General features: G+C 34.5%; 3 protein-coding genes and 1 pseudogene across 6 annotated transcripts; all 4 read right to left on the reverse strand.

Annotated features, from left to right (window-relative positions):
* Positions 1-9748: 9748 nt before the first annotated feature.
* LOC136064850 (uncharacterized) lies at positions 9749-10993 on the reverse strand. Its single transcript, XM_065767175.1, has one exon. It carries the CDS (start codon positions 10991-10993, stop codon positions 9749-9751), a length of 1245 nt encoding a protein of 414 aa, XP_065623247.1.
* A 3365-nt stretch (positions 10994-14358) lies between these two features.
* On the reverse strand, positions 14359-25595 carry LOC112033106 (uncharacterized). The gene is made up of 5 exons (XM_065767176.1): positions 24773-25595; positions 17494-17570; positions 17289-17395; positions 15270-15700; positions 14359-15181 (listed from the first exon to the last, which is right to left on the reverse strand). Exons 1-5 carry the CDS (start codon positions 25490-25492, stop codon positions 14564-14566), a joined length of 1953 nt encoding a protein of 650 aa, XP_065623248.1. The 5' UTR covers positions 25493-25595; the 3' UTR covers positions 14359-14563.
* A 5935-nt stretch (positions 25596-31530) lies between these two features.
* On the reverse strand, positions 31531-32526 carry LOC112006598 (PR5-like receptor kinase; annotated as a pseudogene).
* Positions 32527-55035: 22509 nt separating this feature from the next.
* Positions 55036-60743, reverse strand: LOC112006616 (LEAF RUST 10 DISEASE-RESISTANCE LOCUS RECEPTOR-LIKE PROTEIN KINASE-like 2.1). Of its 4 annotated transcripts, none has more exons than XM_024038922.2 (4): positions 59867-60743; positions 57363-57398; positions 56145-57274; positions 55036-55147 (listed from the first exon to the last, which is right to left on the reverse strand). In XM_024038922.2, exons 1-3 carry the CDS (start codon positions 60669-60671, stop codon positions 56169-56171), a joined length of 1947 nt encoding a protein of 648 aa, XP_023894690.1. In that variant the 5' UTR covers positions 60672-60743; the 3' UTR covers positions 55036-55147; positions 56145-56168. The 4 variants fall into 4 exon arrangements, with proteins under 4 accessions (XP_023894690.1, XP_065623243.1, XP_023894689.1 ...); XM_065767171.1 differs by lacking the exon at positions 55036-55147 and adding an exon at positions 55243-55443; XM_024038921.2 differs by lacking the exon at positions 55036-55147 and having other exon boundaries at positions 55951-57274.
* Between the last annotated feature and the right edge of the window lie 11346 nt (positions 60744-72089).

Here is a 72089-nt window from a genome sequence, read left to right on the forward strand (position 1 = left end):
TCAATGACATCACCCGATGTGATCTGTCTAAAAACTCGAAATGATAACGCGGTTGAAGATCCGTTCAAATTCTGTCGACAATGGTTTCAAATTTTGGAACCTAATCAAACGATTCAAACCAGATTGGTTGGTGAGATGGCCTTTAATCCAACCCAGCCCTACTTCTTGTGGCCACCTCTAATTATTAGTGATGATTCACAGTTTTTGCACCACTAATTTGGATCACGTAACCTGCCCAGGGCTTGATTGGAGGCCACCTCATTCCCTTTTTTTGATTAAAATTGCTCAAAAACTTGAAGAGCTTTAAAGAATTTTTTTAAAATTTATAATATGATGTGCACCTTTTGAAAAAAATCTTATATGTGCTATGGGACTCACGTAAGTCTTATTCGCCGACATATAAGACACTTTATTCGTACCTGTTTTTTGTGGTGCAGAACTGTGATTAGATATTAACTAGGAATCTTCCTCCAATCAAGGCCTTTGCTTACCAATTAAGTGGTTTCCTTCTTTAGGTTGACTTGAAACCAATATCACAGCCTTTTTCCTCCTCCTTGTTCTTTCTTGGTTTGAAGCTGATTGCCACGGTTTTATATTGGCCTGGATCACTGGATGTTTTGTTTTTTATTATTCTTTCTCACTCTGCTTTTGTAGTGAGAACCCAAAATCGGCATCTCATGAAATAAAAATTTAGTTATTTCACGGTGAAAATGGTCAAATACCATCGTATACTAAAATATATATTAATTTTTTATTGTTTTGAAAATATGTAGAGATTATTTTTTGAGTACTCAAGTTCTTTGAAAAAATAATTTTAAATTTGCTAGAAAATTTTGGATGGAACTCAAGTTTATGAAACTCTAATACCATAAAAAATTTTCAAAATTTTCCCATGAAACTCAAGAAGCAAACTCAAGTAACCAAAAAGTAATAAATTTCTACTTATTTTTGAAAGAGTAATAGATTAATATATATTTCAGTAACGGTGCTATTAGGCCAGGCGGTTATTTCATTCTGCCATTTATCTTTTAGACTTCTCGGTTCTTCAATCACGTCACCCTTGTGATAAATACCCACAAGGGCATTTGCAACAAAAAAGTCCAAGGCAACAACCCCTTTCCAGATTCAAAAAATTATGTTATGTCAAATAAAAAAAAAAAAAATAATAATGTTATGGATCTCTATGCCACAGTTTAAAAGCATATATGGTGACCTGCATATGCTTTTAAAACACTGCCAGTTTGTCTCCAAGATTAAATCATTCTTATCTTGATTCTGCATTATTTTTATTTTTATTTATTTTTATCAATTTTAAAATCTTCGTTGTATGCATACATAAATATCTATAACATTTCTCACTGTCATGAGATAAGGCCATGAGTTGCCCAATTTCTTCTTTAAAACCCTTCATGGCTTGTGCAGGGAGAGGAAAACCAACAAATATTTATGGCTAAACAAGAAAGGAATCTGGCTTCCAATATAACTAATTGTATATGTAGATCAAAGTCATCAAAATCACCTGGACCTGGTACAGAATATACTCATATGAAGTTCCAAATTTATTAAACTCAAATACTCTTGAAGAAAATTTTGTTTAAATTGAAAAATACTAACCTGTTTCTTTGTTTCTTATAGGTGTTGCTACATTGAGGAATTTTGTCGGAGGAATCATGGACGATGGTTTGTTCATTGCCTTCCCACCTTCCACTGATCCCAAGTTGTCTTTGCCTTTAATTAGGCTCAGGTGTAGCACCAAAAATGTATATATCTAACAAAAGAGGTGATGACTTTACTGGTTTGAGGTTGAAATTAAAGATACACAATGACATACTAATCATGTATTCACGAATCAAAAATATCAAATTATCCATTAAATAATTCAAATTGACCATTCAAAGAACAAGGCATAGGAATACAAAATTAGGTTCTGAGAATAAACAAATAAACCAAACAGTTAAGCAAATACTTAATAAAGAAAAAAAATCTTCTAAAGCTGAGATTTGGAACAAATTTTACCTGTACGAATATTTCAGATTAAAATCTCCAAAGAAACGGCAATAAGTACTAATTAAAATAGGGAACTTTTTTTTTTTTTTTTGGTGTGTGAAGGGATTAAAAAAGGGAGCTTGAAGAGCCGAGTCATCGGGATTTTCAATTTGGATTGAGGCCCTCTAGACCTTTGTGGATTTTTTTTTTCTTTTCTTTCTTGATACAAGCCTTTGTTGATGTTAATTTGGAAATATTATAGAATATTTGGGAGTACATTTTTACTTTTTTTTTTAATATAAATTATGTATTTTACTATAAATTTAATAAGTGAGACCCACAATTATGTGAGAGGAGAGAATATGCATTTATAGTACTTCATGAGTATTCTATAATTAACCGTTATTTTGGATGAGTAAAATATGCACTGCTCTCTCTTTTGGCAATAGAAAATTTTCTTTTATCATAAATAAATAAAAAATACATAAATATTATTTTGGTCTCTATATTTTAGGATTATAGTTAATTTGGTTCATATATTTTGATAAATAATAACAGTCAATTTGATCTATATTATTTTCAATTTACAGTCAATTTAATTCCTACCATCAACTTACAAACAAAAAAAGTGCGTACATGGCTAAAGTTGTGCACTGTTGACATCACAAGTGCTAATGTGCCTAAATTTTAATATCTACATAAGTACTTAAATTTAAATCTTTTTAAAAAACGTCACATCAACATTTAAATAAATAACAAAATAAACTTATATCTATTTTATATGTATATAAAAAAATTATTTCCTCACTTTCATAAACTCAGGAACATTTATCAACTTCATTTCTATCCAACCGTAGCCACTAAAAGTTCATAAAAGGGCCCGCTGTTGACCCGTAAAACTTCAACTAATAAAACATTCATCTAACTCAAAAAACTTCATAAGAGAAAATAAAAAAAATAAAAAACATCCAAAACCCAATCAAAATCAAGAATTCAAAACAATGAATGAGCAGCAGCACCAACATCGACCAAGCCCAAGCCCAGAAGGCCCACCGTTCACCACCAGTTGCTCTCCTTCCTTACCGTACATTACCACGGGCCACCATTGGGAAAATTTTATTTCACACTACTTTATGTCTACTATTTCACCTCTTAAGTGCTATTCTTTAAATTCTTTTTTTAAGATTATGTTAGGTGAATTTTTTTTCATAGGATGAAATTTTATTTTTTAATTAAGTAACTACATGTCAAAATTTTAAGAAAAGAATTTAAAAAACTGCGCCTAAAGTATTGTATCTAAATTTTGTTATATTCGTAATTGATGCTGGATTGTACGCACATTGTAACACATCTAGAGAGGACCAGCTTGCTTTAGAGAGGACTTGCTTTAATTGAGACCTATCCAAAGCTTTAAACGATAGATACATTTTAATTCTTGGGACATTTTCACCGAGGACTTGAACAAAGCAGCATTTTAAGCACTTTTGCCAAGGTAGACTTTCCCTCACTTCAATTTCATACTCTTCTTGCATAAAATAAACATGTATCTTCCCCGCAAATCACTTTGACACCCACTTCTTGGTAAAATATTACTATAACCATTCGCTACACCAAGGTTTGTATTTTCTGAGGCAAAGGTGGATTACAATTAGAGAAGCTCTTAATCCTCTAGGTTGATCAGTCTCAACTCAAGAGTATTTATTTTGAAGATTGTTTGGGTTTACGACCATAAATTACCTAGGATTGTACATTAACCTAGGCAATGCAAGAGATTCAATTTCATAAATGTTTTATTTAGTCTATGAAATTTAAAACGATATATTATCCTCACGTGTATTGTTTTAAATACATTTTTTTAGTAATAATGTTTTGAATTTTATTTTCATTACTTTTTTTTTTTGGTTTTAATTTAATTGTGTGTCAATGGGTGACTTGTTTATATATATATTGGTCATTGTGTGTTAATTAGAAGACCGGTCTTCAAATTGGGCAATCTGAGTGATTAACACGTTCTCACTCTATTACTTTAGACTTAGAGATTAGTTTAAGGAACATAAAATAGGCTTATTCATGAAATTTTCTTTTTTTCCCCCTTTCACTAGATTGTCATTAGAAAATAAAGACTTGTAATTTTTTTTAGCTTATACTTAGGACTAAAGTCATGAAACTTCTTACTTTCAAATATGATTGTAATTCATTTATTCATAAATGAAAATTTTTTTTTGAGGGGTTTTCTTTGTTTTTTCATACAATTAAGTGTAACTCCTTATAAATCCCTTAGCATTCTCTACCGTGAAATTTCTTTTTAATATTAAGGAAAAAAAAATCACTATCCTCTTGAGTTGTGGTTCTCATAGAACCATGTGTACTCCAATCAAGAAGTTAGAGAGTTTCATTGGATGCTCATTCAAAGTTGGTCAAGTTTAGTCAAAATTAGAATTTGGCCATAATTTTGTAAATTTAGTGGTCTGGCATCTTACTTAGGTCAATTAACTAACTTAAGACTCAATCAACATTGGTCAAAGTTAGTGAAAATTAAGTTTTAATAGTAAATTCATGAAATTTTTTGATCTAATATTCATTTAGCATGAATGGGCTTGGTGAATTCAAATTTTAGGACTCCAAGTGTAACATTTTAATAACACATGCTTCTAGGGTTTACCTAGGTCGAAAATAAAATTGCGATTTTCATCTAAAATTAAGGTGAATAAAGTACAATATCGACTTATGAAGTGTTCCGCGTGCACACACACAAAATCTCGGAATTGAATGGAAACATAGGGATATATAGAATGGCTAGGCATGAACTGAGGCCTAATTAGTAGTTATGACAGATACTGTGGTTAGAGCATTGATTGGGAAGTTGTTTTCTTGAAAATGTTTATATTCATTAATGAATCCTTAATTTTATATTAAACTCTCTAGTTTTTTATTATCGCAAAAGATCTACAATTAAAATTCTACCCCTTAAAGAGTTACTACCAGCATAGCCCACCTCGACGGAATACAGAGTCGAGCTCAGGAACAAGGTCCACGACTTCTGCAGATTCTGGATAGCCACCGGTGGAATCGAGGCCACAACACCGAAATGGTGATTCCGAAATTCCAGGGACTGTTATGGTAACGCATGTGTCACATATGGGTATCACGGACGTAACCGATATGGGAGTATCTCATCCCAATAACTCTGGTCCTGAAACCGCAGCTCCCACAAACAACGTGCACACTAATTGTGGAGAATTAATGACCCACACGGCATCTACTGAGGGTAATCTGGTCAATGTACCTGTTAGAAATACTGAATGATTGTATTGTATTTCTTGTATAAAAGAATGTACATAGATGCCTTTATATAGGAGGCATATGTGTGCAGTACAAGTAAATATGTGTGCTATACAAGTAACCTAACTGGGCCTAAAGCCCACAACACTATATATGTTAAATGGTGAGACAGTTGAACTTGTTGGAGGAATATCAGGAATCAGCGACTATACAGCTAGCGGAATATTAACAAAAACTTGCCTGGAGGTACAATAGGGACGTGAAGAGGAGGGAATTTAGTGTTGGAGACTTGGTACTTCGAAAGGTAGTAGGAAACACGTGAGACGTCAATGCAGGAAAGTTAGCCCCGACCTTGAAAGGCCTGATAGAATATTACTTCTTGGATATTGGAAGGCAATTCTTTTCCACTGTATATCTATAACACAACAGATGCAGATTGTCGGAGATTACTTGATATATAGTGGAAAAGAATTGCCTTCTAATATCCAAGAAGTGATAAGGATCTCCTTCTTGGACTCAAGGAGTACGAAACTTATCCTACTAGCTAGATCAATACCAAAAGGATTGGGTAAAAGTTCTCACCCCTTTAATACTGGGTCAAAAACCTCCATCCAACCTAAGAGATATGACGAAGAATCTTGTTTAAAAGAATCACCAAAACCATATATCTTACTGTCTAGGACGGTAGTTGTAGGGTCAAATCTAGGATGAGTCATTGGAGGACAATGCTTCCAACATTGGCTAGGATTGGTCAGATATAGTGCCCACACTTCAGTACTACTGTTCTTAGATTCTCTATCACTCAAAATTAGGCCACCAAAAGAATATAGATGAGAGCCTAGGACTGCATGGCATGGGCACTTGTTGTTGTAAATGACAAGATATGTGGTTCTTTGAAATAGGCAATTGGGAATTGCATATTCGTATAACGTAGAATCGGGTAGAAGAAGTGGATTGAGTTGCTTTTTATTAAAGGAATTCAATACAAAGCAACTCAATAGACAAATTAATATAATATTTACAATAAAAAAAACTCAACTTATTGCAACAAGGTTGTTTTTTGTAAGAAACTACGACATTTTTCACATATTACAACAAAACCTTTGAAGGAATAAGCTATTGCCACAAAGTTATTTGTTGTAATAAAGAAGTTATTGCGTCAATTTGTTTGTTGCAATATGTAGAATGTATTGCAACGAGATTTTTGTGTTGCATAAAGCTATTACCTCAGAGTTTATTACAATGGCTTGCAATAACTTTGTAGTTACTGCAATGATTTTTCCCATTGTAACATGCCTTTTTTCTTATAGTGTGATACTGGATTATTATCTGATTTTGTTTGTGTGCATCTGTATTTTTATATTAGAGCAGGGTTTCATTAATTTTTGTTGATAAGTTTTGGCTTTGGGAGAAAAAAATTTCTCTTATAATAGTGTTCTTTTTCTTAGACTTCAAATCCTACATGAAGCAAAAGTCTCTAATAGTTTTCGTTATCATCTAACCAAACCCACTAAAGAGTATTATCAACACCTACCACTCTAGTAGAATCCACATCTTGTGGATGGTTACAGGTCACATCTGGATTCCGACTAGGCACAAAAGCTGCAAGTTTCCTCCAAGAACGATTTGTAAAATCTTGACTTCATTCCTGCTGACGACCTTTGTTTGTATACACTTGTATAGTATACTCCTTGTGTACTTGGAATATACTATACTATACATTGCTCTTGCATCTGAATAGGTGTAAACACACACACATATTTTTTTGATAAGTAATAAAGATTTATTAACGTAAAAAAAGAAAAAAAAAATAGAGAGACACCTAAGTAAGTAAAACATACAAGTGATGCAATCAATTACAAAAATTACATAAATCTAACTAAATCAAAAGTGAAAATAAAGATTGGTTTCTTGATGCTAAAAACCAATCCATTAAGGTTCTAAAAAAGAATAACTTGAGATCTAAAATAACGTCTTCTCTGCCTCAAACCCAATATAAATAGATTGATATCCAAAATATTATCCCAAACCCATCAAAATCACGAAATCCAAAGTTTGAGGAAATAGCAAACCATAAAAGAACAAATCTTAGGTCCAGTGTGGTGGCGTCAGCTCCAGAGACAACGTGTGTGGCGGCGCTAGCGGCAGGGTGGAGCTCCAGTGATCAGAAGAGAGGAGGAGATGAAATGGGTTTAGCTTTAGAGGAGTTGTTCTTCAATTCTGAATCATGTATATGTGTTTGAGGATTTTGAATTTAATTGAGATATAATTTTGTGTGCTAGAGTGTATTGGTTATTCAATACAAATTTGACATGGCATTCATTTATTAGTGGCGTAAATTAACCCATTTACGCTAGCTCCGGACTGAAGGTTTACTCTTTTAAGATTCACGTAATGACTTAAATTTAAATCTTTTAAAAAAAGGTCACATCAACATTTAAATAAATAACAAAATAAACTTATAGTTATATCTCTTTTTTATATATATATAAAAAAAAATATTTATTCACTTTCATAAACTCAGGAACATTTATCAACTTCATTTCTATCCAACCGTAGCCACTAAAAAGTTCATAAAAAAGTCCGCTGTTGACCCATAAAACTTCAACTAATAAAACATTCATCTAACTCAAAAAACTTCATAAATGAAAATAATTTTAGAAAAATTAAAAAAAAAAATCAAAATCCAAATCAAAACCTCAATCAAAATCAAGAATTCAAAACAATGAATGAGCTGCAGCACCAACATCGACCAAACCCAAGCCCAGAAGGCCAACCGTTCATCACAGTTGCTCTCCTTCCTCACTGTTCATCGTTGCAAGCAACCATTGGGAAAATATCATTTCACACTACTTTATGTTCACTATTTCACATATATTCATAATTGATGCGGGATTATACACATTTTAACACATCTAGAGAGAGGACCAGATTGCTTTTTTGAGACCTATCCAAAGCTTTAAACGATAGATACATTTTCACCGAGGACTTGAACAAAGCAGCATTTTAAGCACTTTTGCCAAGGTAGACTTTCCCTCACTTCAATTTCATACTCTTCTTGCATAAACATGTATCCTCAGCATATGTTTAGCATATTGAGAATCTTCCCCACAAATCGCACAATTAGTCGAGGTGGAGATACCTCTGTTTGACACCCACTTGTTGGTAAAATATTATGACCATTCGCCACACCAAGGTTTGTATTTTATGAGGAAAGGTAGATTACAATTTTTTTTTTAAAGTTTTAACCTATAGCGTCTGCTCTTGATGATACTTTTTATTATCAAACCAATACACCAAACTTGGTGATGCTCTCTATCATCAGACCAATACACCAATCGGTTTTTGGTGTAAACGGAAATTGAACCTCAGATCTCTTATTCAACCATCAGAGACTTTACCAGTTAAGCTAACTAAATTACAATTAGAGAATCTAAATTGATCAGTCTAAACTCAGAGTATTCATTTTGAAGATTATTTAGGATTACGCCCATAAATTACCTAGGATTGTACCTTGGCAATGCAAGAGATTCAATTTCAAAACTGTTTTATTTAGTTTATGAAATTTAAAATGATATAATATCCTCATGTGTATTGTTTTAAATACACTTTTTTTAGTAATAATGTTTTGAATTTTATTTTCATTACTTTTTTTTTTGTTTTAATTTAATTGTTTGTCAATGGTTGACTTGTTTATATATATTGGTCATTGTGTGTTAGAAGACCAGTCTTCAACTTGGGCAATCTGACACCTTCTTACTCTATTACTTAGAGCATCCACATCCGGATGCTAAATCTCATCTTATTTTACAATCTCAAAAAGCTATTTTATCTATTATACCATCCCATTTTACAATACACCCAACATCTCAAAATTCTATATCTCATCCTTTTATTAAAATATTATTTTTTTAATCTTTCTTTATTATTACTTTTCCAACTACCATTTTTTTGTTGTTTCAAATTCAAAACACACACACACACACACACACACACACACACATCCTTCCAGTTTTTTTTCTTTTCAATTTCTTTCTAACTATTTCAACAACCACAGAACCTGCCAATTTCTTTCCAACTATTTCAACAACCACACACAGAGAACCTACCAATTTTTCATTTTTTTTGAGAAAGAACTTGCCAAATATCAATTTACTCAAACTTGCTAACTTTAAAAATCCACATACATACATAAAAATGCAACCTGCCAAATATCAATGTACTCAACCTGCCAACTCAAAAAATCTACATACATATATATACATACAACCTGCCAATTTTTAAAATCCACATACATATATATATATATATACATACAACCTATCAAATATCAATGTACTCAACCTATCAACTTTTATAATCCACATACATATATATAGATACAATCCACATACATAACTATCAATATTGTCTTTAGAAGACTCATACATATATCAAATTACAATAAAACTCCACATACATAAGTGACACACTTAAGTTCCTACAACTCCCCTTGTAATTGCCATAAATGTTCAATGAGGTCTAATTGGAGTTGAGAATGAATTTTATGGTCTCGAATACATCGATGGGTTTCAATGAACTCCGTAAATTCATTTGTGTTCTCCCGTGATGGTTGTATAGTAGGATTGTCATCAATTTGCTCATAATCTACTTCCACCGCTTCATTTACATCTCGCTCATCTTCAATGATCATGTTATGAAGAATTACGCATGCTTTCATGATGTCTTGGAGCGTTTCACTATAGAAAAATCTTGCAGGCCCACGCACAATTGCGAATCTTGCTTGAAGCACTCCAAATGCACGCTCTACATCCTTTCTATTCGCCTCTTGAGCTTTTGCAAATAATTTGTTCTTATGTCCCCGCGGAGATGGAATTGTTTTAACAAATGTTGACCACTTCGGATATATGCCATCGGCAAGGTAGTATCCCATTGTATACTCATGGCCATTGATTGAGTAATTAACTGCAGGAGCACGTCCTTGTTCGAGCTCAGAAAATATAGGAGACCGTTCTAATACATTAATGTCATTATTTGATCCAGGTAATCCAAAAAATGCATGCCATATCCACAGATCAAATGATGCCACTGCTTCCAAAACAATGGTTGGCTCACGAATGTGACCAGAGTACTGACCTTGCCATGCAGTCGGACAATTTTTCCATTTCCAATGCATGCAATCAATACTCCCTAGCATCCCTGGAAATCCACGTCTTTCCCCATTGACTAAAAGTCGAGCAATGTCTTCGTTGTTTGGGGACCTCAAGTATTCCTTGGAGAAAATATCAACCACCGCTTTAACAAATTTTTTCATACTTTCTATTGCAGTGGATTCTCCAATCCGCACATACTCATCCATAAAATCAGCTGTCACTCCATACGCAAGCATCCTAAGTGCAGCTGTTATCTTTTGAAGAGAAGATAAACCGAGCCTTTGGGCATTATCTCTTCTTTGGATAAAGTAAGGTTCATAAGTTTCCACTGCGGATTGAATACGGAGAAAAAGAGGCCGACTCATCCGAAATCTCCTCCGAAATAACTTAGGAGGATATACTGGTGTGTCGGCAAAGTAGTCGAGATAAAGTCTTTTATGGCCTGCCAAACGATCACGTTCGATATACCGACGACGTTTACGTTGTGATGTTGAACCCTTAAGAACTCGCCTCATTATCTCATCCTCGTCTGAGTCGTCAAAAAGCAATTTGCGAAGCCTAGAGCGACCCATAGAGACAATCTTGAAGACAACAGTGTTAGGAAATTATCACAATTATTGCAAAGCAAGCAGAGATTACATTATGGAAAGGGAACAAGTAGATATATTATTCAATAAACAAAGCTTAAAATCTGTCAAAGCAAAAGTCCCCTAGTAAAGATTGATAAGAAATAAAGCAAAAGTCCCCAAGGCTCATAATCTTCTCTTTCAGCACTACGAACTAGAACAGTGTATTGTATATGCTAAATTGATACCACTATTTGAAGATAGCATGAGTGCTTTTTTTTTTTTTTGATACCACTATTGTGCTTTTTTGATACCACTATTGTATATGCTAAATTAAAAGAGTAAACAGCTACGAACTCCAATAAAGGTTTACAAAGGCTACTTCATCCTCATGAGTGCTTTTTTTTTTCCCCTATTTTTTGATTTGTTTCTTTGACAGTGAGATGCATTTGTATAGGTGTTGTTTACTGTGAGTTTCTTTCTGAGTTGAAATTGTAACTGTACAGTGCTTTATTGTGGTTTAAAAAATCTCTCTCATTCATTTAAAAAGAAAAAGCCCAATGAAGGCTGTTAAGTGTTGTTGGCTACTGCTTATAAGAATATCCAAAAGACTTGAATGCTGAAATAGACAATGAAAAAGTCCAGCAGAGTCCACAAGTGGGGATATCAATCAATTAAAAGATGAGCATCTACAAGTCCTGAAGAATGGTAGAAGAGTGGGTGGTCCTCATTCCTCAAATGCTATAAAGGACTGGAATTTAATAGTTTACAGCAGCACCTATCTAGGATTACACGAGGAAAGTTCAAACAGAAAGTCTAGGGACACATTTATTCACACCAAGTTTCATAACTTCTTGAGATAATAAATTGTGATTGGTGCGCGAAAAAATTGTGTCAATAATGGGTTTGTGTGAAAATAATGTTAAGTTAATCATCACTTACTGGTTATCGCCTTAGCACGTTGTAAAATAAAAGATAAAAGTGTGAAAAAAAAAAAAAATGTGTTTGTAGCATAGTTGAGGTTCATCTGAGGATGTGCTGAGGGAAAAGACAAAAGAAGACATAAATGTGATCTCAAGGTCTCAACCGTCCTAACTGTTTCTTTGGATTTGTGCTGAAAATTCTAAAAGAATTATGCTAAATTGATACCACTATTGTATATGCTAAATTAAAAGAGTAAACAGCTAGCATCCCTAACAACTATTACTTATAAAGATCCCAAAAACTTTTCATGAAGTTAGGCTCATTGAAAAATTATCAAAACTAACAAGCAATTATAACCTATGGTCCAAAAAGATCTTACTGTTCAATTTGAAAGATCATACTGTCTTCAAGTTGAAAGATCATAGCAATACACACACACACACACACACTTAAAAAATGAGATGAGGAATGAGAGTATAACCTTTGATACGATATAATGATAAGAAAAGATACATATAATTGCTTGTTAGTTTTGATAATTTTTCAATGAGCCTTTTGTAGTGCACTAGTGGACTATATGTATAATTCCCATTCTTAAAAAAACTGCCTCTGCAGTCTCTACCTTTTGTAGTGCTAATGCTGGCATAGACGCGTATTCGGTTCCTGCCATCCTGTTTGTTTCTGACATTGATGATAATGTCCTTGCCAAGGCATTTAAGATTGAATTTGCAAATGTTCAGGTGATCAAGGCAGGTCCTGTGGCAAAGGCAGAAACTCTCTATTTTTACTACTTTTAACTCTTTCATTTTTGGCTGAATTTGAGGAGCAATCAGAGCAATAACAAGCATTGTTACTATATGGGAAGGTGCTATCCTTTGAGACTCGAAGTACTCAACAAATTGGACCTTGTCTTTAGTCATCAATCTAAGTATTAACAAGCATTGTTATCTGCAGTTGCTAGAAAATTGTTAATATATAGTCAATTAGTCATAGTAATCCAGATTTAAAGGCTTATATTCTTATGCTTATTGGACAACTTGTGCTTTTCCCCTAAGATTAAATAAGATAAATTGAGGGATCTAAAATACAAAGAAATGCCAATTTCAGCACGTGGTGAGGTGAATGCAAATTTATGCCCTTTTATGTCACTCGAAAAACAAAAATTTGATAAAATCCATAGAAATAGATATACTTGCTTTTTTTTACTTATCCAAACAACTTGTACTGGCTTTTATGTATGCTCCAGATAATTATAATTAACAAAGAGATTGAATCTTATCAAAAAAAAAAAAAAAAACAAAGAGATTGAAGGTCCAACCTTCTATATACATGATGAACGGATAAAAATAAAAACAAATTGAAATAAAACACACAAAAAAAAAAAAAAAATCAACATTTTGTTTTTCAATTTTACAATGGGATATGCAGATTTGGCATATCCAGCCTTTGTCCTTGAGGTGCCATAGGAGAGCTACTGTCTATTTAAAAAAAAAAAATTGAAAGAGAATAGGATCATGAAGTTTGACGCTTTGGCTGAGCTCTTTCAGAAATATGTTTTGAAGTCTCACTTGGAGACCAAACTTGCTATAGAATGGTAAGATGATTCCAATGAAGTAAAATCTTAATAATATTTTCTTCCGTATGAAACATCAAGATCACTCACACATCATCTGTTCTTAACAAGTAGGACTTTGTTCAATGACAAGTAAAGACGCCTCAAAAGTTACCGAAAATGACTTACAGGGCTATTTCTAAGAAATGTACTTGTATCTCATATGTGCAATTTCTTCAATAACATGCAATGGAAACATCACTTGGAGAATATGATACATGCCTCACCCGAAAGGAAAATTTTTAAAATTGCAACAGTGAGTGCCAAAGCATCAAGTGCATTTAAAAAATACAAGTACAGATTTTTTTTTTTGAAATCAAGGACAGATTAATATATGCCTACCCAAAAAGAAAAATACCAGAGTAGAGGAATATTTGGTGCCAATAATCAGATTTATCTTTATTAGAATATATTATAACATCTCCACTTTTGGGAATCTAACTACAAAAGAATAGCCTTCACCTCATCATTAAGTACCTTATTAAAGAAAAATTTACTACAGGAAGAATATAGCAAAAACAAAACAATGATCCTTCAGTAAGTAGCAAGGGTCTGCTACCTCAGGCCTTGGGTGCAACCCCAGCCTTAATTTTCTGAATGGTGCCAATATCAGTATTGGGATTAAGACTTAGCCAAGTTGAGTTCAATTGAAATTACAATAAAATGACATCTGTGAAGTGGTATAAGCAGAATATCAAAACTATAAGCATGTAAGCAAACAAAATTCATCTTCATTATTATTTTAAGTAATATTAAGAACAAACTTGTCAAAGTACAGTCCAGCAAACATAGAAAGGACATAAGTTTTTCATATAAACAAAAATAATGTCATTACATACGTGGCACAACTTACTGCCAATTGATCAAGTTGGAACAATACATCATCTACATGTTCCAAACCTACGCTTAGAATAAACCACTACCAAAATAAGGTTGAAACAAAATATTATCTACATATGCCAAACCCCAACCCATATATAATTTACTACCAAAATATAGTTTATGACAAGACATCATCTTCTTGAGTCAAACCCAACTATTTACTCTAATTGTTGTCTTGCAAGGATTTTATCCTTGAGATTTTCAAAATAACGGCTTTCTTTGTCATTCATGCCACTTGTATCTAAAGTCATTATTCTTCCCTCCTCCCTAATAGTTTCAAGACGAAGCCTTTCATTTTCAATATCAACTCTATGCGTCTCCCTACTAGTTTCAAGCCGAAGCCTTTCATTTTCAATATCAGCTCTTTTCTTTTCAGTATCAGCTCTTTCCTTTTCAATATCAGCTCTTTGCGCATCCACTCGAACCCTATCTGCTTTGATGCGAAGAGCCTCATTGTCTTGTTCATGTGATTCCTCCATATATTGCAATTTTTTTGCCAAATAATCGTCAAAACTCTTATCACCATCTGCTCTCTTTCGCTTAGCCTTTTCGGCTTTTCTGCCAATTGGTCTCTCTAACTCCACTGTGTCATCATCAATACTACCACCTTCATCAATTGAACTTGGAGTTTGAGGGAACCCTTTTGATCTTTCCTTAGGCATATTCCACTTTGGTTGGTTCTTCAACTCAACCCAACAATGTTCAAATGCAAAAGCTGATTTTTTGCCGGTTGTTTGAGCTGGTGATTCTTTATATAGTTCCTTTGCATCTTTCAACTAAATTAAAAAAAAAATAAATAAATAATTAGTGTTTTGAAACTATTCGGAAATTATTATTGTGACACCATTGCAATATAATGTATACCTTGTCCTCGTAAGTCACACCACTTGGATTTCGGGCTTCAATTTTAGCCATGATCCCAGCAAACCTACTTGTCTCCCTATTAATATTTCCCCATCGACTTTTGAGGGAGGAAGCAGAACGTGTGGTTCCGTAAGTATTGTTCTTGCAAAAATATTGCCAAATTTTCTTCCAAAATTTGTCAAGTCTTTGGTCAGTACCTTCCACGGCATCCATGCTAATGTTAAGCCATGCAGAGACAAGTAGTTTGTCCTCATCTACGCTGAAGTTGCCACCACGTTTTGTTGGATTAGGGGTGACAATTTCAACTTCCGGACAAGACTCTTGGATGGGCATTGAAGTATTTTGAGACCCACTTAAAAATGGTGCCAGAAAATCATCATCCATCCGTGAGATATTAGCATATTGTGCTATCTCTTCTTGTGTATCCATCCCTTTTAGAAAACAGTACTACAATTAGAAATACAAACCTAACCAAATCTACAAGAGTTCAAAGCCTTCACATATTATGATTGGTGGCAGCTTCTCATGTACAACAACATCCTACAATATATTTTGACAACTCCTAATCAAACAATATATTAGAAATACAAACTATCCCTTATGTTTTGTGACAGTACAAACAGAGAGCTTTTTTGAAAGGGAATGAAGAAGTTTAGGTCTTATATACAAAAGGCTTTCACTTACTCCAAGTAACCCCCAACATAATGGAGGTTAATTTACAAGGTAGAGAAAGTGTGCACTTAAGGTTAGGAGAGGTGTGGGGGTTCACAAGGGAACAGTGGTTAGGCTTGAGTAGCCCCCTGCCTTGATCACATGTTATGTGAGAGAGGCTCTTGTGGACATAATTGAGTGACAGTAGTAGAACTGTAACTCATACTTTTTTGTGTATGACTATTGGCTAGTTTTGGAACTCATTTGCTAGCTGTGTTAATGGTTGCTAAGGGTTCATTCTCTTTGTTCACGAGCTTGGATCTTAATGCCCAACTGCGTACAAAACACATTCAATCATTCATTTGGATTTATCGATCTTTACTTATTCTGTATTCCCCATTGCTTTAATGGGATGAGAATTTGGATACTAGCTAAGTGCTAATTCAGTGTTCCTAAGAGCCTATTACAAACAAAAGCATCACTCACAAATGGCCTATTACAAACATAGTAAGTCTAATGACATCTTCACATGCTGGATCTTAATCTACATTAGTATCAAGGATTATACATATAAGGGGCTTATACTGTGCATATTGTTAAGACAGACATTGATAGTGTAAACACAGTAACACAGAATAGTTGCATGTAACATTGTGGGCTTATTACATGGCTACACAGTAACATTGCATAGTGGGCTTAATAAGTACAAGGAACATTGCATGTAAATAAGTAATTAGAGAAATATCGGTTTAGAAGTCTCTACAAGGAAGAGTTCAAAACAGGACATTTAATAATAAAATGAGATTTACATAAGTGGAAATGTAGATGCTTGAGATGCTCTAGTATTTTTAAATTGCTCTAGAAAGATCAAAAGAGAATCTTCATTTCCTTTCACACACCAATACAGTGACATTAGTAACAAAATCGATTTCTTTCCATGGATGCTTAATTATAATTGTTTTCCAAGTGTCAAATCAAATATGTACGGTGAAAATTCTGTGCTATTGACTACACCCCAATAATTTTCACACTCATTGAACTGAATTCCACAGCTCCTTTTGAGAACCATTCCTAAATTTACACTAAACATACCGAAATTGCAGCTTCAACATATAAAACGTGCCATTGTCATAGAATCGAAACTGGGTACACTAAATGTTTCCAAATCAATCCACAAGGAAACACACAACATGCAACTATTGAACTATTGTATTGGGTTTTTTTTTTTTTTTTTGGCATTAATTCTAAATGTTTATCTTAACAACTAAAAGAAATTCACAAATGCATTTTTATATATGACTCTTAAAAGAACAGAACCCAAAACAAAATAAAGGATGCAAAGCAATTGAACAAAAGTAGGAAACATACTGGAGCGGAGTTCAGAGTCACCGAAAGAATCCAAAGAAATAAGAGCGAAAATTATTGGACGCCCAATAAGAGCAAGAATGTTGGCCTCCAATCTCAGACAGCAGAATCTGATTAAAACAAAAAAGAAAAAGAAAAGTGTTAGATCCACGTATAGAAATATAATACTATATATAATATACAAAGAAAGAGTGAGAGCTATATATACATACCCATGAAATGAAATGAATGAATTGGGTCCCCAAAAGAAGGCTTCGGATGGAACTCTGAAATGGGTCCCCACCTCTGCAAACATCAACAGCCATTCTTAGATCAAAACCCAAACACAAACACAAGCTGAATCCCCATTTTTTATTGCAGAAACACAAACACAAACACAAACACAAAACCCACCTAGTAAATTGCTTTGATTTTGATTCTGATTTGATTTGAGAGACCGATGGAGCTTCGTGAAGAGATTTTGCAAACAAATCGGTGAATCCAAACCGATTTGATTTGAGAGACCGATGGGACGAGTGAATCGGTGATTTTGATGAGTGAATCGGTGAATCCAAACCGATTTATGAGAGGACTGAATCGGTAAAGGGGATCGGATCACGGAGACAGAGAGAACGGAGAAAGAGAAGCACCCATAACTGATCGAGAGAGAGAGGGGCAGAGTAATGGGTCTGAAGATATCACACAGCAGAGGAGACAGAGAGAACGGAGGAAGAGAGACCGAAGAAAGAGAAAATAATGAGAAATAATAAAGAGCGTGAGAGATATTCCCGGCAAAAAACATTAAAATATTATTTTTTTTTATAAGATTCAGCTACAGTACCATCTTACATTTGAGATGGTACTGTAGCTAAATCTCATTTTTTTTTTTTGCATATGGGATTTACCTTCCCGGTTGCTGGTGGATTTTGGGGTTTAAATACCAAATGCTCCTAGCATTTGGCATATACAACCCCCATTGTGGATGCTCTTAGACTTAGAGATTCGTTTAAGGAACGTAGGTTAGGCTTATTTATGTAATTTTATTCCCCCTTTGACTATATTGTCATTAGAAAATAAAGACTTGTAATTTTTTTTTATTAGCTTATACTTAGGCCTAAAGCCATGTAACTTTTTATTTTTAAATATGTGTACAATCAAGAAGTTAGAGAGTTTCATTTGAAGCTCATTCAAAGTTGGTCAAGTTTAGTCAAAATTAGGATTTGGCCAAAATTTTGTAAATTTAGTGGTCTGGCATCTTACTTGGGTATAACTAACTTAAGACTCAATCAACATTGGTCAAAGTTAGTGAAAATCAAGTTTTAATAGTAAATTCATGAAATTTTTTGATCTAATATTCATTTAGCATGAATGGGCTTGGTGAATTCAAATTTTGGGACTCCAGAACATGCTTCTAGGGTTTACCTAGGCTGAAAATAAAATTGTGATTTTCGTCTAAAATTAAGGCAAATAAAGTACAATATGGACATATGAAGTGCTCCACACACACACACACAAAATCTTGGAATTGAATGGAAGCATAGGGATATATAGAATGGCTAGGCATGAATTGAGGCCTAATTAGTAGTTATGAGAGATATTGTGGTTAGAGCATTGACTGGGAAGTTGTTTTCCTAAAAAAGTTTATATTAATTAGAAAATGAGTGTGAGTCAAAGAGGTTTAAAATTTGTGTTATATATCCAAGAGTTGCCATTTTTGATGTACACAACTGTCAGTTTCTTTGAAATTTTTTTCCTTTTCCCGTGTATTTTAAAAATACTTAGTATAGTATAAAATAAAATAAAATAAAATAAAAAACTCTCTTGAAGTAAAGTTTTTTATTATCGCAAAAGATCTACAATTAAGACAATTAAAATTCTACCCCTTAAAACGCTGTATTTGCTCTCTATGATGCTCTCAGAAGAAAATGTAAGATCCATAAAGGGCCAAATTCGTACATTAATTTCTTTTTATGGATAAAAATTTCAGTGTTTCTTTTGACATGAATCATGACTCCATACAACACTTTGAGAAGGAACACTTTTAATAATAACCCATTACCCATGCACCCTCCTGCTCCTAAGACAATTGCACGTTCATTTCCACCTTTGGTGTTTCCGAATGAAGCATGAATAAATAAGTAAAAAATTAATATGCAGCATCTTATCTCTCACATCAATTAATACAAAGAGAAAAACACCCATAGGTTTTTCTTTTCTTTCTATACAAATATAATATTTAAGGGGGAGATTATTATCGCCTTGTCATTCAAATTAATATAATTAATAAATAAATAAATATATATATATATATAAAAGAAAATACTAATGAGTGCCCCTAGGGCATTCGTTAATAATCCATTTAAAAAATGTTTTTATAGGAAATAAAATAAAAAAAGTAATTAATATTTTAATAACTTTTTTTATTTCCCATAAAAGTGGTATTAAAATTTTCCTAAAATGAATTATTAACAAGTGCCCTAAGGGCACTTGTTAGCATGACCCACACACACATATATATATATATATAATCAAAACTTATCCACCATCAATGATTCTAAGATACTTTATTAGAGTTTGTGTTTGATTGGGAAACCAAGTAGCAACATAATCCAGTAAAAAAAACATAAATTCCTATAATAAAAAGTAAAAAATAAAATCCAAACCTAGTAGAGTAAAGTAATCTCCTCAGGAAAAAAAAAGTTTGTGTTTGATTGCAGGTCAAAACAAAAAGAAAGAACCCTTACCTATATTCTTTCTCAAGTAGCCAGTTCAAGTAGAAACCCTATTTTTTGAAATTTCTAAGTCAGCCACAGGTAATAAGCAATTGTCAAACACTCTTGAATCCCTAATCACATTCACCNTAAAAGAAAATACTAATGAGTGCACCTAGGGCATTCGTTATATAATCCATTTAAAAAATGTTTTTTATAGGAATAAAATAAAAAAAGTAATTAATATTTTAATAACTTTTTTATTTCCCATAAAAGTGGTATTTAAAATTTTCCTAAAATGAATTATTAACAAGTGCCCTAAGGGCACTTGTTAGCATGACCCACACACACATATATATATATATATATAATCAAAACTTATCCACCATCAATGATTCTAAGATACTTTATTAGAGTTTGTGTTTGATTGGGAAAACCAAGTAGCAACATAATCCAGTAAAAAAAACATAAATTCCTATAATAAAAAGTAAAAATAAAATCCAAACCTAGTAGAGTAAAGTAATCTCCTCAGGAAAAAAAATTTGTGTTGATTGCAGGTCAAAACAAAAAGAAAGAACCCTTACCTATATTCTTTCTCAAGTAGCCAGTTCAAGTAGAAACCCTATTTTTTGAAATTTCTAAGTCAGCCACAATTGTAATAAGCAATTGCCCCCCCCCCCCCCAGCCTAACTTGATAATTGAGACTGAGAGGGGAAAAGAGAGAGAGAAATCGAGAGATTAAAATTTAAAATGATTTGCATCTTGCCGTCCATCTCTCGAAGCTTAAAAAAAACTTCGAAAAAGGATTAAATGACCTTTGAAAGAAAAATAAAATTGTGTTGGGATGCAAAGATTGTTGAAGACTTTGATGGGAAAGATTATATTACTTTGTAGCTAGAAGAGATCGTACACTATTGATAATCTCAATGACAAAGATTAAGGACGAGGGGTCACTGCCATTTTCTAGAAGATCAATCTCTGGAGACATTTTCGAATTTTATTTTATTTTTTTGTAGGTTAAAATTTGGTGATTTAGTTTGATCAATCTATGTTTGTTTGTTTGTTTTGATTGATGGTGGAGAAAGATACGGGTTGATCCGTATGGAAGGAGTCTGAGGCAGCAACATCCACTTTTGGTCCTCCGATCTGTCTCTCCTCTCCCTCTAATTTTTGGTTTTTTTAATTAAGAAACAAATAAAAATTAAATATTAAATTAAGGCCAAACGACATTGTTTTGAGCAGTTTAACGGTAGCAATAGACGGAATGTTAACGGATCATTGAATTGAGAAGAATTAAAACTTAGAGGATTGAAATGAAAAATTGTGAAACTTAGAAATTGAATTTTGCATTTTGGCCAATTTTTAAATTAGGTAAAACAAAAGTTTAAAATTTTATTTATGTCTGTTTATATACTTCCAAAAAAAGATCATATCTTACTTATATTTCACAATAGAATAGATGGCCGAAAACAATGAAAGGAAGAAGATATTTCGCAATTTTTGTTTCTCTTAAATTTTTGAACCAAAAAAAAAAAAGACCATAAGAACCAGAGTAGGTAGAACTTAGAAGACTTTATATATGATTATGTGAAGCTCTCATATTGTAATACATCTATCTCATATATGAGATAATTATAACTATTTGACGCTAAGGATTGTAATGAATGTATCTCTCACTACAAAAAAACTGTTATAGCCCGAATGGACTATGGAGTGCCCTGAGCTATGAATCTCCCCTCTTCTATTTATAGGGTGAGGGGAGGGCCTTGTGATGAAAATTTGGATCAGTGGGACTCTCCAAGGTGATGAATTCAAATTTTTATTTAAAAAGGAAAAAACTGATTAGATAAGAATCAGAAAAATGGAATTACATAGCTGAATTTTTTGGTCTGAACACGCGTCATTATTTTTTCTCAAAAATCAGATTTAGTTGAAATAAATGTAATTTAAAAGATAACAAAATTAATAAAGTCCAAATTCCAATGTTTACTGTAGAGGTCCTACTCTCAGCCGTGGACCCTGGGCCTCAGGATATTTGGGCCTCCAAATCTATTTGTATTATGGGCCGAACGTAAACCTCCAAATCTATGTGTTCAGCTGGCGGATTCTCTCAAGTCATTATCTCAACTCTTCGGCGTGCATGCACTTGGGGGTATGTAAGCTGAACGTGCTCTTTTCCCAGTTCCCCTTATTCTCGGCTAACATGGGCTGTTACTGAGCTGGGAGCAACATGAGCAAGAGGTCCACATTGCCTGGGAAATGGTCCCACAATTATCGGCCCCCTACATTTACTATGCCAAAATTATTATGCAAGGTGAACCTGAAAATCATTCTTAATTTCTTGGTTTTTTCAACGATATTTTTGATAAGCCAATCCCATGATCTCTAGGATAATGTCGCTGAGTTGCTCAAGTCAACTCTTCTCTTCCTAGTTCCTTGGTCTGCGACTCGACTTCGGGTGAGCGAAGCTGAGGACCGAGCTCAAGCTTATCCATGCTTGGCTTAGAACTTAGAAGACATTCTCATAATGTTTAATATGTGGGATAATACGTTTTACATATAAAAATACACAAAAAAATTAATTATGTATCAGTTTTAAGGTTGGCCACATCATCTAAGGGGTAAAAGTGATCATTGGAACTTTAATAACAAAAATCTTTCATATGATAAACTTAACGTACCAATAATGCATTCATTATTCGTGCCTACTGAGATTATATTATGACTTTAGTTTAGACAATACAGATTAAAATTATACTCTAGTTATTAGCCAAATGCACAAGGAGCACAAAGATCACATGTGTTTAGTAAGCACGTGAAATCTTACATACCCCAAGAACATTTCTATAATGACCTATTGCTAGTCTAGATTAGTTAAGAAAGTTTTATTCTTAAATATCGTTAACGCGTGCTCCAAACTGAACATTTCTATATTGACCGTTTGCTAGTCTAGATGAGTTTAAGAAAGTTTCATTCGTAAATTTAATTAACGTGTGCTCTAAACTGAACATTTTTGTTAATATTTCCCTATCTAGTATGTGAAATGGTCATTTGCGCGAGTAAACAACACGTAGAGAGTTACCATGAAATAGCCCCTAGATTGAAATGTTGGGAATTAGATTGTCTAGCTTAACAACAAGAACTTTTATTTTTTGGGGAGAGAAAACAACAAGAACTTATTCCGTCTTTTATTGATTAAGCGTAAAAAATGGAAATGTTAGGAATTAGACTGCCAAACACAAGAGATGGTTATATCATTAGACAGTCACTAAAAATTGGGCTGTAACAATATAAAGACTGAAATAGTTTTGTTATTTAGCAATGTGGGACTGGCATGTTTGTTTTTGAAATACAACCGGATAGGGTCGGTGGGGTCATAATAGATGCAATTATGGTTTTAATTAGCATGGTTTCCTTATTTATTTATTTATTTATTTTTATATAAGATAAAATTTTTACTTTAGCCTAATCTAAGTGAATCCTGGCTCTTTCTCCCTATACTCTACACGCACTTATATTTGGAAAGTGACCACCGCATCAAGGGTGTGCGGTGATAAAAATTACATGGCTTTAGTCCTAAGTATAATAAGCTAATGAAAAAAGCTACAAGTTCTTATTATTTCCTTAAAAAAAAAAAAAGCCATGTAACTTTTTATTTTCAAATATGATTGCAATTTCATTTATTCATAAATGAAGGTTATTTGAGGGTAGGGCATACAATTAAATTAAGTGAAGTCCCTTAACATTCTCAACTGTGAAATTTCTTTTAATATTAAAAAAAAAAATCACCACCCCCCTTAGTTGCGGTTCTCACAGAACCATATGTACACCAAACAAGGAGTTAGAGTTTCATTTGAAGCTCATTTAAAGTTGGTCAAATTTGGACAAAATTAGGATTTGGGCATGAATGGGCTAGGTGAATTCAAATTTTGGGACTCGATCTGAAGTGTAACATTTTAATAAAACATGCTTCTTATAAGGTTTACCTAGGCCGAAAATAAAATTGTGATTTTCATCTAAAATTACGGCGAATAAAGTACAATATCAACATATGAAATATTCAAAAAATAAAACACTTGGAATTGAATGGAAACATAGAAAACATAGAAGAGCAAGGTTTTTAAGCAATTTAAGTTGCAAGAATTTGTATGCAATCCACTATGTGGCAATTGTATGTAGATGGTTTTTATGATCGTCATGTTGTGGGTTGTATAATAATTCCTACAACACAGATTGCATAAAAACCTTAATGAATTGAGACCTAATTAGTGGTTATGACATTTTTTTTTTTGGTTCTAGCATTGATAGGATGTTGTTTTCTTTAAATGTTTATATTCATCTATGAATATCCTTAATTTTATATTAAACTCTCTTGAATTAAAGTTTTTTATTATCACAAAAGATCTACAATTAAAATTCTACCATATATATATGATTATCCTCTCTAATTTATAATCAATACAATTAATACAAGATATATGCAGATATTTTTAAATTAGGTAAAATATAAGTATAAAATTTTATTTTTGTTTGTTTATATACTTCTAAAAAAAGATCACATCTTACTTATATTTCACAATAGAATAGATGACCGAAAACAATGAAAGGAAAAAAATTTTGTAATTTTTGTTTCTCTTAAATTTCTGAACAAAAAAAAAAAAAAAAAAAAAACCGGTGCTTTAAAGACCTGTAGTGGCGCTTTTGAAGTGCCGGGATAGATCGTTTTTATTTTTGTTTTGTTTATTTTTTTGTAGTGGATCTTATTAACATCAAACAAAATCTTCAAACTCAGAAAGCAATCAAACTTGCAAGAATAACAAACAAATTCAAGCAAACACCCACATTCACTCTCTCTTTGATTCTTGAACTCCCACTAGGTCCAGGAGCAGGTGCATCATGTCCAGAAGCAACAGGTTGAGGTGCATCCGCAGGACTGATCACTGGACCTTCTGCCTTCACCAACTGAAGGGTCCCATAGGCATTAAGATTTTCTGGACTGAAACCATGTTTCATAGGCCAGCCTTGCGGGGTCACACCAGGACCCACTTGCCAAACTTGGTTCACCTTCTCAGTCTTCTCTTTCAGCTTCCATTGAGCAAAGATTGTGATAGTCCCATTAGAGTTCTCAGTGCTAAGATCCCACACATCGTAGGACAAGTTGAACCCTGCAGTAGTGAAGTTATAGGAGACAATATTGTAGGTTTTGATGGTCATGACGCCGTTGAACTTGAAGGCTAAGAGAGCCTGAGCTCCACTCATGCCTGTAGAATTGGGGTTGATAGCCCAAGAGACCCAGCCATCGGGCATAGCTGGTGGAGCTATGTAGGCAATGGAAAGAGAAGAATTGGTTGCGTTGTAGGTCCAGTGGAGATAGGCATTCAGGTATGGAAGATCGGTGCAGTTGGTGAAGACCTTGCCGTTTGTGAAGCTCTGTGATGTGCAGGTTTGTGATTCAGTTGGTGAAACCATCAATGTCAATGCTAAGATTATCACAAATGTAAAACAAAGCCTCGCCATGAGAGAGAGAGAGGGAGAGAGAGAGAGAGAGAGAGAGGCTATGCTATCTTCTGAAAAGATTGAAGGCTATGCTATTGCTATCTTCTAGATTTGTAAGAATGTATATATAGGTTCTATGGATGATGAAAGATTTCTGACTTAAATCACACAGTGACACTTGTCATTATCATAAGAATAAATAGAGGGTCTGACTTTTGAAGCCGTGTATATTGCATTCTTGTGTTACCAATGAAAAAGAAGAATATATTCCAATCAAAAAAAAAGAAAAAAGAAAAAGAAGAATATATCGTGGAGACTGAGAAAATGTTATATAGTGGAGTTCACGTTTAAGGTATATTCAAAGTTCAAACCACAGAAACAACCAGTGAAATGCAATGAAACTTTACTCTCCGCTTATAAAGAAGGGATGAATCATGATCTCATCTCAAACCAAAGTATGACAACAACAAAATAATAATAATAATAATAATAATAATAAAATAAATAAATAAATAAATAATGCATTCTTTGTCATTCATACATATGTTTGAGATAATTGTAGCCATTTGAGAGAATCGATGATTGCATCAAAGATGCACTCTAGTACTAGTAAATTATATTTTAGACTCTATAATTTAGTGGTATGGCAAATTAAGATTATATAATGCATTCTTTATCATTAATATATATGTTTGCTCGCGGTGATTATGGCCATTTAAGAGAATAAATAAATAATGCATTCTTTATCATTAATATATATACTAGATCGTGGTAATTATGGCCATTTAGGAGAATAAATAAATAATGCATTCTTTATCATTAATATATATGTTTGCTCGCGGTAATTATAGCTATTTAGGAGAATCGATGATTGCATCAAAGATATACTCTAGTACTAATAAATTACATTTCTAAACTCTATAATTTAGTGGTATGACAAATTAAGATTAATAATTTCTAGATGGAAATGGTTCAAACAAGACCAGAATTAGAGTTGCACCTATCAAGCCCAAGACTAAGCCATGAATGACTCCTAAACCAAGCATCAATATCGGTCTGCAAGCCTTAGGATTAGACCTGACAGGACGCGACACTCAAAGGTAGCCTAGATTGAACACCATTTTGATCTTTGAGATTGCCTTTACATACGATGTTAGACTTTCAATACCTTCTGGACCAACTAGCCATACCTTTACCTCACAACAAACTGTATGACTCAAAGCGATCAACTATGTGCCAAAGGGAACCTTTCCTGCGGTCAAATTTGGTCAACCCATACAGCTTTCCTCAAAAGAAGAGCTTTTTATGCACTCACAACTTCCCTTCATGTTAGAAATTGATTATTGTACCTCATCAACTTTCATCGCAAAAAAATTCGATTCATTCTATCCCCCGTCTACAACCTTAGACGCACTGCCTTGGTGTGCCTCCCTTTAGACGACCAAAGGGGACAACTTTAGCACACTGAAAATGTTGATTTTAGGGGATGATTCCTGCCAAAATCTACCTCATTCCACTTATAAAAACCTACTAGTTCAATTGACCAAGGTATGTCATCTTTGAACGGTGTTACTTGATTAATTTGATTCCAAAAATGTTTTGATATAAGCATCAAAGTATCTTTGCTTAGCCTGTGGAATGGAGCGAATGGAATGAAAATGAATGAAAAGAATAATTTTATAATATTTTTACTTCTCTTGTTTGGGAGTTTTAATGAAGGAAATAAAAAATTCATTTAATGAATTTTTCACTAAAACTCTCAAAATACCCTTATATATTCAGTCATTTATTTTAAAATAGAGGTCCAATAGTAATATTGTCATAAAATAATTTCATTCATTTCTTTTTATGTTACTCCCAAACAAAGTTACATTCTATTCATTTCCATTTATTTCTATTTTTTTTTTTTTTTTAAAACATCTAGACAAAATTACTTAATTCTATTCCATTATTTTCCCTTACTTAGATGCATTCCATTACTTTCTATTCCTTTATAATTATTTCTTTCCATTCTATTTATTCCCTTGTGAACTTAAATTTTGTTAGGGAGTTCATAAGGGGAATGAATGAAATGATCATAAATGAATAAAATGGAATGTATTTAAATAAGAAAAATAAATGGAAATGAAATGAATGGAATTAAGTAATATGAGAAATGATATGTCTACAACATTTTTACAACAAATCTTAAGTGGTAGGTTGTTACTGGTTGTTATTGTTGGGGCAAAAAAGTAATCTTAGTGTTGGTTTCAAATTTGAACCAATAACAACTAACCACCTGTGATTTGTTGTAAAATTGTTGTAAACATAGCATCTCTCAAGTAACATTGTCTAGATGTTTTAAAATAAAGAAATGGAAATGAATGAAAGATAAGTAACCTTATTTGGGAGTAATATAGAGAAAAAGAATTGAATCATTTTATGATAATATTACTGTTAAAACCCCTATTTAATATAGGGTTAAATATATAGGGGCATTTTAGGAGTTTTAATAAAAAATTCATTAAATCTGATTCCTTTCTTTCCAACTCCTTCCAATTTTAAGGGAAATGAAAATTTGTGGTTTTGCGGGAATAGAAAGGAATGAGTATTCTCTCCTATTTATTCCATTTCCTCCTATTTAAACTCCCAAACAAGGGAATGTATTTTCCATTTCTCCCATTAAAACTCTCGAACAAGAGAATGAAAGAATATTCTAAAATTATTATTTTCATTCTTTTTAGTGTTGCCAAGTAAAATATAAACAAAACAAAAATAAAAAACTTCAAAACAACTTAGTCTCAATCATTATTATGTTCTATTAATCAAATATTTTTCTAATGTGTTGCCAAGGAATAATAAAAATAAAAATAAATAAAGTACCCAAATGATTCATTAGGAGAGGTCCCTTCCCATTTAAAAATTCTTTCAAAATTTTGGGCATATGTAAGATACATGCCACATACAAAAATTCAATAGTCTTCAAAAATCATGTAAATCCTTACGTGGCGTTTGGTATGGGGGTAATATTTTAGGATTCTCAAGAATGTTTAAAAATTCTCATATTTGGTTGCAAATCACGCCAGGGAATCGGATGCCAAGAGAACCCCCTTTAAACCTCTCTCAATAGGAATGTGAATTTCCCTTAAAACATGTGAGTATCCAGATTCCCAAACTTATACTATTTTTCCTTATCACTTAAGCAATTAAGATAAAATATCAAACAAATCATTAATATCTTTTCCCTTGTTCGTATATTTTCTTGCCAAAATAACATAAACAGGATAGACAACTCTATTAATACATTCTTTAACAAAGTTCTATTTAGGTTTCACGTGTGGGAAAAAAAAAAGTTTGAAGGGGACCCTTCATTATTGCTAGGTATTCACTTTTGTTGTTGTGCATGTGTTGCTTAACAAATTATTAATAGTTTATATTTTGTTTTTCATTATTTATTTAGAGGAAGATTTTTTTTTTTTTAAAAGGACTTGGTAGTTCACATTCAAATCTAAGGATAGAATGGGAAAATAAATAATTCATTTAATATTCATGAAAATAAACCAAATATTAGCATCTCACATTCTTAGGAATCTTAAGAGAATCCCAATGAAACCAAACATAGGAATAACTACATTCCTAGGCATCTAGATTGTAAAAAATCACATTCCTAAGAATCTGGATGTCATGAGTACTGTCAATTCCCTCATACCAAATGCCACATTAAAGTTAAATAAATGCCATATATCTCACATCTGACTAAAAATAGGAGAGAATTGAGAACTTAAATAGGAAGGGATCTTCAATTCAAATGGTTTAGGTGGAATCAAACAACAATATGCTAACACACAAATACCAAAATTCCAAACTTTAAACTTTGGATCTCAAAAAAAATATATATATATATATATATGTATATATCAAACACACAAAGCTCAAAAGAATCTAAATTTGGTTCCCCCCCCCCCCCCCAAATGTCCTTTGGTTTAATATTTCACTTTGAAATAAAATAGCTTATGCACTTATTTTTTAATAGTTTTCTTAAAATTTTTGTTTGTTTATATAGTTCAACATATTTTGCTGCATAGCATACTTTAGATCTTCAAATTTCCTCCCTACAATAGAAATCAAGTATTTTCATTTGAAAAATCAATTCATAACTTCTTGAGATTGTGTGTGTCATGTGTTTATTCTGGGGCTACCAACAATGCATTGATTGGGGCTCTTTAGTTTCTATTATATTGTCTTCATTTGTTAAGTTTTGACTTAGCAATTTTGGATTAATTAAGGCTATTTAGACATTCAAATTTCAGATTTTACCAAAGTTTGTTGATGTTCTGAATTTATATGAAGTTATTTTTGAACTTGAGAAATAATCAATGAAAAATTATTTATTCTATTTTAATTAGATTTGTAGATGAACTTAAAGTCTGGTTTACTGTGTAGTGTACAATATAAGGAAGTTCAACTTGAAATTCAAAACAAATTGAACAAGTGGGTTAACCTATTTTTTCTTTTGAGATCACATTATAATGGTCAGTAAGTTGTATTACTTATGATTAAATTGCTTCAAGTGATTCTCAAGCTACATTAATTTTATTGTCTTGAGTTTTCTTTCTTATTATTTTTTCCTCAAAAATTTCTGGTTGTAGGTCAACTAGAACCATAACTTGTGTGTGTATCTGCAATTGTTGATTGGGTATATTCACTATCACCATCGACAATGCATCAAGTAAGGCCTAGGCTTTCCTTTGGTTTACACTTTATGCCATGGTTGCTTCCATTTCCTATCTATATAATCAGAAATAGCTCTTTTCTTTCTTGAATATATTCGGTTTTTGACAATTCATCCCCGTTTCAAATCTTATGTTATGGCTCCCTAACTTAAAGTTGCTGAAGCAGTGACTTCAACGCTTTTATAGATTCTGAGGTATGCATCTGTTATTAACCTTATATACTGTTATCATCATATACATCTTTATTTGAATATTCAATCTTTAGAAATAGTCAATGACTGAGACTATGAAATTCTGTCTTTAGATTTGTGCAAGAAATTGAAGAGTCCAATAAGGAAGAACAACTTGAAACTCGAATTTGATGCATTTTTGCCTGATATTAAGTTATGGATTTTGGTAAGCCATATTACTATTCTTGAGTTTTCTATCTTTTTTTATTATTTACTTTTATCCTTGAGACTTTTTAGAGAATCATTTCAAATAATATTTGATAGAAATGACTTCAGCACTTTTTTATATAACATCTGTGATTAGTCTACTTACATATTGATGATCATCGTATATATCTCTATTTGAATGTTCAATCTTGAGATATAATCAATGACAAACTATGAAATTTTGTTGTTAGACTTTTGGCAGAAGATAAAGTTTCCAATAAAGAGGAGCATGTTGAAATTTGAGTATGATTCATTTTTTTGTCAAAGATTAAGTTATATTATGTATCATCTTTAAAGAATGCCAACAATATTAATCTTATGAGAAAAGTTATATAAAAAAATTGAGAAAAAAATGTTTTGTACGACAATCTACTAAAAATGCTTTTTCAATATTTAAACCTTTTCTATTTTTTACATCACTGACGTATTTTACAGCTATCAAATGTTGTAATTTAAGTCTTAATATTCTTAAGCTTTTTCGGCAAAAAAATAAAAAATAAAAAAAAGTTTGTCACAAAAGAGGAGTTCATATAATTTTTTTTGAAAAATGAAGTATCTATTCTATAAGACTACCAAACTTGATAATTTGCAAATGATGGAACCACTCGCAATAATATTTGCTTAGTTATATAGTTCAGGAATCATTATGGATTCATCAAACTTGCAACATTTAACCATTTAAACTTGCTGTTTAAGTACATGAATATTAGGAATTAATCTTATAGCTTTCATTAATCTAGAGGAAGATGAATTAAAAAAAAATGAAGTTTTTGAACATTTTTCTGAATTTTTCCGTGCATCGCATGGGTTAGCGACTAGTGGAGGATAAAAGACATGCGGGGTTGACACGTGAAGACCTATGGATGATGCACTAGTTGCAATAATTGTGATGATCTTTTTGTAGTGGATGTTAAGGTGATCTAGTAGGAGAAGACAAGGAGGGATTAGGTGGAATTGGCAAGGACTGAAGGCTAGCTTCTAGCATTTCTACTACCTTAGTCATTGATGGTCTGTTTGATGGAATGGTCTGAATGCACCACAAACTTATTAAAATCATCTTCCTTGCAATTTCTTCTTTCTCTTCACTTGTAATCCCATCCAATCTTAAATCATTACCTCCTTCAAGACGCTCATAAATATAATGAGGAAAATATATTTCACTGGTGCGAGACACTCCAGCATCGATATTTTTTCTTCCTGCTACTATTTCAAGAACCATCATTTCATAGCTGTACACATCAGACTTGTGAGATACTCTGCCAATGTTTCTATACTGCACTTCAAGAGCAATATATCCAGCAGTCCCTCTAGCATTCACTGTTGATACAATACTATCTTTCCTTTCACGCAGTTTCGCAAGGCCGAAATCAGAGATTTTGGGACATAAATTATTCTCTAAGAGAATGTTGTGAGGTTTTATGTCAAAATGCAGAATCCTTGTGTTACAACCACGATGTAAGTACTCTAATCCTCGAGCAATGCCTTTACAATTTCATTGCGTGTTTTCCATTTTAGTAGCCTGTTTTCACTTGACAATCCTTGAGTATATATGAACTTATCCAATGATCTGTTGGACATTTATTCATAAATCAATGCTCTTTTAATTCTTCTCATAACAGAAACCCAGAAAAGCGACTACATTAATGCTAGCAATCTCATTAATGAATTCTTCTCCGTTACCCTAGGACTCACTTCGTACTTTCATTGCCACTAGACGACCATCAGGTAGCATTCCCTTATACACAACACCCTATTCTCCTTGGCCTATTTTATTTATGAATGAGTTTGTCACTTTCTTCACAAATGAATAACTATATCGCTTTGGGGCAAGAGATCCATAATTCCTTATAAATGCCTTGAATTTTTGCTCATTTCTGGTCTTTCTTCCATAAGACCATTGCCGCATGATAAGCATTCTCTCTTAAAGTTGTAGAAAGCCACAAAAAGGTGAAAAAAGAAAAAAGGAAAATGGAAAAAGGAAAAAGAAAAAAAGAAAAGAAAAAGAAAATATGTATATCAGTATTAATAAGTACATGTTCATCCTACAGACCAGAGGTATTTACTTCACATTTTATATTAGGGCCAGATAGCAGAACTTAGTAAGAAATACTTTTTGACAAACGTTCAAAATACCTATAGCAACTTTAACATTTAAATTGCGCTTTGAACCTTCGTCAGGAACATAAGAAAAGTTAGACTTCTTTTTATGAAGCGAATGTTAGTATTTAAATTTAAGTTGGGGTTAAGAGAGAGTGTAAAATAACACAAAAAATTAACCTAGTTTGGCCTGATGGTCTGTATCCATAGTGAAAAGCCCCTAAGTGGCTATATTTTTATATTATTTTAAACTTGTGTGTTACAATAAGCTCATGAAAGGTATATGTAGATAGACTAAATCTAAAATACCCATAGACTAACATGGGGTTATTTTACTTACTCTACAAGTAGGCTTAATATTACTTTCCTTACATTACAAAAAACATTGATATCTCTAATATCCTCCCACCAACCCCCCCCCCCCACCCCCCCTTGTATTGATATATTGGTGTGGACACAAGGCACAAACCTCCAATTATACGCATGTATGTAAGGAAGAGCAAAAAGAAGATGGCCCAACTTGTGGCCTTATGGATGGAGCTCGTTAGTAATTGGGCTTGAGATTAAGCAAGCCTAAGTATTTACTAATTAGGATTTTTTTATGCATTTTATTGTTAGCTATTTAAATACTTTTTTTGATTATTGTAAGACAGTTTTGAGAATTATAAAATTATTGTGTTTCTTTTACACTGGCCAACTCCAGTTTGCTTAGTGCTGACTCCAAGCAACCCTTAGGTGCTGACTCCTAGGGTTTAGTCTTGATCCTTGAAAGCTTGAAAATGTGTTAAAAACACAACAGCTATTTAGAACCCCAAATTAGAGTTATGGCTCGATTGAATTTACACTAACTTAATACTAAGTGTGGAATAGTGTAAATGCAAGCGGATAAACAAACAGGCTACTCTAATCCATATTCATAACAACACAGCAGTAAAATGAAATGTAAAAGAGTAGGGAAGAAGGATGCAAATACAAGATAACACGTCGATGTGTTATCGAAGAGGAAACCGAAGAACTCGGCGAAAAACCTCTTCGCCGCCCTCCAAGCCATAATCGATCCACTAGACAATTAGTTGAGATACATGAGTTGGCAAGAGACCCTCCAAGCCTAATTTACCCGATGTACCTAAGCCCTTCAAGCTCCTACTCCAACAAGACTTCTCGGAGCTGTGTCTTGTCTAGCTTTTTGGATCCCGCAATACGTCTGATTGCATCCATCAAGCCTTACCGGCTTCTTTTGGCAAATCCCCAAAGCTTCGCAAGCTCCAAAACACTCTGAATAGGTGTGGGTTGTATTTGGGTACAAATCTCCTCTCAAGGTATGACAATGGGAGAGGGAAGGAGAAGAGGCTACAATGATTTCTCACAAGGATGAGTAGCTCTTTCTCTAAAAGATGGGTGTGAGTGTTGTAGAAAACCTATCTAGGGTTTTTCTCTTTGAATGGACTCCTTTACATTTATGGTAATGAAGGTATATATAGTATGGGTGAAGGGTAAGAAAGTCACACATTAAAATCCTCTAGGCAGAATGTTTTGCGACTACCTCGCAGGAAGGTCTTACCCGTGAGATACTCGTGAAATTGATAGCTTGGCACGACTTTTCAGCTTCTAGTCATGTGCTTCTTACATGCCCTTTTTGCAGGAACCCTTCTTGCGAACTTCTCATGAGCTAGTCGTGAAATGCACTTATTCTTCAATTAAGCTTGAGTCTTCACCAACTTAATACTAAACCCAATACAATAAAATTTCACAAAATACAAGGAGCAAAATTGAAGCAATTACAACACATTTTTTCATAGAATAAAACTAACATAAAACATAGATATAAATCACAATTTTACAATCCTATTGTTGTTTGTTTGTTCCATTGAAAATAGTGTGGTTGTCCTACGTCAGTTTTGGTATCAAAGCAGACTTTCGGTCCATACAACACAACTGTAGACAACCATTTGAAAGCAAAACCATCAAAAGAGCAAGCCAACCAAATATGACAGTACCTTTCAAGTTTTTGCCCTATGAGATCTTGAACAAGCCCAAACCAACCCCTGCAGTCCGTATATACCCCCTTTGGCTACATGAGTTTTTCATCCCTAAACCAACAGAGAAGCCAGCAGCCCTTTCCAAGTTGGTGACCACCATCCGTGCCTGCCTCTGATTAAAGAACCCATAAGCCACCACCAAAAAAAAAAAAAAAAAAAACCCATAAATCAACACCCACCGCTGAAACCCATAAATCAACACCCACCGCCACAAAACCCAACAACCACCAGCCACCAAAACCCATTATCACCCTCAACCACCGCCCCTGAGGACGTCGACCACCGTCGATGCCAAGGCCCAAGACAAGCAGCTGCCACTCCTCCATGCTTTGTGCCGCCGCTGTCTTCCCCATCTTCGTGCTGCCACAATCGTTGGTCCCTAGCGCCGCAAATCCATTGCTGAGCAAATTTTTTTTTCTTTTTCAATTTAGAGATTTTGTTCTCTTTTAATTTTTGTGGTCTTTCTTTTTTAAGTCTGTGGTTTGAGTTTCTTTTAGAGTCTGTTGTTTGAATTTCTTTTAAAGTTTGTAATGTCTTAAGTCCATTGCACAGTGTATTTTCTTATTTTGCAAAAAAAAAAAAAAAAATCAGAAGGAAGGAAAGAAAGAAAGTATTGTTGCTGTGACAGCCCATTGCATGTATTGGGACCTTAAATTGTTCTCCATAGGTCCACTTTGTCCAAGTAAGATCCAGTCACTTGAGGAGCTAAGCCTGTGACTATCTAGTGCAATAAGTTGGCCACTGACCAGGGTACAATTCTTACTTTCTTTTTGGTGGGTTCAATTTTGTCTCATTGAAAAATATTATCTTTATATTTTTTATGTGCATACCCCACCATACCCCACTAGCCTACCCATTTTGTGCTCAAGTTAGCTATTTTATTTGTGCTTTCTTTCAGTAACCATTCTAAAATTCCAAAAATAAAAAAAAGAAAAAAGAAAGAAAGACATAACCCAATTTCTTTGAAATATCTGATTCTCATTATTAATTGTGGAGCTTATTGAAATTTGAATTTTAATTGGGCTATCTCTCAATATCGCGAACACTGTCACTACTTGACCTTTGTTGTGAAATTTTAAAGTACTCGCAAGTGTACAAACCGTACTGAAGTATAGTTTGACAAGAACGAGGTCGAATCCACAGGGACTTGAATGAACGTAGGAAAATTAATTAAACCTTAACCAAATTAATCCTAATCTAGTTTAATAAAAATTGGTTGTTTTGAACTTAAATAAACTAAGCAAATAATAAAATTAAGTAAATAGTTAAACTAAGCAAAAGATATAAAGCAATAAAAAGATGTAAACAATCAAGGGAAAGGAATTAAGGTTTTGGAATTCGCCTTGTAAGTCATATCAGCATATATTTATGATCATTAATTTTTCCCAACTCACTACATAATAATCTAGAAATCAATCTTGCTACCATGGAAAATATTCTCATTAAAATCCATATTTTAAAAATCAAAAGCATATTCTTCTTCACTTCTTAAGTATAAAACTAAATCATCAATTGTATCCATAGCCAAATAAAACACAAGATACATCCAATTCTAAAAATCAAATCATAAATTGTATCCACTGACAGACAAATCACAAGTGATATCCAATTTTATAATCAAGAATTAATAAATCAAGCATTCAATTAATTAAGATAAATCCTAAATCATGAGAAAAAAACATGATTGAACTCATATCTATAATCTCATCTTAGCCAATTGATATGAAGCAAGAACAATTTAAATCATTAAAGAACAAATATTGTGAGAAAAATCAAATCACATAAATATTACTGATAATCCTTAACAAGGTTTCATCCTCAAGCCTAATTATAAATTTAGCTACTCATGGTAATTGAAATAAAACACAAGAATAAAATACTAAACATTAAACTAGAAAAATAATTAAAACTAACTGTCATAGAAGAAAACCAAAGAAGTAGCTGCACTCTCTATGTTCAGCCCCCCAGCCCTAGCACTGGCCTCAGCCCCCTGAATTTTGCTCTAAAGAGCCTTTAAATAGGTCAAGGAATCCTATTACAAGTTGGATTCCCGTTTGGAGAAAATCCCAGATTTTTAGGCTTCACTTAACCGACTATTTTGGCCCATTTAACATCATAATTTGGACTTTTGGTAAACTACAACGTTGTAGGCCTTTAAGTTAAATTTCCAGCCCAACTTGAATCATCTCGATTGGACATCTGAGCCGAAAGTTATGCTGAAAATACTAACTGATGTACAGGCTGGAATCCTAATCTGAATTAGACTTGGATTTGGTGCAAATTTCCTTTGATTCCTTACTCCAATTGGACTTAAATTTAATTGGGTTGGTCTTCTCTTGAATTCATGCCCGGCTGGATGTAAGTTGGCTTGATTCAATTGGCTTAGCCCCACTTTGCATGTAAAGCCCTTGTTACCTGCAACACAAAGATATTATATAACCAGTCACAAAATAACATAAAAGTAAAGCTGAATATGTAGATATGTGAGTACTTTATTGTATATATTTCATGCACATCAACATTGATTTTATATTGAGAATTGGTTATTTGAATTTTTGGAAATCTCAACTACATTCATAAATATAGTGTTGCATGCATCTACATAGTGGTCGCATCATGTCAAACCCTAAACATCAATCCACTTTCGAGCCTAGGCCCTCCTTAGAGCAAACCATAGAAGACCTAGCAAAAAGTGTCCATGCTTTACTGGATAGGGTAGAGCGAGTGGAAGCATCTCAATGAGAGACTATTAACCATGAAGGAGATAACATGCTTAGGCAAAATAACCATGGTTACTTTAATAGGGCTCCAAACTTTGAACATGATCACTATAATCACAATGGCCCTAGGGATTATGATGATAGGATGTCCAAGGAAAAGATAGAAGCACCCACCTTTGATGGCTGCCTAGACCTATGGTTTTTCACCGATTGGTTACGTTAGATGGAGAAATTCTTTGACTATTACCATTGGGCTGAAAATTAGAAAGTAAGGTATGCTAGGATGAAGTTAATTGGAAGAGACGACCTTTTCTGGGAGGACCTTGAAGATACCCTTAGGTGATGACGTAAGCCCCCCATTACTGATTGGCTTGAGATGAAGGATGCACTCTCGAGGAATTATCTTCCTCCAACTTATAGGAGCTGCCTTCTTGAGGAATGGGATCGCCTAAAGCAAGGCACTACTCCTGTGGTTGAATATATAGAGAAATTCAAGGAATTCAAGAGGCAAATTTGAATAGTCGAGGAAGAGGTTGTCATACTCAATAGGTTCAAGAAGGATTAAATGCTAACCTATTAGGTGAGATTATCACTACCTTAGGAGAAGCATATGACCTTGCTAGGAATTGTGAATTAGTATTCAAATCTATCTTTTGGCGATGTTTTGAGCTTCGGAGTGTTCCTACCAACCCTCAACCTTTTGGTAGCAAATCTAGACTTGCCTTACCCCTTAAGGTCAAACCCAATAGCATTCCAATAAAAAAAGAGGACAAGGGAAAATGTGTGATCAATGAGCCTCCAAGATTAGGCTTTTGCCTCCAATGCTTCAAATGCAATGGGGTTAGACATATCCCAGCTAGATGTCCCTCTAGGACCCTTGTCATTCAAAAGGATGATGAAATGGTAGAAGATGTTGAGGAGCTGGTGTATGATCCAAATGTTAAAGAAATCCAAGATGTTGAGGCAAAATGGGAAGATGATCCTAGCTACCTCACGTGCATTAGAGCCATCTCTCCCCAGGTTGATGATTCCAAGGACGTCTTTGTTGTCCCTAGAATGAATGTGGTAAGGTGTGCTTTGGCAAAACAAAGGGACATTGATGATTGGCGAAGGAGTGCCATCTTCCAAACTTACACTAAGTATGGGGACAAAACTCACAAGATTATTATAGCTAGTGGGAGTTGCATTAATGCGGTGTCCTTTAACTTTGTTTCCCGCCTAGGCTTGAAATTGATCCCACACCCTAACCCATATAAAGTTTCTTGGGTGGATACTTCCTCCATAGGCATAAAAGAAAGATGTGTTGTCCCATTTCAATTCCTCACCCATAAGGCTGAAATATGGTGTGACATAATTCCGATGGATGTAGGGCATATTATCTTAGGTAGAGCTTGGCTTTATGATTTGGATGTCACCTTTCATAGGCAATCCAATTCTTGCTCATTTGTGTTTGAAGGTAAGAAAATTGTGCTCAATCCTTTGAAACCTAAGCCAATCGACATGAGGAAGAAGATAGAAGCACCAAAGGCGAAAGGCCTGAACATCATAAGCCCAAAGGCATTTGAAAGGGTAGCAGTTCAAGAATCCATTGTGTTTATCTTAGTTGCCAGGGAACTTCAAGGAGAGACCCGTGAGGAGCAACCTAAAGAAGTGAAGTCAGTGCTCCAGGAATTTAAGGATGTTTTCCCTGAGGAACTCCCTAATCATTTACCGCCCATGTGTGACATACAACACGCCATAGATTTTGAGCCCGAAGCGACCATACCAAACTTGCCTCACTATAGGATGAGCCTTGCAGAGCACGCCGAGTTGCAAAAGCAAGTAGAAGAACTACTTAGAAAGGGTTTTGTTTGTGAAAGCATAAACCCTTGTGCAGTCCCTACACACTTAACTCCAAAGAAAGATGGAACTGTTGGAAATACTCATATACGCAGCGGAAAAATAACGGATCTACTTCATTCAGAATTAATAACATGCATAATGTAAGTTTCAGAATATAGAACAAGAGAGTGTATCTTGGTGCAGTGAATTTCAAAACCAAAGATCAGAAGTTCTCAAGAACACTTTCAATCTTCACTCCAATTCCACTAACACCCAAGATGTGTGGTCTCTCAATCAATTTCCAAGGGAGAATAATTGAGTAGCTTCTCTCATACATACACAGCATTTCACAAACTTGTTGTGTGTTGTATAAAATTCTATATATTTCTCTCCTAATAACTAATTGTCTAATTGGGCTAGCCTTTTGGGCCTTTCCAATTGGGCTTTAGTATGTGGCTTGGAGTGGGACCAAAAGGGACCAATAAGACACTAGCTCCAATGGGCCTTGGGCTTTTCTGTCAACTCTTGACAAGTCCAAAGTTACCATTAATTATATTTAATACCACTATAAAAATATTATTGCACTCTAGGCCTTATTAATAAATTATATCCCAAGACTTTATTATACATACAACCCATTCATAAAATATTCGTAGTAATTCAAAGTCATGAATATAGACTGTCACTTTGAAGATTATTACATCTTAATCCTTGAGTACCCGGTTTAATCCTTTTAAGTTATTCACCATATATTTATGAAATCCAATTTCATAAATATATATACTTTAGTAATTTCTTACCAAAGTGGTTAGGCCTAACTCTCTGAATAACTGAACCCATTAAACTTATCTCAAGGGAATATTTTACATCTCCATTAAGAGACTATGAATTCCATCTTGAAAATATATGTTCCATTAACACTAAATGTGGTTGCTCAACATACTGAGGTTTTGACCGTTACTTTAGATCTCACTCCTAATATATCAAAGCAACCTATACTTCATGATCAGGTCCATTATTCTCTCAGGATTAAGAGTTCATGTAAATATAAGTCGTGAGATTTATTATTCAATTGACAGTCGTTAGGAGAATAATAAATCTCACAGTGGTCCAGTTCAATATGTCTTAACTCTTAAAACATATCAACATATCAACTAGAAGTCTCCATTTCCATGATTAAGACAAATCATCTTAGTTGATATGTTATAGTCTTCGCAGATGAAATGCCCAATTTCATCACCGACAACGAACTAAAATTCTGAGTTTACAAATAACTTATGACTTATATCTTCTATGACTAAATCATATAAATCACATATTATGCATCTCATAGACTATATGATAATGTTCAAATATTCATGTTATCATTATTTTGAGATAATAATAAAACAACTTTATTAATTACAATATTAAGCCATACATCTATCATACATAATGTCATACATAATATCATATATAACATCATACAATAGGATTCTAGGGCACTAATCCCAACAGGAACTTGGAGGATGTGTGTTGATAGTTGTGCCATCAACAAGATTACTGTGAAATTTCGTTTTCCTATCCCTTGGTTGGATGACATATTGGATATGATGGTTGGAGCAAGGATCATCTCTAAGATAGACTTGAAAAGAGGCTATCATCAAATTAGGGTTCGTCCTGGTGATGAATGGAAAACTGCCTTCAAGACGAAAGATGGTTTATATGAATGGGATGGTCATGCCTTTTGGATTGTCCAATGCTCCTAGTACCTTTATGAGATTGATGACTCAAGTGCTCAAGCCTTTTATTGGGAAATTCTTGGTTGTGTACATTGATGACATCCTCATCTATAGTAAGTCTAGGGAGTAACATTTAGAACTTAACTCATGTTTGTACTACCCTTAAGAAGGAGAGTTTATATGGCAACATCAAGAAGTGCTCTTTCTTTATCGATAAAGTCGTCTTCCTAGGTTTCATAGTATCCTCTGAGGGAGTTTCTGCTGACCCTCGAAAGGTTCAAGCGATTGCGGATTGGCCTGAGCCCAAAAATATCCATGAAATTCGAAGCTTTCATGGGCTCGCTTCCTTTTATAGCCGATTCATCAAAGGGTTTAGTACCATTATGTCCCCCATCACTGATTGCATGAAACAAGGGGAGTTTATTTGGACAAAAGCTGCTACTAAGGCTTTCAATGAGGTAAAACAAAAGATGACTGAGGCACCTGTCATGTGTCTCCCTGATTTTACCAAGCCATTTGAAGTGGAATGTGATGCCTTAGGTATTGGTATAGAGGGAGCACTTAGTCAAGAGCGCCACCCAATTGCTTATCTTAGTGAGAAATTGAATGATGTTAAGCAAAAGTACTCCACATATGACAGAATTTTATGCCATTATTCGAGCTCTTTAGCATTGGCGCCATTAACTATTCTCTTGAGAATTTGTTATCTACTCTGATCATGAAGCTTTGTGCTATCTCTATTCCTAAAAGAAGCTGAATTTTAGGCATGGTAGTTGGGTTGAATTTTTGCAACGCTACTACTTTGTGGTGAAACATAGGGCAGGAGTTGAGAATAAGGCTGCTGATGCACTAAGTCAAAGGGTGTCTTTGCTATCAGTCATGAGTGTTAAGGTTACTGGGTTAGAACGACTTAAGGATGATTATGAGTCATGCCTAGATTTTGGGGAGCTCTACACTAGCCTAAGTAATGCCTCACGACCAATCCTGGATGATTATACCCTTTAAGATGGTTACTTTTTCAAAGCCAACAATTTATGTATCCTTCGGTCTTCAGTGAGTGATTTCCTAGTTTGGGAGATACATGTAGGAGGCCTTGCAGGTCATTTTGGCCAAGACAAAGCAATTGAGGAAGTGGAACAACAATTCTATTGACTTGGTCTTAAGAAGGGTGTTGCCAAGATAGTTGGTCAATGTCGTACATGTCAACTAGCCAAACATCGCAAGAAAAACACTGGCCTATACACACCTCTACCTGTGCCACATTGGCCATGGCAGGATGTGAGTATGGAATTTGTGTTAGGTTTGCCCCGCACCTTTAGGAAGCATGATTCTATTCTAGTAGTTGTTGATTGCTACTCTAAGATGGCTCATTTCCTACCATGTTCTAAGACCTCTGATGCTTCTAAGATTGCAAAACTCTACTTTGATGAGATTGTCAAACTTATGGTCTTCCCAAAACCATAGTGTCTGATAGGGATGTTCACTTCATGAGTTATTTTTGGAAGACTTTGTGGCATTTAGTAGCACCAAATTGAAATTTTCCACATAATTTCATCCTAAAACTAATGGTCAAATTGAGGTGGTTAATCGTAGTCTAGGCAACCTCCTTCGGTGTCTAATAGGTGAAGCCAATCAGAATTGGGATTCAATTCTTCCTATAACCCAACTTGCATATAATAGCTTTGTCAATAGGTCTATAGGCGCTAGTCCTTTTGAGGTTGTGCATGGGTTTACACCTCAGAAGTCCTTAGATCTTTTGCCCATGTCCCCATATGTTAGAATTTCTGAATTTGCTGAGGCATTTACACGACATATTCATGATTTGCATAATGAGATTCGCAAAAAAATTCAGGTAAGTAATTCTCAATATAAAATTCATGCTAACACTCATCGGCATCATATAGAGTTTCAGGTAGGGGATTATGTCATGACTCAGATTTGACCTGAACGGTTTCCCTCTGGGATCGTTGAGAAATTACAGGCTCGTAGTGCCGGACCATTCAAGGTATTGAAAAGAATGGGCCCAAATGCATATGTCATTAACCTTCCTCATGATTATGGTATTAGCTCCTCCTTTAATATAGAGGATCTATTTGCTTTTAAAAGCTCCACTATTATTCCTGATATCCCTTTTGATGAACCTTTACTTGATCCTATTGATGCCCCTATTCCTACCCCTTTACCCTTAAATCTTTCCTATGCACATAAAGAATCTATTGATGCTATTTTAGATAAACAAATTGTTTCTACCAGGGATGGAGGAGTTCACTGTTTCCTAGTTCGGTGGCAAGGGCGACTAGATTTTGATTGCACATGGATTACTCGAGATGAGCTACATTGACTAGATCTTGACTTGCTTGAGTACTATCAGAGTTCTTCAGATTTCCACTCAACGGGGTCAAGTTCTTCTCACTCGGGGGGAGTTGGTGCGGACACAAGGTACAAGCCCCCAATTATACGCATGTATGGGAGGAAGAGCAAAAAGAAGACGGCCTAACCTATGGCTTTATGGATGGAGCCTGTTAGTAATTGAGATTGAGATTAAGCAAGCCTGAGCACTTAATAATTAGGGTTTCTTTATGCATTTTATTGTTAGCTATTTAAACACTTTTTCTGATTATTGTAAGACAGTTTTGAAAATTATAAAATTATTGTGTTTCTGCTGACTCCAGTTTGCTTGGTGCTGACTCCAAGCAACCTTTAGGTGTTAACTCCTAGGGTTTAGTCTTGATCATATTGTTGTTTATTTGTTCCATTGAAAATAGTGCGGTTGTCCTACGTCATATATCTAACATCCTCTACCTCAAAGTAAAAACTTAAAATTACCTTGAGTTTGGAATATGAAAATGAGAACTAAAGTGCAACCATGAAGGACGGGATCAAATGTAGAATGGAATAGGCATTATGTAAAGTAGAATGCTCAAGAAAAATATTGTGGCAGCAAATGATGACGGTAGACAACAAATGAAGGCTGGAAGATGGTTATTGTGCTAATGGATTGCTGCTATGGTTGGAGGATGGCTACAATGGCTAGATGATGACTGCATTGGTAGGTGGGGGGACATTGGTAGAGGAACGGTGTCTCGTGTATGCCATCCTCAAGGCAGTATTCCTTTATCAATGTCCCCTAGGCCATCAATGTAGAAATTCTTTGGTCATAATAGTTGTCCTCTTGTGAAATTGCAGCTTTAGACCCAGACGGCTTAACTAACAATTCACAATTAACTTATTCAGTTATTAGTTAAAGTAGTTAATTAACATAAGATTCAAATCACAAATAAAGCACAAGTTGATGATGCATAAACATAGTTAAAAGTACAATTAGCACAAAACCGCATAGAGAGACCAATATTGGTTCATGAAGTGAAAACCTTGTAGAAATACCTACCAAGATGAAAACACTTTGCAGACTAAGAAAGAAAATCCACTATAAAAGGCTGTTGTAGTACATGCATGTTTATAGACTACTGTACTTGAGCTCCTTGCTCTCGCCATGAACTGCATACTTCTACATTTTTCTTTCTATGTAATCCGCTTCGCAAACGATCGCCGGTTGTAGATTAACCCACTAAGCACTCCAAGAGATTCTTGTTAGTTTGCGCAACTAAGGGCATCTATGTGTTTTTAGAACTGGCCCAAATCTTATGGGGATGGGCCCGACCCAACAATAAGTGTATCAGGATCTAGAGAGCAATGTTCGGTGAACTTGTTAAGTGTTTGGTCACATATCGGCCCACTACTAACTGTCAAGACAGTACGAAATTAACAAGGAAGTAGAGAAGTTCAAATCGGCACCGAGTGCTAGAAGTACTTTTGGGAAGTCTTCTTCGAGCACAATTTGGCATTTGGAACAAGTTTCAAGAGAATCCTCAGAAGACGTGATGATTCCTTGGGATTCTGAGTGAAAGTGGGATTGCATGGAACTTGGCAAAACAGTAATGATTGGAACCCTACTAAGAAGAGATTATATAAATGAAATGAGGGCAAATAAGTGGGGTTGGTGAAGGGCTTGCTAAAACAACAAAAGAAGAAAAAAGCAAGAAAGAAGTAAGAAGAAAGGGGAAGAATAGTAACAAAGAGGGAGGACAAAAGAACTGAGGGAGACATATGAGAGATAGTAAGGGATTAAGTTTGAGAAGGAGAGGGTTTTTGGGCTAGAAATCACGAGGGTACTTGTAGTTGGGCTGTTTAGGCTCTGTTTGAGGCTAAATATGTAGGACTATGAGGAATCCCACCAAAAAATAGATTTGGAGCCCAAATCCACTTCCATAATTATTTATATTAGTAAGGTTGGGGCACCATAACCAAACTATAAATTTCCTAACAATCTCTAGTTGTAGCAACTCTATGACAAAACACCCTAATATTAACTTGAGTATCTTTGCAAGTCTATGAAATCACAAACCAACCAAGACTTACACCTATTCTAGAGACATGATTCTGGGGCAAGAACAATTTACTTGTCTTTACTGAACATGAACAAAAATATTAAATGTGTTACAAACCTATAGGTAGAACTCACCCTTGAAAAACGACTTACAAGGGAAAGGTGCCCAAGAGCTTATAAACACATGGTTAAACTTATACTTAATCCATATGGGACATTAGGATCATAACATACCACCACGCTCCGCAGCTGACGTCAATGACAGCTCACTCTAGCGACACTGACCCCAATGGTAGCCCTTTCTCTTTTTGGTGGCTCCACTTACCTATCAATAATTTTAATCTAGCTTCTAGGTCGCCCCTTTCGAGATCTGACCACAAAGCTGCAACTCATTTGATCCCATACTCAATGAGCTACGTCCGATTACTCGAATTGGTGGTTGGCTCTGATACCAAGTGTTACAAACCCATGCATAGAACTTACCCTTGAAAACCGGCTTACAAGGGGAGGGTGCTCAAGAGCTTATGAACACATAGTTAAGCTTATACTTAATCCATATGGGACATTAGGATCATAACAAAATGCAACTGGTATAGACAATAAAAGTAACAATATTGATCAAGCATATCATAAGAATATGAATATCATGAAAAGCACGGATAGCTTGACCATGAACAAAAATGGTGCACAAGCAAGAACCGTAGCATGTCACAGTAGTAGGAAGTGCATCAAGAATAGTCAATTTGATGACTATAATGGTCAATCATCAAGGATATGACACATTTGAACATGTGAAGCAAATAGGAACCACAAAACTAGTAAGTTCAACATGTTCAAAACAAAGCAGTGATTACTTCTCAACATAAGCTTTTATTTTTTAACCAACTTATTACATACCATTGCAAAGAATGTCAATAAATCAAAGTTCAAACACATTCAATGTTTAGAGAAGTACATACGAAGTAGAAATATTAAACATTAATATGTAGCAAAAAAAGGTATCCCTTCCAAGCTCATAGTAGCAAAAAAAATTCCCCAAATTTGCTCTTCCCCCATTAAGAGCACTTCAAAAAAAAAAAAAAAAAAAACTCCAAAAAATTATACCCCTTTTTTGTCATGAAAGCCAAAAAGAGGAGTCACAATTGACCATCTAGACATGGCAAATGGGGGGGTTGGGTCGGGTTCGAGTTGGGTCAATCGGTTGCGGGCCAAAAATAGGTCATTTTAAGTGGGTTAAAAAGGGGTTCGGGTCAATCGGGTTGTAAGTTGGGTCGGGTCGACCCGTATTTTTCACTTGAAGTTTTTAAAAAGAAAAAAGAAAAAAAAGAAAACAACATGTATTTGTCATTTGGAAAGTCATGCAACAAATTATTTGATGTAAAATGCATTATTTTGAATTCATCACTTATATCAAGAATGAACTCAATTAAACTTATTAATACTTATTCAATAATTTCAAAATTATACAAATCCCAACATTGCTAATTAAAACAAAATAACACAAAGATAAGTAAAACAAATACACAAGTTTTATTTCTACACAATATTAACTTCCCAAAATATAAAACAAAATTACAAATGACTTATTGGATAACTCATTTGACAAAGAATAAAAACATATAAGAAATATACAATCTTGAAAATTAATATTATAATCTATTACCAATTGTGGTTGACACTTTATTTCAATTTGAGAATATACATTAAAGTTTGATTGTTTACTTATTTATATATTGTCTCTTTTATGAATATCATATCATTGTTAAGTAACACACACTCTATGAAATATCATAATTTATTTTGAAAAGTCGTTTATTTTGGACATAAATTGTTAAAAAATAGGTCTAAGCATTCATTAATTTATACTAATTTGATACTTTGGCTTTACTATTTTCACACTTATGAATGTTTTCCACACATGTTTACAATTTTAAATCTATGTTTTTAACTCTATTATAACAAGATTATCTAGGCATGTACACTATTTGATATCTAAATTTTTTTATACATTACAGAGTGCTCAATCATTCATTTTTCAATTTATTTGCATGTAGTTATGTAAATGTCTCAATTGTTTCATTAAAGCTTATAACAAATAATTAAACCAATATTGTCCTAATTTTATTATTTTTTTTACCCAAAAAAAAAAGTTTTAAAAAATGGTTTAGGTCGCGGGTCGAGTTGCTTGACCCACAAAAAACACGGATTGCGTCATGGGTCACAGGTCAACCCATTTTTGCTTAGGGTCAAAAAATGGGGTTTTGATTGGGTATTTTTTGGGTTGGGTTGGATCGGGTCAGAAAATTTTTACCCGTTTTGCCATACGTATGACCACCATGTGGTCACTAAAGCTGATTAATATCTCATCCATAAATGCCATTTCCGCACAATAAGCTCCGAACTTTGTATGCATAAGCTCGTGATTTTGGAGGAGTTGTTGTAGGTAGGTCAAGGTTAGCAGCCATAGCAACATCTAGCTACCTTATCAATATCATGATTCCATTCGTCCTCAAAATGATCAGCAGCTTCAGATGTGGGTTTGGGACGGTTCTCCAAGTGGGAGGTGCTCATATTTTGGGATCAAACACTGATGGCTATTTGTAACTTGCCACGACTTTCTCTATAAGATATTTGGACACGTTGATACCTGATGAGCTTGGTGATGAGATACGGAAAGGGAAGGATAGCTTTAGAAGAGAGGTTCTCATCTGCCTCTTTGTTGATAGGACAAATGTGTAAAAAAAAATGTCAGTAGGCGTCTCAGTGATGAGATCAAGCAGCATATGAATCCAAGACGGATGTAGGGTAAACATATGGGAGATAGGAAAAAAATGTTGAGAGCACATACTAAGGCTTAGAGAAGTCGGTATTGAGGAATGAACTTCTTAGTAATAACCATACAGCAAGACCTTAGGAACCCATTCAGTTTGGCGACCACAAACAAGGGCGAGCGCTTCATTTATTGAGAGACGAGTCCTATCTTCATATGATTGAGGTAATGGATCTTCTACTCTAACGATGCCTAGGAGTGTGGAGATGAGATCGAGGTTGGTCCCTAGATACACTCCTCTGACATATGATTTGAAACCCTCATTCTTGATTATCTCATGAGCATTGGTATAGACTATAGAATTCTTGAATGAGAATAATGGGGGGTGGTGCAAGGTCAGTGATGAGAGATAACCACCACAGGAATGAACATTTGATCGGTGCTAACCTGCTTGGGTTTAGTCTGGAAGGTGGCCATTGCGCTGGTTGAGTGACTTATCCGTTAAAATGTTGTGGTACGGTTTGGTATATCTATACTACTATTTAAGGAGCTTTTGAGATCCTCATTTTTTTTTTTTTTTTTTGGGTTTAAAAATGCCCTTACACCCTTATGTTTAAGTAGAAACAAAACTAAAAGACAATCTAGTAAAAAATACAACTCTAGCTCCCACTAAAACATTGCCTCAAAAAATAGGTTTACTATCTTATTGATTTTCAAATTGCTTTATTAACTTATAAATTAAATTCTCAAAATAAAAATTATATATACTAGCCTTTGGCACGTGACGTGAGGTTCTTCTATTTTTTTGGTAAATGTTAATAATTTGCATCTATTATAATTTAAGATTACTAGATTTTCCAATAACAAAAAAACCTAGAGGTGTGATGACTGTTATGCATTTGCGGGTGAAATATTTTTTTTTATCACACACCTAGTTTTTTTTTTTTGGTGATTGAAACGTGTAGTAATCTAAAGTTATAATAGATACAAATTATTAATATTTACTTAAAAAATTGAAGCGTTTCTAAGCACGCGCATGAGCGTGTACTTAGAGGTTGGTTTAGGATTACTACATTTTAAAATCACAAAAAAAAAAACTTAGGGGTGTGATGAGTATTATGCGTTTTTAGATGAAATAATTTTTTCATCAAACCCCTTGAATTTATTTTATTTTATTTTTTGTGATTGAAAAATGTTGTAATCCAAAATTATAATGGATGCTAATGATTTAACCTTTACTCAAAAAAAATAGAAGAGTCTCCAAGCAAGCGTTGATTTCAATTTAAATCCTAGCATTTAAAAAAAAAAAAATTACATCAAGGCAAAAACATCAAACATCCACTATACAAAATATATACTTTACATGGAACCTAAGTCCAAATAAGAAACATATAGAGCAAAGAAGCTTGTCTCACCAATTCCCTCTATTTCCATATTTGTAGATAGGAAGGGACACAAAAATGCTTGATGAGTTATCCAGTACTTAACTACTTATTCTTCCATATCTTTTCAAAATGCCTCAGCACCACCTTGTCTTGCCATCTTGGTCTTATATGTTCCAGAGTTGAATTGGCTATCTCTTTGCAGTTATCATCAATATAATACAATTCCTTCTCATGTCTAAAAGTAGGATAGAAAGAAACCTCAAAGATAACAGTATAGTAGCAGTCTTCCTCTGAATCTTGAAATATTGCAACCTCTACAATTCCTACATTGAAATGAAACACTACAACACTTACTTGTCTTAGACTTAGAAGCTTCAATTAGGAACAAAGTATGCCAGAAAATAGTAAAAAAAAACGTATCATTTCTCTTTACAAATGCACCTAATGGTTCTTTCTTCCTAATTCATATCCAAACTTACATCAAAATAACCTCTGCCTCCACACAATAAGTCAATAACATACCAATGGAGAGGTCACGCTTATGAATGATTAATAAATTTTCTTAGTTTTTGATACTTGGTTGTGCCCATGTTTAGTGGTAAATTGTTAAAAGCTTTTACTTACAGAAAAAAGAAGGAACTATTACCCAATTTTGAACAATACAACAGTGTTAATTCTGCAGCTATAATAAGCCCATGACCTATAGCACAATATTAAACACATCTTTGAATTAAGTAAGATCCACATTCTCTTTTGCTAATAATAATGTATAAGTTCAAACATTGAGTTTTAAGATGATCCATTCAAATTTTAAGGTGTAAATTCCATTTTAAAGAACAAACCACTCAAAAGATAAATATTCCCAAAAAGAAAAAAGAAAAAGAGGGGGGTTAAGTTTAAATTGATTTTTTTTTTTTTTTTGTATAATCAGTGATCTTATTTCTCTCCTGTTAATTTCTCTATTTAAATTTTTCCATCATAGAGAAATTGCAAGTTACAGTGAGATTATAAGAGTAAAGAAATCTATCACAATATAACCACAGAGAAAGTCCCAAACCCATAAATATTGATGATCAATGTTTATAAGCTTTAAAGTGAAGTCTAATGGGAAACAATAAGATCAAAATTGGTTTAATCCTATAAAATGAAATAAAGAAGTCGTATAATCATGTCACTTCAAACAACATAAAATTGTGTAATTCAAATATCACAAACAGAGATAAAAGAAGGAAATATATTTATTAAGAATGCCTATTTTATGCTTGAAATTTATGAAGAAAAATTATTACTTTTTGATGGGAAAGATTCTTCTCTACTTTGAAGTGTGAAAGAATGATTTGCAAGACCATGTCAGTGCTTCTTCTCTCTAACGTTGTCGGCTACTAAGTCATTGATGGAGCAGATGAAGACACCAAGGCTCAGTCTACTAGTAGAAAATCCTGATAGGATCCGTTGATTCCTATTGAAAAAGCATGTGTTCTAAAAATTTTAAGTTAAAAATAGAGATAAAAATGAATAAATGTAAACAATGGGAGATGTTGATAAGAATTCACCATCAGCATCTACTTTGTGTTTTTGGAAATGGTTTGAGGGAGGAGAAGTTTGTATTTTTTTTTTTAAAGAAAATTTGAATGTGAGTTAGTAAAAGGCGTGCATGAAGGAAACATAGAAATACAGTTAGAGGTTATTAATTATACGGAGAACCACATCCTAGCCAAGGTGGTCGAGGAAGATGGTTTTGAATGGAATATAACATGTTCTATGGTTGGCCTGAAGCTAGCCAAAAATCAAAATCTTGGGTACTCTTGTCCCATCTCTCCTCTTTTGTCAATGGGTCGTGGTGTTGTATTGGTGATTTCAATGCAATTCTACATTCATCCGATAAACAAAGCAAGTTCCCACCTCTGTACAAACAGATGGATAAATTTTGTATGGCACTGGACTCTTGCACTTTGGTGGACATGAGATTTCTTGGTTACCCATTTACGTAGAACAATAAAAGGCAAGGGGAAGCAAATACCAGAGAGAGGTTAGACAAGGTTGTGGCTAACGTGAGATGGAGGGAGAAGTTTCCGGCGAGTATGATAACTCATCTCTTTTCCCATGCTTCTGACCATCGTCCATTGGTATTGCAAACCAAATTTGATTGGAGAACTCGAAACATAGGTGCACAAGCTTTTAAGTTTGAAGAAGCTTGGTTATTGTGGGATGAATGTAAGAAGATGGTTAGTGAAGCCTGGACTAAAGTGGGTAGTGCAAACTTGGGCCTTGAAAATACAAAAGAGAATATTGGCTGCTGTGGGGTAGAACTACTAGTGTGGGGTTCATCCAAGACCCATCCTAATGCTGAAGAAATAAAGAGAATTCAAAAAAATATTGAGGAGCTAAGCATTGGGGAACCAACTAAGGAGAACAGAGCAAAATTCTTGACACCAAGTAAGAAACTTGATGATCTGCTACTCAAATAGGAAATTTATTAGGCTCAAAGATCTCAAATCCCTTGGTTGAAACATGGTGATAAAAACACCAAATTTTTTCACTCTAAGGCCTCACAACAACGACGGAGAAATTTTATTCAAGGGATTAGAGATCAACATAATAACTGGGTAGAAGAAATTAATGATATAGCTGGTGTGGCGACTAACTATTTTGAGAATATTTTTAATTCTGGTGTTTTTTAACGGATGGATGAATGTCTTAGTGCAGTTCAACACAAGGTGACCTCAAATATGCAGGAAATTTTGTCCAGTGATTACAGTGCAGACGAAATCAAAGCAGCATTATTCCAAATGGGGCCAATAAAGGCTCCTGGACCTGACGGTATGAATGCTCTCTTTTACCAAAAATTTTGGCATATTGTAGGTGATGATGTGATTGCAACTGTATTGGATTTTTTAAATTCTGGTAATATGGTGCCTAAAATTAATTATACTCATATTGTCTTATCCCGAAAATTAAGTTGCCTGTGAGAATGTCAGACTACAAACCTATCAGTCTCTGTAATGTCATTTACAAATTATTTCAAAAGTCTTGGCTAACAAGTTAAAGTAGATTCTTTCTCAGTTGATATCTCCTACTCAAAGTGCTTTTGTTCTGGGCTGTCTTATTACTGATAATGTGCTTGTCGCAAATGAGACCCTACATGCCATGCACTATAGGAAAATTGGCAAAAAATGATCCTTAGCTTTGAAGTTGGACATTAGCAAGGCCTATGATCAAGTTGACTTGGCTTTTCTAAAGGGCATCATGTACAAGTTGGGCTTTCCTGAAGTGTGGATTGATCGGGTGATGAGTTGTGCATTTACACCCACGTTCTCAGTTTGTATCAATGGTAAAGCATATGACAATATTATCCCATCTAGGGGGCTCCACCAGGGAGACATTTTATCTCCTTACCTGTTTCTTTTATGTGCTGAAGAGTTTACATCTTTGCTAGCTAGAGAAAAAGATGAGGGGCAGCTTCATGGTGTTTCAGTCTGTAGGAGAGCACCAAGTATATCCCACTTATTATTTGCTGATGATTCACTACTGTTTTGCCAGGAAAATCAAGATGAAGTGCAATGCATCACTGAAGTCTTACAATTATATGCAATATCATCTAAGTAGTGCATCAATTTTTAAAAATCTTCTGTTTACTTCAGTAGCAACACAGAGGGAGGGCAAAGAGAAAGGATAAAAAATGATTTGGGTGTGAAGGAGGTGGAAAAGTTTCAATCCTACTTGGGCTTATCCACATTGGTTGGTTGGTCAAAATATCAAACTTTTTCTTTTTTTAAAAGATATAGTTTGGTAAAAGATTTAAGGATGGAAGGGGAAATTACTGTCAAGAGCTTTGAAGGAGGTGTTGATTAAAGCTGTAGCTCAATCAATTCCCTACATATATGATGGGGGGTTTTTTTAGTTACTAGTGAAGCTCTGCAATGAAATTAACACAATGTGTGCAAGGTTTTAGTGGGGTCAAATTGGGAATGAGAGGAAAATTCATTGGAAGAGCTAGAACGTGTTGTCTCAACCTAAGAAGGAAGGGGGGGGGGGGGATGGTTTTTAGAGATTTAAGAAATTTCAACTTAGCAATGCTAGCTATGCAAGGTTGCAGATTGCTACAAGAACAAGGGTCGTTGTTGTATGGATGTTTCAAGGCAAGATACTTTCCTCAATGTAGTTTCTTCGAGACCTCAAATGTCCCAAATAGCTCTTACGTTTGGAAGAGTTTAATGGCAGCTCAACCAGTTCTAAAGAGAGGGTGTTGTTGGAGGGTGGGGGACGACTCTTCCATTCGGGTCACTAAAGATAGGTGGATTCTGAATCACCCTACAAACAAGGTGATCCATCCACCAATAGATGAGGAATGGGAGTGGCGAGTGTCTGAACTCATTGACTGGAGGGTTAATTTATGGGATCGTGAACTTATTGAGTCCAAATTCCATAGAGATGATGCCGAGGCAATTCTTTGCATCCCATTGAGTTGCAAGCTGTATCAGATGTGATTTTCTGGCTCCATACCAAGAACAAGGAGTATTCAGTGAAGTCGGTGTACCGCACTACTAGATTGATATTATGGCAAGACAATGACATGGGCGAGAGTTCGAGGGCTGTGAATGGATGTCCAATATGGGCAAAACCATGGAAACTTCAAATCCCAAATAAGATAAAGGTTTTTGGGTGGAGAGCTTGCTAAGATGCCCTACCAACACGGATGAATCTGGTCCGCTGAAGAATTATTGAAGATGGTAGATGTGAATTTTGTAAACTAGCTCCTAAATCAGTGCTCCACGTGCTGTGGGAATGTGGGGTGGTGTAGGATATATGGGCTGGATGTCCAGGTCGGTTGCAAAAGGGTGTGAGGTGCCAAGCATATTTTATGCAGCTAGTTGAAGAATTGCTAAACAGGTTGTCCAGTGAAGAGCAGGAACTATTCTGGGTTGAAAGCTGGATAATTTGTAATCAAAGGAGTTTAGCACTACATGGAGGAAAATTACAGGACCCAACTCGACTAATTAAATGAGCAGACTACTTGGATGAGTACAAGGAAACGCAGGTACAATTGGCTATACTGACAACCATTGTGTTTGTGCAGGCATGGAGACCACCATTGGATTTGGCCTTCAAACTAAACTTCGATGCAGCTGTGTTCGCCAACACAAATTCGTCAGGCTTCAGTGCCATTATTTGAAATGATAAGGGAGATGTTATGGCCGCTTTGTCTGCTAGAGGACCTTCAGTGGCGAATAGTGAGGAGGCCGAAGTGTTAGTGTGTCAGAAATCTCTTGAGTTTGCAATGGATGCTGGGTTCATGGAGCTGGTGATTGAGGGAGACAATGCTATTGTCATGAAGTCAATTTTATCTCCATGAGCTAACAGGTCTAGACTGGGACATATTTATGAGGATGTTCGCTACTTAGCTGCAGGTCTTAGGGGTATGTCAGTTAGCTGCGTCAAACGTTGTGCTAATTTTGTTGCTCATTCCTTGGCTCGTTATACCAGTCAATTAGATGAGGATACTGTATGGTTGGAAGAATCACCACCGCCAGCCCTTGAGGCATTGTATTTGGATTCTAATCCTCTGAACGAATGAATGATGCTTGCTCTGTTTTCAAAAAAAAAAAAAAAAAAAAAATTGAAGTTTAAATACGGGTTGGAATGACTTAAATGCTTAGACAATTATTAGAATTTGAGCCAAGATGGAATAAGAGGGTTAAAGTTTATTGATTTTGTAATTGATATGAGATATTTCAGCCGTTTCAACCAAAATAGAACAGAGTTAATAACATTGACGCTGACAAGTAGTCAGCTGCAATCAAGCCTCTTTAAAGAGATCTGTGGCCTTGGCAGTCCATTCTTACTTGTCGACGAATTTGGTTCTGTTAAGACTTGATATGTAGTCTGCCAAAAATAAAAATAAAAAGTGGTGTTTATTACACACAAATTATTTTATTTGTGTTTTATATGATTTTACACACATCCTAAGAAACAAATGAAATCATGACTTGCAAAAAAGTTTAACAAAAAAAAAAACTCATGAACAACATGATACAACAATACTAGAGTACAAGGGGTTTGGACCAACTGGGCCTCAACCTAATAACTCTACGTGCACCAAAAATGTAGAAAGTAAACCTTCATTGATGCAAGGACATTGCAACCAAGTCATTTCTAGCCTCATCATTGTTATCCATCTCATCTTCATATCACCATGACAACCCATAATGAAACCATGCAGAATAATAATCCTATACCATTTCAGAATTAAAAATTTCTTTACAAATTCTTGAATATCGTTGTGGAGTTTGCATTGAAACATAAACATTCCTATATGGTTCCATCTGTAGGTCCTTTTGCCATGAAATTCTAATTATTTGGTCCACGGTGGGACCTTAAAGTGAGAGCACAAATTATAATTATTGGATCCATATTAAGAATTTAAGATAACAAAGTAAGACCAGTGAGAAACTGTACTCTCATCACCTTTCATGGTCAGAAGTGAAACATATCAGGTATAATTGAAGACATAAAAATAGAAGATTCAACATATGAAATGACTGATAAAAAATGTCTCTTTTCCCCACCCAAGACTGGATCCTAACCTTTTCTTTTGAATTAATTTTGGCTCATGAAGTTGTATAAGACTCCACTGGTGACACTTTAGGCGAACACAAGAAAGGCTTTGGGGGTATTTGTAAAGAATGAAGAGTTCCTTCTAACATCTCTACCACCTTATTCATGGATGGTCGATCAGTTGGATTTGTCTGAATGCACCATAAACTCACCAGGATCATCTTACTTGATGTCTCTTTTTCCTCTGTGATGACCCCACAATTTCTTCCATCCAAACCTAGTTCAAGATCCTTATAAATCCAATCTGGAAAATATTTTTCGCTGCTGTTAGACACTCCAGCATCAAAATTCTTTCTTCCTCCAACCATTTCAAGAACCAGCATTCCATAACTATAGACATCAGACTTGTGAGAGACTCCTCCAAAGTTCCGACTAAATACTTCTGGGGCAATGTACCCTGCTGTTCCTCTCATGCCAATCATTGATACAATGCTATCTTTTCTTTGGCATAGTTTAGCAAGGCCAAAATCAGAGATTTTTGGGTTGAAATCTTCATCTAAAAGAATATTCTGAGGCTTTATGTCAAAATGCAAAATCCTTGTGCTACAACCTTGATGTAAATACTCTAGTCCACGAGCAATGTCAACTGCAATTTTGTACAATATTTTCCATTCCAAGCAACAATTTGTTGCTAAAGATTCTCGATGATATATGAATTTATCTAGAGATCCATTGGGCATAAATTCATATATTAGAGCTTGCTTGTTCTTTTCATAACTGAAACCTAAAAGAGTGACTATATTAACATGAGAAGTCCTACAAATGCTAGCAACTTCATTAATAAAATCTTCTCCATTGCCTTTGGATTCATTAAGAACTTTTACTGCCACGATCTTACCATCTGGCAGCTTTCCTTTGTATACACTGCTATATCCTCCTTGGCCTAGTTTGTTTATGAATGAGTTGGTCATCTTCTTGATCTCTGCGTAACTATAGTGCTTGGGAGCTAGTGAACCATAATTCAATATAAATGCCTTGACATTTTCATCGTTTTTCCTTGCTGTCCTCCTAAAGATCAATGCCTTAATCAATTGTTCTCTTCTAAGGCAGCATATTATGATACAGACTACTATAGTCCCAAGCACAGCAGCCGTAATGCCTATTGTTAAAGAAAGGAAACTTTGTCATGTGCAACCAATGATAACCCAGTTTTCATCTAACAAATTTTTCATGATTATACTACATACCTATGACAATTTCACGCTTCAGCTTGGAAGATAATCCTATAGTACAAACATAATATCAGCGTGAGTGCATAGGAAGTGATTGTTAATACATAATACTATTAAGTGTCAAGGAAGTAAACCACAAGATTTAACCTGGAAAACAAAGAGAGATTGCAACTCAGACAGCTAGAGGATTGAGTTATATAGAAATAATGGAAGAGGACAAGTACGGACTGCCAACAATATTGGCAAGTTAGTTAGCCTTTTCCAAATACATTTTTTGATCCTTGAAGTCAAATAAATCTTGAACTAACTTGATTGTTCATCAACTTTGTCAATTTTATTTTGAATTGGTTTTAAAATATTAACAGACTAAAATTGTAATTAGTATTTAATATTATTATTATTATATAGAAAAGGTTAGAAATAGCTTATAACACTCATAAACAGAGACGAACATGTTAATTATTCGAATTAAAAAAAAAATCATTGCAACGTGTGTGGGATTATATACTTTATTTAAATGTATTGAAAAGTTAAATCAAGAACATCCAAATAGATAGAGACCAAAAATAGAAAGGGTTGATTAGAATTTTCAAATGGGAATAGGAGAAAATTTCGCACTCTAATGGACTAAATTGATAGACAATTGAGTTCTATCAAGAGCACCCAAATACACAAAACAAAATTCATAGACAGTTGATAATCGGCATTCAGTCAAGGAATAGGTGTATACGTTGAAAATCCAAATCCTAGAAAAGGTTAAGAGTAAACTACATATTTGGTCCCTAACCTTTACACTATATGTCAATGTAGTTCCTAACCTTTCAGATGTGTTCAATTTGGTCCCTAACTTTTTGATATTGCGTCAAAATGGTCCCTAATGTTAAGTGGTGGATGGAGAATGATAACGTGGCTAATGGTCAAAACAAAAAAAAAATAGTTTATTACCACATCAACTGCCACATATACTAACATGTCAACAAAACCTTAAATTAAATTAATTTTTTTTAAACACAATCAGATAAGTGATTAGCATAGCACGTGAGGAAAAATTTAGGATCAAAAAGTTGATTTCTCCATTTATATAATTCACATCTTTCAGCCACACATGTTTTGTACATATAGCTAGCCTCAAATCTCAACCTACCTACAGATAGAAACTCATGGAGATTCTTGTCTTTTTCTTATTTTTTGTGTTGTTTCTGTTGCACTATTTTATGGCTAGCTTAACTATGACAGTAAAAACTAGCATCATCACAGACCAATTAGCTCTTCTTGCTCCCGAAGGCCATATTACCGATGACCCTTACAAAACCTTGGCAAGCAATCGGTCTACCTCTACCTCTGATTGCAACTGGATTGGGATCTCTTGCGGTGCCAAACACCTTTGAGTCACTACCTTGAACCTTTCTCACATGGGTCTTACAGAAACTATTGCTCCACAAACGGAAAACCTATCATTCCTCCCTCATTTATCCTTCTGAAACAACAATTTTCATGGCTCTCCGCCCAACGAGTTGGCTTATTTGGGCTAGTTGGAAGTTGTCAGCTTTGGATTGAACTCCTTTTCTGGAGTGTTACCATCATGGCTTGGGTCCTTACCTAAAATCCCTAATGATTTCTTCTACAGTCGTGAGTTAGGGATTTTGATCCCAAATTTTTCCTCACATGCTGTGTTACTTACTTATCTGATTTTTTTATTTTTAATTTTTTTTAATTTAAGGTTATATTGAATGTTAGTACAGATGGCAGTCAATGTGTCAATAAACTATTTTTTTGTTTTGGCCATTATCCATATCATCATTTTCCATCCATCACTTAACATCATGGACCATTTTGACACAATAACAAAAGGTTAGGGACCAAATTGACACATTTGAAAGGTTAAGGACCATATTGACATATGGCGTAAATGTTAGGAACCAAATATATAGTTGACCCAAAGGTTAATCAGTTTTGTAATCCCAGATTAAGCCTAACACAAAATAACTAACTGTGCTACAGCACTTAAATGCTTCTAGAGGGTCGCTGTCTAAAATGAAATGCTTTAAGAAATGTTATCCCACAACTTGACTTGGCAAGTGCCTAGTGGGCTTTGATCCCACCTAAAAGTAGTTAGATCAAAAATCCTAATCATCCATCAATTTCATATTCTACTGAAGAGTACTATAGAATTAGTCCATCGTTGACCTGAGGAAATAGTTACTTATTCTTGAATTGAAGGAAGCAAATTCTATGTTGCCAGGTTTTATGGACTTGGATGATGTATGATGTTCAAATATAGGGTGGTTGCTATATATGTCGGAAAATAAGATCGGTGTTTTTCCTAAAAGCTTGATCTTAAGTCTCTAGTCTGATGAAAACTATGGTCGCTGCACTTAGGCCAGCTACTGAAGGAAAAAAAAATGGGAGAAGCAGAAGGCAGCTACCAATATAGATGCTAGTAACTGAGCATCTAAACGGCATAGAAAACTAGACAAGAAATGAAATAAGAAGGAATGACAGCAAAAATTCATGCTTACTTGATGATGAAAAAGGTCCATCACACCCGGATACAAAAGTCCCTTGTTGACAGTGGCAAGCAAATGCATTTGTGCTTGGGTCAGAACCACAAAGCCCTCCGGCCCCTACGCATGTTTCACACTGGGGATTTCTTGCATTCCAAGTCAACATGAAGCCGCCATCAATAGCTGCTGTTACTGCATCTTGAGTTGTAGCAATCACAGGCGTTTGTGGCAGAATTGGAACAATGACCCAGTAGCTGCATGCGCCGATTGAGTTACTAATTGAGGATAAATCCGGAGAGTAGATGTTTGGGGAATAGTAATTGAAAAAATTTGTATTGTTTATGGTGCAGTTAAACTGAAGAACGCTAGTACTGATCAGAGATGTAATAGGAACTAAAGGGACAGGGCATTGATAATAGAGTGTCAGGTTCGCATCTGAAGGAGTATAGGAAAATAGGGTGAAATCTATGGTGGTATTAACAAGCACAGAAGGGCAAATCTTTTGCCAGTAATCCGTCCTAGCAAGCCTGAGAGTCTGCAATGTTTTATTGACCTCAAGGACTCTGTAATTGATGTTTGAGATATTGATTTGCGGGGCATCATTGCTGCAATCTAACTGAAAACTTGGGTGACCACAATATTCTGGCCGATTCAATCCCCAAAAAGGATAACTGAGGTCGGTAAAGCCGCTACAATTTAATGGTGCGCTGCAGTTGAGGTATTGCTCATCTTCTGCGCGCAAGGATGTTGGACAATGGATTAAGGTTATGGCTATTATCATCAAGGACAGAGTGATGGCTGGGAAGAGATGGGGATGCATCTTGAGAGAGAGAGAGGATTGAAGAGATATTGCGAGCAGTTGGGCTGAAAAAGAAGATGGTGGAAATGTTATATTTTATATATATATATATATATATTTCTTATCAAACATTATGGTAGAATTAGTGGGCATTAAAAAATGGGAGGGTTAAAAATTTCAAAGAGAAGCTTCTGTTTGGAACCTTACTACTACGGGTCAATTCAGTATTAGGTGACCTAGTCCAGTATATGTTGATAGATCTTAATATTTATAAGCGGTCCCTGCACGATATCTAGATTGCCTACCCAAGTCAGATCTCTCTCTCTCTCTCTCTCTCTCTATATATATATACAAACTTGACCGTAACCATTTTAAGCTAAGTCAAAAATATCAGCCGCCTACAAAGTCAATGTGGATGGAGCGGTGTTTAAATCGCAAAAGACAGCAGGTGTAGGACTGGTGGTTCACGACTCTAATGTTTTGGTTGTAGCAGCTTTGAGTAGAAAAATTAACTCACCGTTTGGAGTGCTGGAGGTGGAGGCAAAGGCTGTTGAAGCTGGAATCAGTTTTGCAAGGGATGTTGGGATTGCTGACTTTACTGTGGAAGGGGACTCCTTGGTGGTGTATAGTTCCTTGAGTGGTCAATCCGATCCTCCTTCCTTTGTGGCAAATGTTATTTCAGGTATACTGGGGTTGTATGGGGTTGGTTCACAGATTGATTTTTCACATATTAGACGACAAGAAAATAGGTCAGCTCATTTGTTAGTAAAATATGCGTTAAGCCTTGACAATTATATAACTTGGATGGAAGAGAATCCTTGCTTTTTAGAGCAAGCTCTTCTCCATGATGTATCTTGTATTTCGTGATTTTAATAAAGTTTGAAGTCTTCCTAAAAAAAAAAAAAAATCCTCGTCATATTACACATACTATGATCAAAGTCAACAAGGTTAGACTCAAATGACTTAAGTTTCATGCTTATTGCTTTTTAATCCTCCTAATAATGTGGTTTAATTCCAAAGGAAACATGAAGTTGGTTGTATTGCTTGATAGGTCTAGGAGGGGAGTATGGCAAAGTAATATGAGGGATTTTGGAGTTTGCTATATGGAAAAACTGGAAGATATAGAGAAAAATAAATAATATGAAGGGAAGAAGTATTCATATTAAATAATAATAATAATAATAATATGAAGGGCGGCCAAACCACCAATAAAAAAAAAAAGGGAGAGTGAAAAAAAGTCAACGGAAAAAAAATAAAAATACAAAGGATATAAGCCACAAGTAAGAATTAGAAGTGTGTTTGAGATCTGCTTATTTTATTAAAATTATTATTATTATTTTTTTATTTAAAGTACTATAGATAAAGGTAAAAGTTAAAATAGTATAGTATAACCTCTAAATAGTATTAAAAAGTGAAATGAGACTCATAAAGCAGTAAAAATATATTAAATAGTAAAATATATTGATAAAATTAATTATGCCAAGACGCTAGATCAATCTTTTTATAGGACAGGAATGAAAAGAATATGTTGGTCTCTACTTTTTAGGTGGGAATGGTTCTCTCACACCGTCCATTAATTAAATGGCTCAATTGAATTTCAATATTCAAGCTAGCCTAACAACTGAAACTGGTTTCGTTTGACTTGCAATATTGTGCCATGTGCAGCCACACACTTGTTGATCATTTTTAAGATCTGCGTGCTTTTTCTTACACAAATTTAAGGAATTTGATGAAGCCGGAAATGTACCTCGTCAATATGTTCCTCGTCAGTGTGATGGACGATCACTGAGACCTGTTATCAATATAAGAAGAAAGCAAAAGAATGTCTTCGCCAGCGTGAGACAAATGAGAATACTCCGATGCTAAAGTCAGATTACGTAATCCCAGAATTAACTTTCTTATAGTTCTTTTTCTCTAGTACCTTTTTTTGCTTGCCTTTACCTATGTGCTGGGTTCACCTTTTATAGCTTTCTCCAGATTGGTGCAATTATGTTTGTTAAATGCTGAGTCGAGCATTTTTCTCCTGACCGTTTGCATTTAATGGGTAATGATAGTCTCAGTTAAGTCACAACGGATGACCGTTGTGCCGTTCTTGCTTTTGTAATTGTCTCGGCGTAGTTATGGAATGCCAGCTGTCACCACAACAAAATGTATTTTTAGTGACGAAAATTAGTGAGGAATTATTTTTCATCACTAAAAATACAGTTTTAGTGACGAAATATGAATTTCATCACTAATAATGAAAAAAAATTATAACATTTAGTGACGAAAAATAAATTTCGTCGCTATTGTGATTTGAAAATGGGCGCCAGTGGAGGGAAACTTTGGCGTGAGTTTAATTAATCTATTTTTGTCACTATAAGGAAGAATTAGTGATGAAAAATATTCGTCACTAAAAGTATGCTTTAGTGACGAAATATGAATTTCGTCTCTAAAAATCTTAACAAAGCCCGGTCTTTAGTGATGAAACTAGAATTTGTCACTAAAGACTTATAAGCCTAATTTCAATACCCAGCACACCAAAAATAAAAACCAAGAGCCATAAACATTTCACAAACTCTCTCTGAGCCATTTCGGTCAAAAAAAAAAAAAAAAAAAAACAAACAAAGAGCCAACCAAAAAAACCCAAACCACCATCGCCGTTGAGCTCAGCCGTTGTCGATGAAGCTCAAATAGTCGCTTATGAAGCTCCGTTACGAGCCACCCATCACCGATTAAGCTCAACAGTGACGCTTCAGCTCGCCGTTGCAAATACCCACTCCAAATCGCATCGGTGACGCTTCAGCTCGTCGTTGCAAATATCCATTCCAACGGAGCTGAAGCGTCGCCGATTAAGCTCACCGTCGCCGATTAAGCTCAACGGCGGCACTTTAGCTTGCTGATCATGATGATTCAGCTCTGTTGGCGACGATTTAGCTCAGTTGGCGGCAAATGGCGACGATTCAGCTTAGTTGGCGACGATTCAGCTCACCATTGGCGACGCTTCAGGTCGCCAATCATTGACGACGCTTCAGGTCGATGATCATTGACGACGCTTCAGCTCACCGATCGTGACGATTTAGCTCCATTGGTGATGATTCAGCTTAGTTGGCGACGATTCAGCTCCGTTGGTGACGATTTAGCTCGCTGTTGGTGACGCTTTAGTTTGCGACCCTTTATCTCCCCTTTGCGCTAGCGACCCTTTGCCTCCCCTTTGCAACAGTGACGACGACGGCGACTGTGAGGTTCTTTGGTCTTTCTCTCTAACTGATCTCTCTCTCTCTCTTTTGCTTTTTCATTATAGCTATGGCTAGATTTGTTATGATTTTTGTGTTTTCATTCATTTAATGGAAATGAGTTTTTCTTTTCTGGTCTCTAACCCTTTTATGTTGTCCAAATTTATCTGCTTGATGTTTGACAAAATGCCTCAGAGAGTTGAGTTTGTTACATGTTGTGCTATATAGTTGACTAATTGAGTTTATGTTAAATTGTCAGGTCCAACATGGTTTAAAATTTATATTTGTGTAATACCCTTTGACAATTTTGTTAGAATGGAGAGAATTGTTTGGTTGTCATTTTGCAAGAGAAAAATAAAAATGGGTATTGGAGTTTATTGACAACTTATACTTGTTTTCTTGGTAATGGTTTTTGTCAGTTTCAAAACCAGTCATGTATATGAAAATCTAATCTAAGCATTTCAAACTCATTTTTGGATTAAAAAAATAGAAGCAAGCTCCAGTACTACTCTACTATTTTTACAAGCTTCTTCATAGTCTCATAGTTGATGGTTAAACTCATTGTGTAATGTGTACCTCTTTGAGATGCTAACATATATTTATATGCTTTTTAAATATCTTAGTTTAAAAAGCATAAAATTAGCAAACAAGAAATTAAAAATTTTAGGCATCACCGATGCAAAGGAAGTTAGTTAAGGGTCATATTCTTTGATTTGAATTACTACTAATAAGACTATTTTGTTTTTATAGTTATATGTAGTTGTTTGTAGTTATAGTAGATGGAACACAAAGCTTATTATGGAATATGTACTAATTTGTTTGTTCAACTAATTAGTCCCTCCACCAATTATTACCATTATTGCAATTTCCACATTCCTTGTTTTTCTTAACTACTTTTGAGTTTAGTCTTTAGAGAGAGCCAAACCCAACACTTTGTTTTGAAACTAGACAAATGTTGCCGTGAACAAGAACTGGACACTGGTCATATATAATCATAAAGGTAAGATTATTCATAGGTCTTTTTATGTTTTGCTTTTCTATACTCCATTTGGTTGTTATGTGTTTGTTATTGGTTTTGTTTGTGCTTAAGCTTAATTAGGAAGCTAATTTTGGTTGAGATTTTTTCTTTGGTGGGTTATCCATTTCTTAGTAAACTAAAAGCTTTTTTTTTTTTTTCCCCTTTTGTATGTGGGCTAAAGCTAACTAAAAGTTATCTTTTTTTTTTTTTTTTTTTTTTTACCATTTCTTAGTAAACTAAAAGCTTTTTTTTTTTTTTCCCCTTTTGTATGTGGGCTAAAGCTAACTAAAAGTTATCTTTTTTTTTTTTTTTTTCTTCAGCTCTCTTTCTCTTTTGTGGCTGAAAAAATTGTGAGGAGTAAGGTGGAGAACACAAGTTAACTTTGGATTTTTTCTGAAAGTTGTAAACTTAGCTTGAGCAAAGTAAGTAAATTCTAATTAAAAACTTGTAAAACTCTATACTTGTGATGTTGGAAATTGGATTTGTGGTGGTATGTTGTATTGAAGTAAGCGGGTGGCTTGCATGCTGTTATAAGGTGGTTTAAACTAATATTGAGAGTGTTTTTCATTTCTTGCAAATGTGAATGGACCTTGTTGGTTAGATGTGGTGAATAGTACTTTAATTGATTTTAATACTTGTAAACACTCTATACTTGTGATGTTTGTGATTGGTTTTATAGTGGGTTGTTGTGTTGGAGCAAGCGGGTGGCTTGCATGGTGTTATAAGGTGATTTAAATTCATATTGGGAGTATTTTTAGTTTCTTACAAATGTGAATGGACCTTTTTAATTAGATGTGATGAATAGTACTTTAATTGATTTCAATACTTGTAAACACTTTATACTTGTGATGTTTGTGATTGATTTTGTAGTGGGTTGTTATGTTAGAGCAAGCGGGTGGCTTGCATGGTATTATAAGGTGGTTTAAACTAATATTGGGAGTGTTTTTAGTTTCTTGCCAATGTGAATGAACATTATTGATTAGATGTGATGAATAGTACTTTATTTTAGCAATTGACTCACACTACATGGTGTGACTACTTTTTATGATGCATTATTTGAAACTAATTGTATTATATTACACTTGAAAATCTATATTTGCTTTCTATAACTTATACATTGGGGAGTTTTGATTTTAATTCATTGGTGTGGCTACTCTTAATGCATTGTTAGAAATGTTTCTTATAACATAGTTAATGTTTTTACTTTATGATTTTAATGTAGTATTGTTTTTTTTATATTTGTGCAGATTTCTTATTGGTGGCTTTTAGGAGATTTACTTTTGGCATTACTTGAAGACATATGAGGACATCTTTTGTTAGTTCTAATTATATTATGCTTTTGTCTTGTTATAAAACATCCTGAGTTATTGTATGTGTTGCAAACAATTATTATATGGAAGGAGTTTGAATTAGATGCTTGTTTTATTTTTTACTTGTGGAATGTATGGATCTTTTTTTATAAATGTGTTGTTGAAATAATTGTGTTATTCAAATGTGAGGTTTTAATAATGTAATGACAGGTTACAGGTTAATATCAAAGCCATGAAAAAAAATAAAAACAGAAAATAAGTTTTAGTGATGAATTTTTTTGTCACAAATATAGCAACAAAAAATTTTTTTAGTGATGAAAATTTCGACACTAAATATAGCAAAATTTTGTAAAAAATGGTTTTAGTGATGAAAATTTTCGTCACTATATATGCCTGGATTTTCTTTAAAATAGTTTTAGTGACGAATTTTTTCGTCACTAGATGTACCCAAACATAGTTTTAGTGACGAAATATTTTCGACACTGAATAGTGCTTTTAGTGAGAAAAACATTTAGTGAAAAAATGTTTTCGTCACTAAAAGTCTTTTTTAAAAAAAAAAAAAAAAAATCAAATCGGACTTTACTGACGAAATTTTTCGTCACCAGGACTTTTAGTGACGGGGTTACAATGACAAAATGAGTTTTGTCACTAAAAGTCCAATTTCGTCACTAAAGGTCCTTGGTGACGAAAAACTGGACTTTTAGTGACGAATTTTTTCGTCCTTGAAAATACATTTTGTTGTAGTGTGTCTAGCTGGCATTTATTTGTGCTATCAATGCACGCATGTCTTGCCAATTGTGTTGACGGGATCTTGCCCCTATGTTCGTCTCTACGAGGACGCAGTTGTGATCGTCACTATTACAGACAACCTATCACAAATATTCGTCAGTTGCCCCCCATTTCGTGGTTATCATAAGTTTGGACAATCTTAGGAATGTGATTGGACGTGACGATCCAGTTTTTTGCAATTTCTGACATCCATCATTTTAATTTAAATGTGAAGCGACTGCTTCTTTAGGAAACGGGCACATGTTGGTTCTCGATTGGGGTGCATGCGAAGTTACATCGTTTATGGCGCGCTTTAATTTTAGGTTTTCCTTTTTAGAGAGTATCGCTCCCCTACCTCCGCCCTATTTTTTCTGCATTTCGAAGTGCCAAGTGGTCTTCATCTTCAAAATCTCTGGTAAGGTTTCTTCACTTTTCGTTTTAATGGTTGGTTTTGAGCACTTTCTTTTTTCTTTACCAGGTTAGGAGTCTTCCTTGAGCATTCTTCTGGTCAGCGTCCCATTTAGGTTTGTTTGTGTCTCATAGTTTTGCTATTAGGCCCGTTTTGTTCACCCTCTATCCCCTAATCCATCAATCTTTAGTTAGGTATTACTTAGAGATGGACCCTGTCAAGAATAGGATGGATGATGTCAGGTCTAGTGAATTGAAGACCGGTTTGTCTTCCAATGTTAAGTCTTTAAACCAAGTTGTTGACACCGCCATCTCTAAATTGCCTTCAACTTCAACCTCGCGGCCTTTACATGCTTTTTCTGAGTCTCGTTCCCTCAAAGAGAGCCATTTTAAGGGCTATAGGAAGAGGTTCCAATTTCCTAAAGGAACTTCCATCAGATTGCCCTATTTGGGTGAAAAGGCTTGTCATTTCGCCCACGGGGAAGTGTGTTTTTATGAGGCCGACTTCCTGTGCGGTCTTTGTTTTCCTGTTTATCCCTTCATTATGCAAGTGCTTGATGAGTTTCAAATCGCTCCAGGTCAACTCGTTCCCAATGTTTGGAGGACGATTATTAGTTGTATGTCTATTTGGTTGTACGCTTGTGACGGGGAGATGATAACCCTAAATGAGTTTTTGTATTTGTACCATTTAAAAGCTTCGACCCATTATGGCTATTTTGAACTCCTGCCGTGGGATAGGAGATCTAGGGTAGTTAGGGGTTTTCCCTCTTCTTTCCGTGATTGGAAATCACGGTACTTCCTTGTCTCAGGTAAGGGTTGGGAAACTCTTTTTGATGAGTTCTGGGGGGAAGTCCCCAGATTACTGCGAAAATGGGAAGTCCTAGCCCTTGGTGCGTATCTCCGTCATTCTTTTTTGTTTCTTTTCATTGTTTGCGTTCTTCGTCTGATGATGATTTTTTTTTTTTTTTTTTATAAATCCGTTGTAGCGCTTGATCGACCTGACTTAGAAGACCAGTATCGTCATCGTGTTCGCGCTGCGCTTGCTTATGCTTGGAAAGTGGACGATTTTAATGATTTTGTTGATCCTCATCAGTTTTACACTTGCTGCTTAGGTCCAGAACCTTCGACATATGTGTTGGAGAAGATTCGTTGAGAGGAAAAGAGTAAGACTTTGTCTGTCCTTAACCTTTTCCATTTTGTTACTTTCTTTAACTTCGTCACTTTTTCCTAACTCCGTCTGTTATCTGCTTGGCCTTGGTTGCCCTCTAACTCCTTTTTTTTTTAAAAAAAAAAAAAGAAAAGAAAAAGAAATGGCAACTAGATATAGTAAAGATAAGTATGCCCGTATTAGGGATTCAAAGAGTCTGAATAATTTTCAGATCTTCAGTTTATACAGTACTTCAAGGGGTTGCTGGTGGTTGCTGCACTGCTTGTAATAGTGACCTATCAAGTTGCACTATGCCCTCTTGGTGGACTTTGACAAGCTGATCTGTTCAAACCCAATGCCACTACAGCTACACTCAGCCCTTCTTCTCCTGCAAGATGATCTGGACATCATGTTTACTGTATATTCGAATCTGTTTACTGCATTCATAAAATTTGTTTTTTGCATTAAGTAAAACTGTCCAGACAAATCAAGATAGTCCAGACAGATACAGATAGATGTTCAAAAGTTACTACTATTTACTAGCATGCGTAAAAAGAGATCTGATAGATTCCCGAGATTTGAAAGATTCCCAGATAGACGTAGACAGAATATTACTCATCAGTACTAATTTCCATACCACCGACAGATTAACTTGAGTTAAATTTACCTACTCAGGTTACTTTACCATGGTTCATTTCACCTATAAAAGAGATGGACTACGAAGACCAAAGACAAGTTTCTAAGTTTCTAAGATTCTAAGCTTCTAAGTTCCAAGTTTTAGAAATCCTTTTGTAATAGCCTTCCCTCTCCCTCAAAAAGACTTTTGTACTTTCTCCCCTCTTGTAATCTTGTAACTTTTCTCTTCAGACTGATAACTCTGGAAAATCAGTGGGTTGAAAATCTTCAGACTTCGACAATCTTGAGAATTGAATCCTGTAAAACCAAACTCAATCAGAGCAAAGACCGGTGGAGGCCGGCCTATGACCCTCCGATGATGAAGTTAGAAGGCTGGAATAGAGAGGAGAAATATCTAAGTGTTTATTCCCTTCTCAAAATGAAAAAAGTCCGAATCCCCTTACCTGTATGCAGAATTGTGTTTATATAGTGTATGGAACGGTTATTTGCTCTGATAACCGTTCCTATTGTCGAGGAGTTCACCAAAATCGGAGGTAACTTCCATAACTTCCGTAGAAGTTGCTTCATCTGAACCGGTGTCTCATTGTGAGCAATGGAGGTTTTGATTTATTGGTTAAGTCATGAATGCTTGGCTCGTCCATCCCTAACTAGGGGCTTTTAAGTTTTCAATTTTTTTTTTAAATGATTAACTATTTAAGAAAATTGTACCCTAAAATAAAAACTGAAGTTTAAAAAAAAAAAAAAGAGTATATTTTAAAAAGGTGTTGTTTCAAAACAAGATGTCATTTGATATGATAAAGTACGTGAGAGTGAAAGGCATGGTGAAAGCATAATAAATGAGTGTGGATGGAGACATAATACTACCTTTTTTAGTGACCATAGGATACTAATTTTCTTCTGTGTTAATCTCTTTGAACACTGTTTGGCATAGAGAATGTGGTGTGATATATCATGCGGGTCAAAATTTCCAACCTATGTGTGGCCAAGAAAATATAGAAGAAATAGATTTGAGAACAAAAAAAGGTTCATTTTCTAAAAAATGAGTGTGGATGGAGACATAATACTACCTTTTTGGCCAAAATGGTCAAATACCACCTTTTTCTGAAATTTTTAGCAAAAAAACACTGTTTTGGAAATATATGATGATCTACCACTTTTTTAGTATCCAAGTTCACCAAACTCGAGTACCCTATTTTATAGTTCCACCGTGGCATTGCTGAGCTAGAAATTGGGCGATTAAAAAATATAATGTGGTACTTGAGCTTGGTAAACTTGAGTACCATGCAACACAATACTCAAGTATACCAGGCTCGAGCACCTTTTATAAATAAAATGCAGATAATTTTATTTGTACGGTACTCGAGTTTACCAAGCTCGAGTACCGTGTAAATTTTTTTTTTTTTTTTTTTTTGGGGATAATCAACAAATAAGCATAAAGATAAAAATAAGTAGCTTTTTATGTTTTTATTTATTTAAATAGAAGCATTGTAAAATATAGAGATTTTAATTTTGTAATATGAATTTAATTTCTACATTAATTAAAATTGTTCATTGTTTTCTCATAAAAATTGTTCACTATTTCCTGTATAAACTATTTCTACGATTTTGCATAAAATTATTTTCTGTTCAGCATTATTTAAGAAATTGTTCACTCTCTTTTCTGCACAAATTATTTTATGTTCACTATTTAAAAAATTGTTCACTGTTTTCTCATAAAACAACTAGTGAAATCGTGTTTTCTAAATTTAAACGCCAAATCTGAATGCTTTTTCATGTTTGAATTTCACAATAATTGAATATATTTTTCTGCATTGATAAAATCTGTTTCTACATTAATTAAATTTTCTCTCTGCACATCATATTTACTGTATATTCAAATCTATTTACTGCATTCATAAAATCTATTTTTTGCATTAATTAAAACTGTTCACTGTTTTCTCATAAAAATTGTTCACTGTTTTCTACATAAACTATTTCTAGCATTCTATATAAAATTATTTTCTGTTCAGCATTATTTAAAAAATTGTTCACTCTCTTTTATGCGTATATTATTTTCTGTTCACTATTTAAAAAATTGTTTGCCGTTTTCTCATAAAACACCTAGTGAAATCGTGTTTTCTAAATTTAAAAGCCAACTCTAAATGCTTTTTCATGTTTAAATTTCACAATAATCGAATTTGTTTTTTTGCATTGATATAATATGTTTCTACGTTAATAAAATTTGCTCTCTACACATCATGTTTATTGTATATTCAAAGCTGCTTACCGCATTCATAAAATCTGTTTTTTGCATTAATTAAGACTGTTCACTGTTTTTTCATAAAAAATTATTCATTGTTTTCTGCATAAACTGTTTTTAGCATTGACGCAGTTATTGCACTTAAATGATTTTTGTGTTTTTTTAAATATGTAACCATATGAATAATGGACAAACTCCATGAAAGAAAAATGAATGATTCGTGTAAATCACCCATCGGTAAATGCCTCAAAAAATTCGAATTTGTAAAAAAGTTCAAATTAGTTGAATGTAGAAATTCAAGAAAAATCGATGAAAAATCAATGAATATACCAAATCATGTAGGTGTACATAAGATGTATAGACAGTCTAGACTTGTTGAGAAATTTGATTTTGTTGAAAGTACAAAATAATGAAAATTCAATGGAAAAGTATTTATGTTAGATGTATAGATCGTATGAATTTGTTTAAAAATTTGAATTCGTTGAATGTACAAAACTGTGAAAACTCAAGGAAAAATTGTATACATTAGATGTACAGATAGTACGAATTTGTTGAAAAATTCGAATTCATTAAGTGTGTAAAATCGTGAAAATTAAAATGAAAATTGGAGAACATACCAAATTGAGTAAACTTAATGGAAAATTAATTACATTAGATGTACAGATCATCCAAATTTGTTTCCAAATTTGAAGTCGTCA

Source organism: Quercus suber, unplaced genomic scaffold (genome assembly GCF_002906115.3).
Source record: "Quercus suber isolate HL8 unplaced genomic scaffold, Cork oak 2.0 scaffold_781, whole genome shotgun sequence".
In the NCBI taxonomy this organism is placed as follows: domain Eukaryota; kingdom Viridiplantae; phylum Streptophyta; class Magnoliopsida; order Fagales; family Fagaceae; genus Quercus; species Quercus suber.

Bases quoted from the DNA above. Each gene is read 5' to 3' on its own strand.
- LOC136064850 (XM_065767175.1), bottom strand. From the start codon at position 10,993: ATGGGTCGCTCTAGGCTTCGCAAATTGCTTTTTGACGACTCAGACGAG.
- LOC112033106 (XM_065767176.1), bottom strand. From the start codon at position 25,492: ATGGCGAGGCTTTGTTTTACATTTGTGATAATCTTAGCATTGACATTG. The intron at 17,396-17,493 runs GTATATATAGCT...TGTTTTAATCAG, and splicing joins TCATTTCATTTCATGGGTAT to ATTCTGCTGTCTGAGATTGG. The intron at 15,182-15,269 runs GTATACATTATA...TTTTTAATTTAG, and splicing joins GTGTGACTTACGAGGACAAG to TTGAAAGATGCAAAGGAACT.
- LOC112006616 (XM_024038922.2), bottom strand. From the start codon at position 60,671: ATGCATCCCCATCTCTTCCCAGCCATCACTCTGTCCTTGATGATAATA. The intron at 57,399-59,866 runs GTAAGCATGAAT...TTTGTACTATAG, and splicing joins TGGACCTTTTTCATCATCAA to GATTATCTTCCAAGCTGAAG. The intron at 57,275-57,362 runs GTATGTAGTATA...CTTTAACAATAG, and splicing joins GAAGCGTGAAATTGTCATAG to GCATTACGGCTGCTGTGCTT.